The sequence below is a fragment of the Conger conger genome, chromosome 3 (genome assembly GCF_963514075.1).
Source record: "Conger conger chromosome 3, fConCon1.1, whole genome shotgun sequence".
Classification (NCBI taxonomy): domain Eukaryota; kingdom Metazoa; phylum Chordata; class Actinopteri; order Anguilliformes; family Congridae; genus Conger; species Conger conger.
Genome location: NC_083762.1, coordinates 46,008,565 through 46,080,653, shown reverse-complemented (window position 1 = coordinate 46,080,653; position 72,089 = coordinate 46,008,565). Strand labels below are relative to the sequence as shown.

At 40.2% G+C, this 72,089-nt stretch overlaps 2 protein-coding genes across 3 annotated transcripts in view; both read left to right on the top strand.

Moving 5' to 3' along the window:
• The window catches only part of gorasp2 (golgi reassembly stacking protein 2), a 21,242-nt gene extending 1,694 nt beyond the window's left edge, over positions 1-19,548 (top strand). The window contains exons 3-10 of the mRNA XM_061236090.1: positions 21-224; positions 7,723-7,809; positions 14,325-14,455; positions 16,611-16,743; positions 17,667-17,784; positions 17,919-18,005; positions 18,118-18,240; positions 18,615-19,548. Of these exons, the coding sequence (XP_061092074.1) occupies positions 21-224; positions 7,723-7,809; positions 14,325-14,455; positions 16,611-16,743; positions 17,667-17,784; positions 17,919-18,005; positions 18,118-18,240; positions 18,615-18,925 (1,194 nt within the window). The 3' untranslated portion in view covers positions 18,926-19,548. The remainder of the gene's footprint in view (positions 1-20; positions 225-7,722; positions 7,810-14,324; positions 14,456-16,610; positions 16,744-17,666; positions 17,785-17,918; positions 18,006-18,117; positions 18,241-18,614) is intronic.
• Positions 19,549-30,990: 11,442 nt separating this feature from the next.
• On the top strand, positions 30,991-69,883 carry dcaf17 (ddb1 and cul4 associated factor 17). Of its 2 annotated transcripts, XM_061235760.1 has the most exons (14): positions 30,991-31,744; positions 34,060-34,163; positions 35,097-35,187; positions 40,163-40,299; positions 40,668-40,746; positions 42,098-42,187; positions 42,284-42,388; positions 61,239-61,344; positions 61,446-61,588; positions 63,128-63,237; positions 63,569-63,656; positions 64,696-64,779; positions 68,944-69,099; positions 69,239-69,883. In XM_061235760.1, the coding sequence occupies exons 1-14, from the start codon at positions 31,541-31,543 to the stop codon at positions 69,350-69,352; spliced, it is 1,611 nt and encodes a 536-aa protein (XP_061091744.1). In that variant the 5' UTR covers positions 30,991-31,540; the 3' UTR covers positions 69,353-69,883. The 2 variants fall into 2 exon arrangements, with proteins under 2 accessions (XP_061091744.1, XP_061091745.1); XM_061235761.1 differs by lacking the exon at positions 64,696-64,779.
• Positions 69,884-72,089: the final 2,206 nt, after the last annotated feature.

The following is a 72,089-nucleotide window of genomic DNA, read 5'->3' as shown; positions in this document are numbered from 1 at the left end:
TGTCTTTTTGTCTCCCTCAGAACAAAGATAATGACACACTAAAGGACTTGTTGAAGGCCAATGTGGAGAAGCCAGTGAAGATGCTGGTCTACAGCAGCAAGACTCTGGAACTGAGAGAGACCACGGTCACACCCAGCAATCTCTGGGGTGGGCAGGGCCTCCTGGGGGTCAGCATCCGCTTCTGCAGCTTTGAGGGAGCCAATGAGAACGTCTGGCATGTGCTGGTGAGTGCATTGGCAACCACATAGAGGAGGGAAGCAATGACGGGGGACTCATCAGCAGGTTGCAAAGGCTGTGATCTTTTTATTTTTGGCTCTTTCGTCAGTTTAAGTGCCTTTTTCAAAGTCCCATGTCGGACACATTTGAGTCATTCACTGAAATGCAATGACTGAGGGTTCCCACACCTCTAGGAAAAGCTGGAAGTTTTGATGCAGTTTTCCAGTCATTCCATTAGTGGTCCTGGAAATTGTTTTAATGCAATGTAGAGCTCTGTGGTAGCATGATAGCAAAATTGTACAATGGTGGCAGCATTTTGCACAATAATCGAATCAATACTAATACTAATACAGCGTATTGACCTAGCTTCCAATGAATGCTGTGCCATAAATAATTTATGGGAATGTTTACCAGGGTTCCTGGCTAAGAATAAGGCTGATGTGATAATTTAATCATGATCATGTGAACAAATTTACCAAGAAAATGATGTGAATTATACTTTATCAGGCAGTAATGATCAGATGGTGACTACACTTATCTTTTCACCTGCTCCTTCTTATTGACAGTTATTCTACAGGCCATATCTGGCAAGTTGAAAACATAAAACTGATATGATGTACAGTTGGGAGTCCTATAACATGAGTGCTAAATTGCAGAATTCTGCAGGAAGTCATCCTGATGCGGTTTTCCTCGGCTTTCTGCAGTAATAGGTTTAACAGTTTAACTGCATATTCTGTAGATGGCGCTAGTCTACCAGAATACTGGGAGTAAAACTTTTCCTTTAAAGGAGTAACATGGTGGGTGAATGTGACACTTGCCAGTTGTCTATCGGCAACGATAAAACAAATGTGCATACTTTTGAATTATTCATTCATTTAGTCATTTGAATGTATTTTAAAACTTATTTTTCTAAGCCTAAATTTCCCACTATAAAAGTTAACCAAAACCCTGCGCTTGGTAATGAAAACTGTCAATTGACTATGACGTGCCCCCACTTTCCCCATATAGTTTGATACCATGGCTACCTCCATGATACACACTCATCTTGGGAGACTGAATTGTCACTCGGTCTAACTTAGTATATCAACTATCAATAGCTAAGGTAGGATGCTGGCATATCAAATAATAATTTTTGCTTGGTAGCTAGTCAAGTTAAGATAAAAGCATGACTATAATGTCCTCATGGAAGCAAACTAGCTATCTAACTTTGTAACGTCACCTAATGAAAGCAAACTAGCTGGGCACCTAGCTAGCGAAATGAATATAACCAGAAATAGTTCAATAGTCCTTAAAAGGCAGTCTAATTTAAGTGAACCTAACGTTAGTCAAATATTTGCATTGTAGCACCGCAAACTGTGGGTCACAAGTTATAGGGGAGAGATCAGGGGAGTGCTTATCCTCATGTGATGCACTACGAGGAGAACATTCTCAACCAGTTGAAAACAGGACGATGCATTTAAAAGGCTTGCTTCTCCAAAACTGAAGAACGGACATATTTAATACTTTCATCGTGTTTCTTCAATGCCCTCTTTTGCAAATTGCATATAAAAACCTAGAAACTGTGACCAACCACCATGTAACTTGTCATTCATCTCAACCTATTTTTATTCATTTTCCTTGATTTCCAAGCATGCTAATGATGGGACTAATCAAATAGCAAGTAACATATGGCTTCTTCACTTTGTGTTAGGGGAATTAAATGATAAATTAAAAATGTCCATTAATAGTACAATTTAATCACCCAGTAGCCTGTGCTTAAAAATGGGGAGTGCAGATATGGAAGTGTACATGCATCTGCAAATAATGTTGATAAATTGTGCACAGTTTCCCAATGCAAACAATAAGAAATTGGGTCTAGGTTTCTCGCTAAACTGCCTATTTGGGCGATCTTCCTTCATCTTGAGTATTTTGAGAATTAATTGTTGTATTAATAATGGGTGGGGGGAAAAATGGGGGGGAAAAAATCAGAATATGAGCATTAATATTTTTTATTTCCTCTCAAGCATAAATGGGGTCCAATGGGGAAAATAGGCTTTTTGAGCTAAAATATAGGTGTCACTAGAGGGCGACTTCATATCGATTGGCGGAACTAACTTCAAAATTGGCCCCATGGGTGGAACACACATCACCATTAGCTACCATTGAGCTACAAAATGTTGGCTACCTCAGATGTCTGTACTTAAAATGCCAAAAAATTGTCAATTCAATCATGCATGGCAGGATGTGGAAGAAGCAACAGGATAATGTAACAGGTAATGTTTAGACCATTAACTTTCCCTGCCAATTCCTGTTAAATTATGGAAAAATACTATTAGTGGATTTGTGGTTGGCACTGTAACATATTGTATTTGTTAACATGTAAGGGCCAAATTCAAGCTGTGGCTCATTTATCTTAAAAGAGGATAGAAGAGCAGATTGGTACCTTGCATGGCAGCCAGTCATTGTGAGTGAATCAGGGATGTTCACAAGTCAAATGCAAGTCTGAGTGAAGTCTCAAGTCTCAATCTCCTGAATGGTGCAGCCTAAACAACAGTATGGCTATAGAAATGAATTAAGGTTCCTATGCTAATTGAAGATCTAGAAACCAGTTCATATTTGTATAACACTGGAATACCAAACAATACTGCTTGCATATCGATCTTAAAGACCACACTGAAAGGTTTTTTTTAAAAATAGTGCAACCCTTGATCTGGCTCCAGATCAAAATCCCATTACATGGCTGTTTTTACTGAAAATGCAGCTGCTTGTAAACTACATTGACAATGAAACTGTACAGTGCTTTTCAAGCCAACCTGAAGAAGTTTGTTTTAGCGTTGCTGTACCTTATGCTTGTGGTTCTCTAGCTTGCAAAGCTTTTCAAGACCAACCACTTGAAGTGCAAGCCAACATCCCTACAACTTGGCAGTCAAAAAAATAAGAAAATATGAGCTTCTGTTATGCTAATTAAACGGTGACACAAACATTATACTGAGTCTGAAACGCGTCATTTGGCCAAGACAGCAGTTTAGCCTAGTTACGTTAATGCTACAGTGAACAGCGGTGGGGTTAGCTCCAGAGTCAACTGACTTACCTTTCCATATGTGTTTTTAAATGTCTGTTGAAATTTGATGTGATTGCTCCCCCATCTTTTATTTTAATTCTCCACATTTTTGCTAGTTGCAATCATTTTGTTTGGCTCGATGAGCTTGAATTATTTAAACTCAAAGGCCACAACATGTGGAACTATAATCTTAGCAAGCTATGCTGCAAGAAATACAGTGTAGGGTGTTGCTATGGTTGCAACTAAAAGGAGCACAGCGTAGAACGACATTGGATGTGAATAGATGAGTTAGAGGCATCAATTGTAAAGCGCTTTGGATGAAACCTATATAAAGGCAGTCCAAGCAGGCTAAAAGCCAAGGGACGTTGACATTTAGCTAGTAAACATTGCCACTTGGTGGTGTAAGGTTTTGTGTTATTGAATACTGTACTTGTTAGCTAGATTATATTCGCTAGTTGATATTAATTTCTCATCAACGTTGTAAAAAATAGGTTGAACTATTTTGAGGCTCACATTACCATCGCCATCATCTACATTACTGGGTTTTCAGCATTGACTTGATGCACAATATTTAGTCTGTAGGGTAGATTAATTAACAGAAACATTTGTTTTATATATATATATATGTGTGTATATATGGATAGATGTGTGTATATATGTATATGTATGTATATATGTATGTGTGTGTATGTATATATATCTATGTATATATATCTATGTATATATATGTATATATATCTATGTATATATATATGTATATATATCTATGTATATATATATGTATATATATCTATGTATATATATATGTATATATATCTATGTATATATATATGTATATATATCTATGTATATATATATGTATATATATCTATGTATGTATATATGTATATATATCTATGTATGTATATATGTATATATATCTATGTATGTATATATGTATATATATCTATGTATGTATATATGTATATATATCTATGTATATATATATGTATATATATCTATGTATATATATATATGTATATATATCTATGTATATATATATATATGTATATATATCTATGTATATATATATATGTATATATATCTATGTATATATATATATGTATATATATCTATGTATATATATATATGTATATATATCTATGTATATATATATATGTATATATATCTATGTATATATATATATGTATATATATCTATGTATATATATATATGTATATATATCTATGTATATATATATATGTATATATATCTATGTATATATATATATATGTATATATATCTATGTATATATATATATGTATATATATCTATGTATACATGTGTACATATATATATCTATGTATACATGTATGTGTATATATATATCTATGTATACATGTATGTGTATATATATATCTATGTATACATGTATGTATATATATATATATCTATGTATACATGTATGTATATATATATATCTATGTATACATGTATGTATATATATATATCTATGTATACATGTATGTATATATATATATATATCTATGTATACATATATATATACATATATATATATATACATGTATGTATATATATATGTATATATATATATCTATGTATACATGTATGTATATATATATATCTATGTATACATGTATGTATATATATATATCTATGTATACATGTATGTATGTATGTATATATATATCTATGTATACATGTATGTATGTATGTATATATATATCTATGTATACATGTATGTATATATATATCTATGTATACATGTATGTATGTATGTATATATATATCTATGTATACATGTATGTATGTATGTATATATATATCTATGTATACATGTATGTATGTATGTATATATATATCTATGTATACATGTATGTATGTATATATATATATCTATGTATACATGTATGTGTATATATATATATCTATGTATACATGTATGTGTATATATATATCTATGTATACATGTATGTGTATATATATATATATCTATGTATACATGTATGTGTATATATATATATATATATCTATGTATACATGTATGTATATATATGTATACATGTATGTATATATATGTATACATGTATGTATATATATGTATACATGTATGTGTATGTATATATATGTATACATGTATGTGTATATATATATATGTATACATGTATGTATATATATATATATATGTATACATGTATGTGTATATATATATATGTATACATGTATGTATACATGTATATGTATATATATGTATACATGTATGTATATATATATATGTATACATGTATGTATATATATATATGTATACATGTATGTATATATATATATATATGTATACATGTATGTATATATATATATGTATACATGTATGTATATATATATATGTATACATGTATGTATATATATATATGTATACATGTATGTATATATATATGTATACATGTATGTATATATATATATGTATACATGTATGTATATATATATATGTATACATGTATGTATATATATATATGTATACATGTATGTATATATATATATGTATACATGTATGTATATATATATATGTATACATGTATGTATATATATATATATGTATACATGTATGTATATATATATATATGTATACATGTATGTATATATATATATATGTATACATGTATGTATATATATATATATGTATACATGTATGTATATATATATATATGTATACATGTATGTATATATATATATGTATACATGTATGTATATATATATATATCCATGTATACATGTATGTATATATATATATCCATGTATACATGTATGTATATATATATATCCATGTATACATGTATGTATATATATATATCCATGTATACATGTATGTATATATATATATCCATGTATACATGTATGTATATATATATATCCATGTATACATGTATGTATATATATATATCCATGTATACATGTATGTATATATATATATCCATGTATACATGTATGTATATATATATATATCCATGTATACATGTATGTATATATATATATATCCATGTATACATGTATGTATATATATATATCCATGTATACATGTATGTATATATATATATCCATGTATACATGTATGTATATATATATATCCATGTATACATGTATGTATATATATATATCCATGTATACATGTATGTATATATATATATATCCATGTATACATGTATGTATATATATATATCCATGTATACATGTATGTATATATATATATCCATGTATATATGTATGTATTTATATATGTATGTGTATATATACATACATATGTACACTTATGTTTGTATATATGTATGTATATACGTGTGTATATATATGTACATGTACCAGTCAAAAGTTTGGACACACCTTGCCTCTTTCTGATTTTTCCTGTCAATGTTTTATTTCCTCTGTTTGTAATCAAACAATTTATACGTGGTCAAAGTGCAGCTTTTATTAAAGGGTATTTTTGTACATATCTTTTGTACATATCTTCTACATATTTTTGTTTCAACAAGACTGACCGCAAACACACGAATAAGCGAGCAACATCTTGGTTCCAGACAAAAAGGATTGAGGTAATGGAGTGGCCAGCTCAATGCCCTGACCTCAACCCCATTGAAAACTTGTCGGGTGACATTAAAAATGCAGTTTCTGTACTAAACCAAAAATTCACAGGAACTGTGGAATGTAGTTGGTTCATCCTGGGCTGAAATGCCTGTTTCTTGGTGCCACAATTTGGTTGACTCGATGCAACGCAGATGGGCGGCAGTTATCATAAACCATGGTTATGCTAATAAATATTAGTTCAGTAATTTAAAGTGAAGTTAAATCTTGAAAAAATTCTTCACTTTATACTGTTTGGAGAGAGTTTGAAGAGAAAAATGTCGACACATTTTTTTGAACAGATTAATATTCCAATAATAATTTTTAAAAAAAAGGTCCAGTGTGAGTGTGTTTAAAAAAAACTGCTACTGCTACTTCCTGCATATTTTTAGTTTTTTTTGCACCATTCTCTGCAACCTCTAGACTGTTGTGCGTGATAATCACAAGAGATCAGCAGTTTCTGAGATACTCCAATCACCCTATCTGGCACCATCAATAATTCCACGGTCAAAGTCACTCCCCCATTCTAACATTTGGTCTGAACAACAGCCAAACCTGTTGACCGCGTCTGCATGCTTTTATGCATTTTGTTGCTGCCATATGATTGGCTGACTTAAATATTTGCATTAACAAGCTGGTGTACAGGTCTACCTAATAAATGATATAGATATACTCAGTGAGGTAGACCTGTACATTTAGGTAGACCTGTACACCTACTTATTCATGTGATTATCTAATCAGCTAATCGTGCGATGCATGAAATAATGAAAATACGGATCAGGAGCTTCAGTTAATGTTCAAATCAACCATCAACTGCTAGTAAGTAAAAAATATTTTTTGTCTTGTCACCCTAGGAAGTGGAGCCAAATTCTCCTGCTGCACTGGCTGGAATGAGACCACACACAGACTACATCATTGGAGCTGATACCGTCATGAATGAGGTAAAATACATTGATGCATTCCTGTAGAAGTTATGTACAACTGTTTTTGCTTGATATTTGTGAATTCAGTTTATAATTGCTCACTGTCGTCTCTGTTAAAGAAAACCTAGAATAATTGGCAAATGAATGGGGAATTGTAAAGTTGCAATATATACTGCAAATTTTATCATGTAAATGAAATGCCAAAATATTAAGAGCAAAAAATACTCAGTGTTGTTTACTCCTATAAGATCTGTAACAAACATGTCACTAACCATAATTTATACCTACTTTTTAAGCACCTTTGAAGACTGTATTAATGCAGAAAACTTCATGCCTGGCTAAACTGTTGTCTAGCATGCATCTAATATTGGCATCTAATATAATGGACAAGTTGGAATTATTTCTTGAGAAAAAATTCTCTTAAGGGATACCCAGCATGGTTTTTGCAAGGAAAGACTTACTTAGACTTCTTTGTGGAAACTGAAGGTTTAAGCCTTTTATTTCCTCAAAGTCAGTGGTTTTTGGGCATGTCCTTTCCATGCAAAAACCATGGTTTATTTCAGAGGGAGCTTGGAATTAGCTCCAGTATATGAAACCGTAACAGTAGGATGGGTCTTATTTCAGTAAATACTGTTTGAACTGAAGTTCCACATTGTTGTTTTTGCACCTCTTCTTTTCCTTATTTAAATAAATGATCTTGATAGTGTTATGACCCACAATCCACCTGCGTTACAATAACCTGATGCTTGTGGTGTATGACAGGAAACCACTTCAGCAATAAGCACAACCTGAAAGACTCAGTTGACCCAAAAGTGATGAATAAAAAAAACCAAAAGTGTGTTTACGTTTATTTACAGCAATGCAGGGAGTTAGACCTGTAAATTATGTTCAAATTTTTAACTATAATCTGTGCATATATGCAAGCTTAGTGGAGGTTGCGTGATCTCACCAGGTAATCAGTGGGAGAAACCCACGCTACAGATGGAAATGGGCCTCGGTTTAAAAGTCTGTCTCCAATCCCGTTGTAGTCCAACGTTGGCATTGGGGTCATCATTTACTGTCCATACAGCCTGCGCTCTTATCTTGAATGGTTTTCTAACTAAGTATCATGAAGGCTACAGTAGCAAGCACATAATCGATAACAAGGTAGTAGGCCTAAGCAGCCTTAATCAGGTTCGCAGATCAGCAGATGGCGAGCTGTTGGTGGTAGACTTAAAATGATGCACTTCAATATTTATAGTTTATAGTTTTAAAGCAACATTCCATGACAGTCCCCTGATCCTCGAAACAGGCATCACTCGAAGGGTTTGCCTGGTGATCTTGCATGACTTCCTTGGTAACGTGTCTCCAGGAATAGGTCATCATGCAGCGATGTGCGTTTGGAATGTGTCCTCCAATGTGGATCACTGGAACAGGACAGTAACATCATTTTCTCCACCTGCAGGAAAACAATATCAGGGTCTCTGTTCAAATTAAATAGCTGTCTATCCATTTTAACACCGCAAGTAGGTGACTTCACAATGCTTCTCTTTATGAATAGCTGGCAGTTCATGTAGCCTACAGGTAGCTTGGTTAATGTGTAAAAACTGCTAGCTATTTCAATTTTCTGTTGCAAACCGTTGCTAGCTAGCTTGTTTTTAGGTTTTATGTGAGAAATTATTTAATATAATGCTTGTTAATCACCATCATATATAGTTCGCTTGTTTGGATTCTATGTTACTTGGACACAGCTTTTTCAGTTAAGCTTGGTAGCATAGTATGTATAGATTATACTAATACTGGGTAGGGCCTCAATTCTTTGTCGCATGGATTCCACAAGATGTTGAAAACATTCTGATCCATGTTGACATTAGAGGTCGACCGATATATCGGTCGTGCCGATATACAGTACATCCTGAAAGTATTCACAGCGCTTCACTTTTCCCACATTTTGTTATGTTACAGCCTTATTCCAAAATGAAATAAATTCATTTTTTCTCCTCAAAATACTACACGCAACACCCCATAATGACAACATGAAAGAAGTTTTTTTGAAAATTTTATTTTATTTTTTTAAACTAAGAAATCACATGTACATAATTATTTGCTCAATACTTTGTTGATGCACTTTTGGCAGCAATTACAGCCTCAAGTCTTTTTGAATGCCACAAGCCACGATGCCACAAGCTTGGCACACCTATCTTTGGGCAGTTTCGCCCATTCCTCTTTGCAGCACCTCTCAAGCTCCATCAGGTTGGATGGGGAGCGTCGGTGCACAGCCATTTTCAGATCTCTCCAGAGATGTTCAATCGGATTCAAGTCTGGGCTCTGGCTGGTCCACTCAGGGACATTCACAGAGTTGTCCTGAAGCCACTCCTTTGATATCTTGGCTGTGTGCTTAGGGTCATTGTCCTGCAGAAAGATGAACCGTCACCCCAGTCTGAGGTCAAGAGCGCTCTGGAGCAGGTTTTCATCCGGAATGTCTCTGTACATTGCTGCATTCATCTTTCCCTCAATCCTGACTAGTCTCCCAGTTCCTGCCGCTGAAAAACATCCCCACAGCATGATGCTGCCACCACCATGCTTGATGAGCGGTGCTTGGTTTCCTCCAAACATGACGCCTGGCATTCACGCCAAAGAGTTCAATCTTTGTCTCATCAGACCAGAGAATTTTGTTTCTCATGGTCTGAGAGTCCTTCAGGTGCCTTTTGGCAAACTCCAGGCGGGCTGCCGTGTGCCTTTTACTAAGGAGTGGCTTCCGTCTGGCCACTCTACCATACAGGCCTGATTGGTGGATTGCTGCAGAGATGGTTGTCCTTCTAGAAGGTTCTCCTCTCTCCACAGAGGCACGCTGGAGCTCTGACAGAGTGACCATCGGGTTCTTGGTCACCTCCCTGACTAAGGCCCTTCTCCCCCGATTGCTCAGTTTAGACGGGCGGCCAGCTCTAGGAAGAGTCCTGGTGGTTCCGAACTTCTTCCATTTACGGATGATGGAGGCCACTGTGCTCATTGGGACCTTCAAAGCAGCAGAAATTTTTCTGTACCCTTCCGCAAATTTGTGCCTCGACAATCCTGTCTTGGAGGTCTACAGACAATTCCTTTGACTTCATGCTTGGTTTGTGCTCCAACATGCACTGTCAACTGTGGGACCTTATATAGACAGGTGTGTACCTTTCCAAATCATGTCCAATCAACTGAATTTACCACAGGTGGACTCCAATTAGGCTGTAGAAACATCTCAAGGTTGATCAGTGGAAACAGGATGCACCTGAGCTCAATTTTGAGCTTCATGGCAAAGGCTGTGAATACTTAAGTACATGTGATTTCTTAGTTTTTTATTTTTAATAAATTTGCGGAAATCTAAAAACTTTTTTCACGTCATTTGGAGGAAAAAAATTAATTTAATCAATTTTGGAATAAGGCTGTAACATAACAAAATGTGGGAAAAGTGCAGCGCTGTGAATACTTTACGGCTGCACTGTATCGGCCATTTTTTACCCATTTTTACCTTATCGGTCCATATCGGTATCGGCTTTTGCCGATATTTGTCCAAAATGCGCCATCTCATGTTAATTCCAACATTCAGCAGGTTCAAATTTACTGTGACTAAAAATATTAGTCCTAAAGTTAATTTCAATAGTGTTTGCTCAACAACTACGATCGCACTGGCTTACCGCGGGTCTGTTGGCAAGGTAAACAAAACCAGCAACGACGCTTGGAAACATGGGATGGTGAAGGAAGAAATTCATTGGGGTCATTCCTATGTTCCCACAGCCCTATGTTCCCACAGTTCTAAGATTTTTTTTTTGGTCTGTGTGCGCGTCTTGAGGCGTGTAGCGTGGGAAGGGGAAAGTTGTGTCTGTGTGCGCGTCTGGAAGCAGGATTACGCAAAACTACTGCGCCGATTTGCAAATTTGGTGGCGGTGTCAGGCCAAATTTGTACGGGACAGCTGTGGGAACATAGGACTGTGGGAACATTTGGTGTTAGTTAGTTAGTTAGGCTACCGAACTGTTCAGCCCCTATGTGTTATCGTTGCCACCCAACCCATTAATTTCAGACGTGTCTTAACCCCACCGAGAAATAAATGAATGAAATGCAGACTTATTTTGTTCGTACAATTAAGCACGATCCAGTAGAGAATAGTCTAGCTTCCAACCGCGGAAGGAAGCCACTGCCGAAGTAGGCTCCCCCAGACGTCTACTCGGAGTGGATATTTTAGTCCTGCTGCACTCCGCATTTTTCCCTTCCATATGGTAAACACAAATAACTTTCAGTCTTAATTTAGGAAGTAGGAACATCAAATATATGGCAGCGAATTCCCTTATTGTTGCATTGCAATAGTCCCGCCAGCATTTCCCAATGCTGTTGCTCAAGCTTTTTTGCGTTACAGCAGGGCCCGTCTACGTCCCATCCCGTCTCGTCTCTAGCCCATTCTCTGGTTAGTCGACACGACTCACACCGCTTAGACTGCTCCGAAGTGCGTGAGCATTTCTCTGTGCCTGCCTCTCTGTGCCTGAGGTGGAGCTTATCATTGGAGAGAATGTAGTGTTGCCTATTTAGTGTGCCTAGCCAAATAAACAGTAGCCTATTATCTATGTCCTGGTGGTAATGAAAAGGTTACTATAACATAGTGTAGGTAGGCTAATAAACATTTAGTTGTACTTTGCCTACACTGCATATGGATGGCATAAGCTGCAGAATTACTTACAATGAGTTTTAAAGTAGGCTAGGCATAGGCTACAATGAAGTCAGTAAAACATTATTTTAATTTCATACAACTAGCCTTGCACAACTAGAAATACTTTCTACTATTTCTTAATAAACTGTTTTATACATTTTCTCATTAAAAGCATCCTTTTCTCAACTCTTTATATTGTTTCCTATTCCTTATAGACGGTATTTAGAATAGAAATTCAATATCCTTAATAATTTTTTTGTTATTGAAAGAGTCAAATATAATTAATATCGGCCTAGAATATCGGCCAAATATCGGTATCGGCCACTCTAGGCCATCAGATATCGGTATCAGCCCTGAAAAATGCATATCAGTCGACCCCTAGTTGACATGCAATTTCTACAGATTTGTCAGCTGTATATTCCTTCTGCAAATCTTTTGTTCTACCACATCCAAAAGATGTTCTAAAGGATTCAGATCCGGTGACTGGGAAGGCCACTGAAGAACATTGAGCTCATTGTCATGTTCATGAAACCAGTTTGATACCACTTTTGCTTTGTGACATGGTGCACTATCATGCTGGTAGTAGCCATTAGAAGATGGGTACTTTGTGTCCATGAAGGGAGGCACCTGGTCAGCAACAATATTCAAATAGGCTGTGGCATTCAAGCAAGGTTTGATTGGTATTAAGTGTGCCAAGAAAACATTTCCCACACCATTACACCACTGCCCCTGGCCTGGACTGTTGAGGCTGGTTGGATCCATGGATTAATGTTTTTGCGCCAAATTCTGTACCTACCCTCTGTATGCCTCATCAGAAATCAAGATTCATTAGACCGGGCTATGTTTTTCGACTGTCCAGTTTTGTTGAGCCTGTGCCAACTGCAGCATGAGCTTTCTGTTAAACTGACTTGGTCTTCTGCTGTTGTGGCCCATCCACCTCTAGAGACTGTTGTAAGTGAAAATCTTAGGAGATCTGCAGTTACAGAAATGCGCATACTCAAATACAGCCTGTCTGACACAAACAATCACCCCATGGTCGAAATCCCTGAGGTCACATTTTTTCCCCATTCTAATGGCTGATGTGAAGATTTACTGAAGCTCCTGATCTGCATGAGTTTATGCATTGCCCTCCTGCCACATGATTGGCTGATTAGATCGCATGATCATAGGATTCCAAGTGTTCCTAATAAAGAGCTCAGTGAGTGTCCATGCTTTGTAATGGATAAAATAAGATCGAGGATGATCTACTTCATTGACCCCTGTCGGGTAATTTGTTCGCTGCGTTCGACCCACTGTGCAGTGACCCAGGGAGCAATGTGGGGTTAAGGGCCTTGCTCATTGGCCCAACAGCTGTGCAGATTTTATCATGGCTACACTGGGGGCTTGAACCACCAAGCTTCCAGGTCCAAGGTAGATGGGGTTTTTTTTTTTGTCAAAATGTATGCTTATTTTATGATTTACAGCAATTTAGATATTTGGATAGATTCTGTGACACTAAGGGACACCAGGGTACAGTGCTTACATTTTGCTATAGCATATACCAGGTCAGGTAATGTGGGTGCGTATATGGACTTTAGCAGACGGGCAAATGTTTTATTTGAGTATAAAATTTATATTTTTGCTCAGAATTTATGATTTGCTGAATGATACATTCCTCTTAGATATTAAGTTTGTGTGTGCAAAAATCTTTGTGTGCTAAAAATATCTCTTCACACATGCACAAATAATGTCTTACTATTTTCTTTACACAGGGCTGCAAGAGGCAACAGAGTGGTGCACCACCACGGTTATATTTGTGTTGGTGGACTTCGTGTTGGTGTTTGTTATTGCTTCATTAATTTAAGCCAAAATGTAATATTTTGTGTTTCTCCATAGTCTGAGGATCTGTTCTCGCTCATTGAGACGCACGAAGGGAAGGGCCTGAAGCTGTACGTGTACAACACTGACACAGACAACTGTCGAGAGGTGGTAATAACACCCAACAGCTCGTGGGGTGGAGAAGGCAGGTGAGGCATGCTCTTTGGTCAGGATTGTATCGAGAACCAATATGGAATTGGTACAAGCTCCTGATTGCTCAGAACCAAAATATCGATGAGGTCCTGGACAAATGGTGCTGCTATCTATATTTACACCAAGTAATTCCTTAATTACATCTACTTTAATTAATTCTAACGTACCTGTAAAGTGTGAATTACATTTCATTAAAAAATCCATTAAAAGATTTTAAAAAAATAGTTGGTAGCCTGGAAATGAAAATGCGTAGTGTTTGTATGCAAATATTTTACATGAAACTGTTCAACCAGCTGCGAAGTGAAAACATTAAAAGTTAGTGTTCCATTTTGCGATTTTATATATATATATATATATTTATTTATTTATTTATTTGCATTAATTCCTTTTTTCACGGGCAATTTCCAATAACTGGTAACAAGATACGTTTGAAAGCGTTAATTCAGTTCTATTTGTATAACCTGTTTTAAGATTCCATTGCTTTAGCGACAACAGTTCCTTATTTTTTAATATGTGGATGGCAAAACGAGGGGGGAAATTCACATACTACAATAAATAAGGTAATGTCAGTGCCCTTTTCACAGCAAGGGTCCAGCGAATGGTTCCTCCTCTGGAGGAATTCAAAGGATAGTGAAAACACCTTTGACTCCATAATAGAGGGCATTTTCAGTGAAGTGACCCCATTTTATATCGATGAGCATGTAAATACATTGTCAAAATGTTATTTTTATTCAGTATGCTTATAAATATGTAACCGGCCTGCTTTTGAATAATAAATAGCATGTGAAATTGTGGAATATGGTAGACTTGTTGATGGGGACTGGGAATTTGACAAAAAGTTCTGTGGACCTCAATGAATACATTGATATACAACATGTTATTATTGTACTTATTATTTTTATGATCTTCTCGACCTGTTGCTCACTGGGGAGAGTGCAAGGAGGGGGAGTTTGTGACTGAGAGCAAGGGCAGGGTGACAGGCGGATAAAATAAAAGGGGTTTTGTGCAGCATTGTACACCTCATGAGACCAATAATATAATTTAGTTTCTGTGTGTCCTTTTCTCCGTGTAGCCTTTTGGAGTTTCCCTTTTGGAAAACTGCCTAGACATAGCTTAGAAAAAAGAATGAAGAATAAACATTTTTGGTGATATTGTCACCATATTTGAAAGGGGATTTGTCCAGTGTTTGCCTGTTGCTCTGTTAAGCGCACCAGCCAGTCAGAATAATCTATATCCACTCAAAAACGGCAAGTCTTTTCAGTGAGAAAAAAAGCTTCCACTTTCTCTGTTTTGAGCTTTGTTTTATTAATATTAAGAGTAATTTCGACTCTTGGTAAACAAATCCCAAAGGGTTACCTTTCAGAAGACCTGATTATACCTGTAGCCAAAAGGGTTTATGAATAGTAATTTTGGTATGTAATTTTCAAGCTTGTGTCAAGAAAAGGGGTGATACTTAAGGGGTTAAACAGAATGCAAGACCACATCATCTCAGAAAACATTTAAAAATGAATAATTTGATGTCTGAGGAGCTCTGCCTATACAACTATCACTGATATTATGCAAACTGTGGAATGTTTGTTGGTGCCAGACAGGGTGGTTTGAGTGTCTCACCTGATCACACACAACAGTCTGCAGAGTGGTGTGAAAAACAAAAAACATCCGGTGAGCAGCAGTTCTCCAGGCCAAAAATGCATTTTTAATAAGAGGTCAGCGGAGTGCCTGACAATTCATAGCTGACAGGAAGTAAATAAATAACTATGCATTACAACAGTGGTATGCTTTGAACACCCAATGTGTCAAACCTCTAACTGAATAGGCTACAGCAGCAGAAGACCGATAAGTAATAAGTCTAATAAATACCTAAACGTGCTCACTGAGTCTATATCACGTGAGCTATGTTGCTAGCCTTTTAATATATAATAATATAATAATATAATAATAATAAATAAAATGACAATTTTCACAACATGTCCAAATTATGGAGGAGTATTTAGAAGTACAGTATGGATAATTGGTATATCTGTATTGAAAATAATCCTAAACATACCCTTCCCTACTTTCTGGTCCCTTTTATCAGCAGATGTGGATGAGTTCTTTGGCTGGAATTTCTAATTTCTTCTTTTTTTCCTTTTTTTTTTTTCTCTTCTACAGTATGGGCTGTGGGATTGGCTATGGGTACCTCCACAGGATACCAACCCGACCGTTTGAGGAAGGAAAAAAGATCAATTTTCCTGGACAAATTCCCAGTGAGCCCACTAGTCCATTAAAGGATGGCTTCACAGAGGTGAGCTTCATTTTCTTATAGTTTGTATAGTTTGTCTGTATTTTTCATTAGTCAAATTTGGAATGCCCAGTTGTGGTTGTAGTAGCTGCAGGCTCCTTTGTCATGACTGCCATACCAGTCTGGAATTATCCTTGTCCTGTTGTTGCTGCACTTTATTGCACAGCTTGGCAATATCCCCATTGATGGGAATAGTGGCTATTGAACAAACTGGTCAATATTTTTATGCTTTCATGTGACATGTTTTTGATGCCCTGTGATCTTTCTGAAATTGTGGAATTAAAGCACTGTTAAAATCCTTCACTTGATTCTTTTTCTGAGTTTTCCCTGGGTGCAAAACAAAATGTCACTTTCACTCAGCATAAAGCAGTGGCTCCCAAACTCAGCCCTGTGTATGCTGGTTTTCATTCCAATTGCATCCCAGTTTTTCTTTTCTTTTCATGTTTAGGAGGATTAGTTGCTCTCTTAATCCACAATATGCCTGAAATATAATTTTTTGAAGTGTGTAATTTCCCAGGTGGTTCTTTTTGTGGCCAGGTGTCCACACCATTAATTATTTCATTTGATATGTTAAAAATAGTTAACCTATACAATTGTTTGCAACATAGCCCAAATAAGCACAATCTGAGCTTCATATAGCCATTTTTAAATAATATAAGCACCTAATTAAGAATTTAACAGCTTGTTAGAATTCTGAGATTGTCATTGTGGTTGGAACTAAAAACCAGTATACCCAGTGGTGCCCAGTGATCGAGTTTGGGAACCATTGACATAGAGGACTGTTGTGCAACCCGAATTATACATTCCTTCAGTACGGGTGCACAACTCAATGACTCCAAACAAAGCAAGGTGCTGATTATAATGATTCATTTCTTGGTTAAATGCAACTGACCTTTATCATTCTTCCACATGTGCTTGTGTCTCAGGTGCAGCTCTCAGCCGTCAATCCCCCACCTGCTGTGCCATCTGCTCCCACTGAGGAGGGGCTGTCTGGCCTGTCAATCAGCTCAGCCCCACCCACCATCCCCAGCGTTCTACAAACGGGTAACACCTGACCTTCCTGCTTGCTTCAGATTGTTCCCTCTTTGGGAACAGAGGGTACTGCCTGCAAATTGATGTGATGACAGTATAGGACTGAGGGAATTCTGAAGGATGTCTGTTCTTGTCCCCTGTATAAGGTGTGCCCACTGTTCCTCTGCTGCCTACGTCAGGGAGCCCCTCGATGAGTGCTGTTCCGCCCACCAACCCTGCTGCTACATTGCCAGGTCAAATCAAAGCAATCATTTCCATGCTAGGGAATGGCACATGAATTATTTCAGCGGCTTATTAAAGTCAGACTGATGGGTGATGAATGTTTTTTTTAATTTTTTTATACAGGTCTGATGCCCTTACCAGGAAGTTTGCCCCCGCTTCCCAACTTGCCAAATTTGAATATCCCTTTACCAGACTTAAGTGCAGTATCTTTAGCAGGCATTGTAGGTCTGCCACCACATACATCAGGTACAGCAACAGTTAAAGCAATGGCATCATAACATTGATCGTTCACCATGAGCTATTTTTCAAAACGGACACTGGAATAGGTAGCTTCTTAAACAGAAGTTGATTGATTCCTCATGGATTTTTCCACACAAACCTTGTATGTCAATTTTAATGTAGTTGTTTAAAAAGTCCCTACAGAAAAGTAGTTTTGCACAAAGCAAATGTACAATTCGTTTTAGATTATAGAAAGTTGGACTGATTAGTATATATGCATTGCTAGTCAAATTCAATACACACCAAAGAAAATGTACTTGTTATAAGGAACTGTGTAAATATTATACAAGGATATGTAATGGTTTTGAGTGTATATTTAGGCTGTTTGCTCTGCTTTTCAGCTACAGGTTTCCTCCCGCTCGCCCCCCTACCTCCTCTGAATCTGCCTGGTATATCCCCACTGCCCCTGTCTACCATGCTCCCCTCCCAGCTGCCCATGGCTCCAGGAGTGACCTGCCCCCCGTCTGTCATCCCTGCCTCTGTCCCAGCTGTTGCTGAGCAAACTCCTGCTCTCATCCTGGATGCTACAGCCTCTCCCAATACCCCTGTTGCCAGCGATGTGCTCACAGAGGCTCTCACTGAAGCAGCAGTTGCCACGGAAACTCCTTGTCCGGAGGAGACAATCGCACAGGTGTCCTCCGAGGCCTCATAACAGTGAGTGGCTCCTTCTGTCGGCCCTCTTCGCTGTATTTATTTAACCACAGGAAAATGTTCCATCATAGAGAATATGGCACATCAAACCTGTGGGTGGGGGGTGGAGGGGTGGGGGGTTGTCAAACCAATGGGGTGATCCACTGGGAATTTTGTGGCAGTTGAGAATTTAAAAATAACAAAAAGGTGTGAGGCTAAAGATAATGTGCTGAAGTATGTCAAGGGATCTCTTGCAATCGGTTGCTGTTAAGCCTCAGCCTTTTCTGAATCATCTGTTTCTTTTATTTTGATCTGACACTCTCTTCAACCCCAAATGTTGTCCCATTCCACAATATTAATTTGGTTTAAATGATACATGATGGTAACTTGTATTTTTTTAATAATTGATTGTATTTCAGCACAGATCTTTATTGAACAAGGTGCAGTTATATCCATGTGTCTCCATGTACTGTCTTTCAAGTAAGCTGCTACACTTTGCTTACTGTTGCCATGTCGTACAAAACTATTTGCTGTGCAAAGGAGTTTGGAATATGCGATTGGAAATCTAACGGTGGCGCTCCAAACCACCCAGTGAAAAAAAATACTCTGTTCTCACATTAAAGCAATAAAACAGATGGTATTTTACTTTTCTGGTGTAATATTTGCATTTCAAGTATTTTTTCTTTCTCTTCAAGACGTGTTTTTTTAACGTGTTAAGCCACAAAAACCTGAAATGATCATGATCTACATCATGATCATGTAGTGTCTTCAGGTCCAGCAGGGGGAGCCAAAGTCATAATTTATAGGCATCGTTCACTTTCTGGGGTTTTTATTTTTTTGGTTCTGTTATTTTAACTGTCACGAAAATTTTGTTTTTGGTGAAGATGAGAAGGAGCATGTTAAGTTCTGTATAAGTGCTAAGAACCAACATTTCCTCCCTAATCATTATCTTTACCTCGATTACTAACAATATAATCAATTTTTAGTGTAATGGTGTTTTTCAACCCTCACACATCATGGTTTCTTTATGACTATTCACTTGTTTCATTTTTTTATCTGTAAATTGGCAAAACCAAGAAATAAAATACATTTGTTTTATTTGCTTTTTACTATATATTTTTAATCTTTTTGTTACATGTTTCTGTTAAAACGGAATACATAAATAGAATATTTTTTCTGTTTCGTGTGAAAACTGACCCTTTTTGTTGAAATCGTCCACTCCTAAGCATTTTTATTGAAAACTAAATTAATCCGTATAAGAAACCTGGAAAAGAAAGTGTCTGTCTTTCCATTATCCATCCGTCCATCTGTCTGTGTGTACACAGCACATGCCGTCACTGTGTGTCACTTTATTAACATTTGACCACTGTGTGTCACTAATTTGTTCCAGAGCCGCCTCTGCTGTGATCCTTTTGCTCATGTTTCACATTGTCTTAACCTCTAATAGTAAGCAAATCTTGCTACATAATGTAATATCCTTAAGACCCTGTAAGAATTGATCATTGAATAACACAATGTAACCGGTCCAACTGTGCATAATGTACTATAAAATGTAATAACTGACATTATTAGCTGGTTACATTGTCATAAAAATGCTGGGGGATAATGTATTTTTGTGCGTGATAACATATTACATTATATGGAGTTATTACATTGTCGTTTATATAGTTCGGGCTATTGTGTAATATATGTACGTTTTATGGTCTCTGTCTATTCAAATATTCAAAATAAATGGTTCATAAGTGCATTAGCCCAGGGACAATTGTTGCATAATCATCCATCACATTTTTTTCCTGAATGGATATGTAGTCATACACTTTCTGAAATATTGGCCTGTGTAATTTGCCAATATTTGAAATGAGAATTGTGTTGCAGCTGTGATACTACTTCAGGCCAGGGAATTCATAAACACTTGTTCCAAAAGCATTTCACCCACTTCCCCCTCATCTCACATGGACAGCTGTCAGGATTTCATTTAATATATTGGGTTCTGAAAGATCTTGTGTCTGACGGTGTTTTAATGGCGCCTGCCGTGGAGGACCAATAGCATACACCGATAAGCCAAAACTTTATGACCAGCTGCCGAATATGCTGTTGGTGCAGCTAAAACGGCTTTGACCCGCCAAGGCATGGACTCTACAAGACCTCTGAAGGTGCCCTGTGGTAACTGGAACCAAGACGTTGGCAGCAGATCCTTTATGTCCTGTAAGTTGCGTGTTGGTGCTGCCATAGTTTGGACTTGTTCCAACACATCCCACCAATGCGCGATTGTGTGCACAAAATGTGTGATTGGCATAAATTGACGCCCCTAAAACGCCATATATAGAATTTCGGCTTTTTAAAGCGAAAAGAAAAAAGCTTCTCTGAAGTGGAGTTCTGTTAGTGGAAATTCAACAAGCCAAAAACATACACCGATCAACCATAACATTAAAACCACCTGCTTAAACCAGTTTTTTCACGCTTAAACATGCTTTAAACCGTATAAACGTGTCTATAAACACTTAACACTGCATTTTTTGTGCATTTAAATATATTGGTACGTACTCGTGTTCATGAGCACATCTATAGAATTTTTCATATTAAAAAAAAAAAGACCCGCCATATTTAAAAATGCATGGGATCCACAGGCAGCAGTATGTCATTCCAACGGAGGGAAGAAGGGTGAAACTGATTTAGGATTAGATACCATGCATTTTCTAATATGGCGGAAGGTTAAATCTTGTTAAATAAGTTTAAAAATTCTACAGGTTCTGGACTATCTGTTAAGACGTCATCGTGAACACCAGTACGTACCAAGATACTTCAATAACAAAACACAGCTGTGGAAGACTTAAGCCAGGCAATATAGCCTAGCTGTTGTGAACTCTCAAGTAACACACTATGCGACAGGTAGAAAGGAAATGGTTTCACATTTGGCACTTTCCTTCCCACAGTGATGTCTGCAAGGCAGCCGTTTCAGCTCCGCCAACCATAGATCATGTGTACATATTACTTCGCCAGCAACTTATGTATTTTCATTTTCTTTTATGTATCTGTATTTATGTTACTGAGCTAGCTAGTTTGATAAACCCTTCGCGATTAGTTTACTATTTCGACCAGCTGCTGCCTTCCAGGCTTCACTTAGGGATTATACATTTGGCTGGAGGAGCGCATTGGCAAATCATAGGAGACGTCGTTATGGAATCCTACCGGACGGTGACAACCATGTGACGTCACTGTGTTTTACCGCCGCCATCTTTGTGTCCGGTCTCAGCTGCGCGCCACAACCAAAACGACCAGAGAAGACGAAGGAAGATCCGCGATAAAGTTGATAAAATATGCCCGGGATATGTTGTGCTGTTGGCTGTGACAACAGTCGTCAGAGAAACCCTGTACTACAATTCTATTCGATCCCAAAGGAGTTAGATCGGCGAAATAAATGGTGAAACCCTTTATTATTTATTTATTTATTTAATAAATGAAACCCTGCCATACATGTGCAATGTGCCATCACCACTGTCCCGATCTCCTGCACCACTATCCATGGACATGTTGCTTTTGTGTTCAGAGCCTGGGAATGATTGACCTGTTAAGTGAAAAATGCAGCACTTTATTATAATTTAGGGATGTTAGTGGTCAGCCAGTTAGTCACAAGATAAAAAATATTGTTCCACATTTTGTTGACAATGTTACTTGGTTAAATAATGGGAGCGATGTCATTATTTTAAACAAACTCAAGGAGGCGCAATTACGTACTAGACTAGGCTATGCCTAGTTTCAGACCCGCGGCTGGTTGTCCTGCATTTCTGATCAGAGCGACCGAGAACTGTGTAAAGTCTAACGTTAATAGCCACATGTAAATGAAACGCACGAAGCCGAAGCAATCACTATCACTCTAGACTTAACCACCACCAAAATAACACGGTTGATGATTGTTGTTGAATTACTTAGGTTAATTGGTGACTCTAAAATGACCATATGTGTGAATGTGTGTAACTGTGAATGTGAGATCTCGTATCTCAATGGGACCTTTCTGGATAAATAAATAAAATACAAATACTTGCATGTCCTGTGATCACAAATATATTTTTTGTTTCCAGATGCCATATATTGGTGTCGTTGACCCATCCTGCAACTGAGTATTGATAGGCATCCGTACTCTTGAAAGCCTTAAGGCTGTCTCCGGTGTATGGGGATGGATTATGTATCAGATAAATGTAGATGTCGGGGAAAGTAAGTTGGGGCAGATTTTAAGGGACAAATTAAAGTTAAAGGTAATAAATAAGGATCACAACCAATAATCGCCGTTTTTTCCAAATATCGCTTTCTTTCTGTCTCGCTTAGATGCGCTGTATTCGCTGCCATGACGGTCCAAAAGTGTCAGTCGGACACAAATATGGCGGCGGGCATTCCGGAAGTGACGTCTTTGGTACCCATGAATAGCCTACAGCTACGCTTTCCTTGCAGAGAGCCAGAAGGAGGTGTCACAAGCCTCAAAGTGACTATGTGGCCATGCTTCAAATCTTCTAATAAAGCTGTTAATGTAATGTAAAGCCATAGCAACAAAGCCTAATGCTAGGAAAAACAGTTCACATCAACCTCTAATATAGACCTGACCGGAATCTGGGTATTTTGAAGTACACGCCCCATCTCGGTGGTCAGTATAACATTGCGGGAAAAGGATATTGTGATAAACCTGGTGTGGGAGGAAGCATTGGTGGGGGGTGGAGAGCAATAATGGACTAACTGTCTACAGCTGTGGGACGGTGAAACTCTGCATGGGACTCTGGGGGTTAAAAGACAGAGCCTAGGGTTCATTCTGTTGTTGCTGGGGAGCTGAGACCTGTTTGCTATTGCGGATCGGTACACTCTGGGGGGAGGAGCCGTTCGCAAATTATAGTTCTGCCGGCGGTGAAGATAGGTGAGTCATGGGAGCTGTACCAGCGCCAGGAGGGGAGGCTGGTTGCCTCCTTTAGTAAGACAGGGCCGGGGAGATTTAGGAGTGTGTGCATCCGCCTGCTCTCCAGCCCATCGTTCCAGCGTTCGGCCCGCCGCCGTGCGCCATTGGCCCCGCCGACCCAAGCTATTGTTGTCCCGGGGAGTCGGACGGAGCCACAGCTCCGGGAGGGTCTCGCCAGATCGGCGAGCTAAGTTTTTAAATCCTTATTATATTAATCTGTTTAGTGTGTGTTTTACCTGTTTTATGTTTTAAATAATAAATAAAGTTATATATTGGATCATTACCTGGAGTGTATTGTGTGTTCTCTGGTCTTCCGACAGAGCCCTTTTCGGGCTGGTTTATTACAATATGTTACCTAAATTAGCTATATCTTTAGACAACAAAATCCGATGTTTATTTTTTTAAATTTATATGTCAGACAAGCTGAAAGCATTTAGGGTTAGGGACGTCCGTTCGCCCTGCGACCCTGTTCAGGATAAGCGGGTTAAGATAATGGATGGATGGATGGACGTCCGTCCGGTGAGAATGTGTTGAAGTGATTTTACGTAATGTCAGTGTACCGCCGGACTTGGCGCAGGTGCAGGTGGAGACTGGCGCAAGTGTCAAACAAAGCTCTCGTTCTCAAACTACTCACAGTAAAAATGGTATGGAAATGCTCAAAATACTTTGTTTTTCTGACATATAATACAAAAAATCTGATTTTGTTGTCAAAAGATATCGCTAATTTAGGCTAAATTTCCGCAATGTTATACTTAACCCCGAAAGTGGGCATGGCTATAGCTGTGACATGTTGCTGGTCTGGTCTATTGCATGCGAGTCAAAAAACAAAACTCATAAACAAATCAGCCACTTTGTCACACGTTTTTATATACACTACATTGCCAAAAGTATTCGCTCGTCTGCCTTCACACGCATATGAACGTGAGTGACATCCCATTCTTAAACCATTGGATTTAATATGATGTCGGCCCACCCTTTGCAGCTATAACAGCTTCAACCCTTCTAGGAAGGCTTTCCACAAGTGTGTTTATGGGAATTTGACCATTCTTCCAGAAGTGCATTTGTGAGGTCAGACACTGATGTTGGACGAGAAGGCCTGTCTCGCAGTCTCCGCTCTAATTCATCCCAAAGGTGTTCTATCGGGTTGAGGTCAGGACTCTGTGCAGGCCAGTCAAGTTCTTCCACACCAAACTCGCTCATCCATGTCTTTATGGCCCTTGCTTTGTGCACTGGGGCGCAGTCATGTTGGAGCAGGAAGGGGCCATCTCCAAACTGTTCCCACAGTTCCCAAGTTGGGAGCATGAAATTGTCCAAAATGTCTTGGTATGCTGAAGCTTTTAGAGTTCCTTTCACTGGAACTAAGGGGCCAAGCCCAACTCCTGAAAAACCCCACACCATAATCCCCCCTCCACCAAACTTTACACTTGGCACAATGCAGTCAGACAAGTACCGTTCTCCTGGCAACTGCCAAACCCAGACTCGTCCATCAGATTGCCAGACGGAGAAGCGTGATTCGTCACTCCAGAGAACACGTCTCCACTGCTCTAGAGTCCAGTGGCGGCGTGCTTTACACCACTGCATCCGACACTTTGCATTGTGCTTGGTGATGTAAGGCTTAGATGCAGCTGCTCGGCCATGGAAACCCATTCCATGAAGCTCTCGACGCACTGTTCTTGAGCTAATCTGAAGATCACATGAAGTTTGGAGATCTGTAGCTATTGACTCTGCAGAAAGTTGGCGACCTCTGCGCACTATGCGCCTCAGCATCCGCTGACCCCGCTCTGATTTTACGTGGCCTGTCGTTCCCAATCGCTTCCACTTTGTTATAGTACCACTAACAGTTAATTGTGGAATATTTAGTACTGAGGAAATGTCATTACTGGACTTATTGCACAGGTGTCATCCTATCATGGTACCACGCTGGAATTCACTGAGCTCCTGAGAGCGACTTGATGATTTTGTACTGGAGGAGATTCTCGCCTTGTTTAATGTAGTGTGGGAAGAGGGCAGATTACCAGTAGAATGGAAACGGGCTGTCATTACAATATTGAAACCAATGAGGTATTTGAGAAAGCTGGCTAACTCACTAACAATAATAAAACCGGAACCCCTGTCGTGAGCCACGGACCCCTTGCCGAGCTCAGACCTCACGTTCCCACGAGCAGTACCTCACAATGAGGTGTCTCGGGGACAAACTCAAGTACTCCGAACGTCCTGGAGCCCTGGTAAGTTCTACTGAACTTCCAGCCCAGTCTCGAAGTGAAGGGTGTGATGCAAATTTGGTATTCGATGTCCTGTATTCAATGTATTCCTCTAAAGAATCTTTATCACATATGATTATAGTAAGATATACTTTATTATAATCAATCAAAAGAGTAGAGTTATACAGATTACAGTGTACATATCATCTTTTGCAGTTTGCTGATCACATGCAAGTTACATATACCCCTTTAGCTCTTTCTAATTTACCTTTCCACCTATGATGTTTAAAAATCAAGGTACACCCCTCAAATATCCATCATCCTCTTTGGCCTTTACCTTATCTTATGGCTCCCCCTTCACGGAGATAAAAGCTACTGAACTTCCATTAATACAATGGGTACGAACACCCCTAAAGTCTACTACTTATTTATATCGTATATAGTATCTTTCTAAAAAATAAAAGACATAAAAATAAAAGGAAACTTATAATGTATTACTTCTATGTATTACTTTTCCTACTTCTACAAGTAATATAGATTATAATTACCACCCATGTCCTAAATATAGCCATCTCGTTTTCTGTGGGATTTGATCCCTCCTCCTTGCTGTTGATGAGCTCTTTGAACAGCTGCATTGGTTTGGGAATCTGGGGCAGGATCAGGACCCAGACTTTCGAAAGACGTGACTTTGCACTTCATACTTCTCCTGCCTGTTGTATGGGATGTGCACTGGTATGTCTTCGAACACGTCCGGGGTTTTGCAGTGCAGCCGCAGCATGTGCCTCTCCTCACTGACACTGAGGTTAGGGGGGGAGGCTTCAGGTTCTTGTGTGGGTCCAGCAGGAAGGTGTTCTGTAGCGTGGAGGAACCCCGCGTCCCGTCTGTTGGCCTCCAGGTGCAGTTCACGGCTCCAAGCATGTCGTAAAAGCCCTTTAACTCTTTCACCAGCTTTTCTGTATTTACATTATTGGCATTTGGCAGACGCTCTTATCCAGAGCGACGCACAGTTGATTAGACTAAGCAGGAGACAATCCTCCCCTGGAGCAATGCAGGGTTAAGGGCCTTGCTCAAGGGCCCAACGGCTGTGCGGATCTTATTGTGGCTACACCGGGATTAGAACCACCGACCCTGTGTCCCAGTCATTTACCTTAACCACTATGCTACAGGCCGACCTATGATGTAGGGATGCGCATGAACACCTCTTCGACATCAGTCCCGCTGCCACAACTCTTGGGCTGAGTCCGCACCGCGTGCATCACTCTGTTCTCCATATCCAGATCCTGGAGTGGCCACTCCAGCTTGACTACAGCTGTCTTGTGTTGCTCTCTCTTCAACAGCTCGTAGATATCTTCTGAAGCCAAATTCTAAGATCCTACTCTAAGGTCTAAAAGCTTATTCCTTATATATCTTTTTTGCATACAAAAGTGTACCTTTTTGATAAGAAATGTCCCCAATATTTCAAGCGGGAAGACATTTATCTCTTATGTAACTTGTTTTTTAATGATCATATTAATTATTTCTGTTTTTCCAATTGTCATTTTCTCATACCTCAAAAGAAATTTCCCCAATACTTTATCTCATGTGCCCCTCCGGTTTGGGAATTTCCACCATCTTAATATACGAGTGGAAAAACACTAGCTCTTATGTAATTTTTTAAGGAACCTATTCATCACTGGTGTCTGTTTCAATTTCATAGTCTCTCCTTGACTTCCTCCACACCTTGATCTCATGCAAGCCAGAAGTTAATGCCTGCCACCATCTCAACACACTCTTCAGGTGCCCCTTTTTGTGGCGCCTTAAGGGATCTACAAAGGACATCCAGCTAATAGCTGAGTGTAATTCATCATTTAACTCCTCTATAGTCAGTCCTTTGAATCTATCCGATAAATTATTTGTGCTATAATCAGGAAGGCCCTTGAAGCCTCTTAATCTTCTTTCGGTATTGACATCCTTTCCATTTTCCTTATTTTTTTTTCTTTAGCCAGGCATTGTGCCCCTCCCCTGTAGGGTTGGGGTATTCTCAGTCAGAACTTTAACCTTGCTCCTTAAAACCCTAAATCTAAGTCCCCCGACTTCAGACTCCTCTACTGACAAGTATGGCTGCTCATTATCTGTGAACCACATATTTTTCTTCTTACGGGCGTTCTTACTACCACCTCGATGGCATGTGCGAGGGGTTAACAATGCATTTCTTCTGAACCCATCCCCCGTCAATCTCTCATCAGGGGGGCCTAGGGCCGGGTCCTCGACACCCCCTCAAATATGGAAAATTGACTGAAGTAAAAATAGCTGTTCTGGGTTTTACTTATGGAGCCCTCTAGAGGAGGGGTAGAAACAAGGCACGGCACTTTATCTGTAGTTGAAGGATGAGCAAGAAAATGGGGGTTTCAAATCTAAATATCTAAATATATGATGTTGTTGATGATCTATCAAGCAATGATAAGCTCAGTGATATATCATCTAAAACACCTGAGACCACACTTACAAAATTAGATAGTATCCAAACAAAATAATTGAGAATCTGCTGTGGAACTATTTGTGAGGGAGCAGGGGCGGGAGACCAAGGGTGACCGGGAAGGGATCATAAATTTACCAACAATAAGTTGGATAACCACTAAAATAGATGAGGAAAATAACAGAAAAAGGGAATAAAACTCCCCGGCGATCTGCCAACCGAAAATGTGACTAGAACTAAAATGGTCAAGAAAACAGCCTTCAAAACAGAGGCGGAACCAAGAAACAAAAATAGGGAAGGATCTCAGGAGCTAACCAACCCAAAGGAAAACAAAAAATAGGAACCTAAACTTATCTATTTCTAATTTCTAACTGAATAAAATTCAGTCTTGGACTACCAAAGCTCAGAGCAGTTCCAGGAAGAGACTTAAATAGTACTCCAAGCAGCTTCCTGCAATCGGCCATGATTACAACCGCATTCCACATGTGGGAAGCAATCTCTCCTGCTGAGCTAAGCCGGCAAGCCCTCTAGAGGTCAAGAGTGGTAAATTCAGGAATCTCCAGAAGGCGACAGTGAAAACCATGACACTATTAGAACATCTCCAATCCAGCGTTGTTAGTTGAGATGGAGGAAATTCTTTTGAAACTGAGGGTGGGTTTGCAGTACAGGGTAAAACAAGTGGCTATAAACACTGCTTCAAAGCATCTTGTCCTTGATAATTTATTAATAAAAGCAAAAGAGGTTACTTCCTGGGCACTGTAAAAGTTTGGGATGAAAAGTTAGGTATTAGAGAAACAACAGTCAGTTATCATAGGTGCTGACCTAATGTCCCCTTCTGGTTGCTCCCTGAGCCTGATATAGATTTATCAATGTTGGAGAAGATGGGGGTATATATATACAGTAGAGCGTTTCCAAAAAGATCCAAAAAGCCTGTTGGATTATCCATTTATGAGGTGCGTCCAAGTATGGCAATAATTTGTTCAGACTCTGCAGCCTCATTGGCTCTTAAAGACACACTGAAATGGAAGTTAAAGCAGCACTAGTTCCCACGATAGGATGTATACGTGAGAGAAACAGCTCTTTCAGGGGGAATTTTTGAAGGCAGGGAGTCGATTTGACTGACATTAATTGAGGAAGGGGAAGGAGAGCCATAGCCTATGGCTCTGGGGGGAAGAATGCTGCTGTGTGAAAGGATATTAATAGCAGGGTAACAGAAAATTGACAGACATTTACAATACACGCCCACTGGTACACAATGACATCAAATCTGGTAAGATCTCGTTTTCCAGGAAGTGGATGGAAAGAAACTTTAGTGTAAAAATACATTAAAATACATTTTTATTTATTTTCCTTTTTTTGCATTATATAGTTTAAGAGATTAAGATATGTCCGTATGGTTATGAAGAATTGGCTAAATTGAGGAAAATGCTAATTTTGAATTTTAAATTTAGTCTTTAAAAACATCAGAAGCCAGGCCAGATTTGATAAATGATTCACTCTGTTTAGGTTAGACAAGATGGAGTGTGCAGTATTCTTTGGAACCCAGGTCACTCAGAATTGAGGGTAATGAAAGAGTGAATTCTCTGGCTAAAGCTACCCTAGAGAGATAAATACCTGATTTTAATGTCATCTTTGATAGAGCAGATACATGGCACAATCAATCAAATAAGGAAAAAGAGGAAGGAGATATGTTTGTATCCAGACATCAGAATGGAGAAGAAAAAAACAACTTTTTGTTAGAGGGAATGGGATACTGAAGCTGGGATACTGTTGTTTAAACAAGTGTTTGTATACTATAGGAATGCATTCTGGTTAATGCTTCATACTTTTAGTATTCCAGAAATTAATACAGTGCAGAGAGGGCATCATTGTTTAAAAATATCGAACATGGGGATTTTTCCGTGGTGAGAACCACCAACTATTTGAAAGGAAAGGTTTTATACGAGGCGGCACGGATGGTGCAGTGGGTAGCACTGGAGGAGAACCCAGCAAGGAGGTCCTGGGTTCGAATCCCCGTTGGCCGGGGCCTCTCTGTGCGGAGTTTGCATGTTCTCCCCGTGTCTGCGTGGGTTTCCTCTGGGTACTCCGGTTTCCTCCCACAGTCCAAAGACATGCATGTTAGGCTGATTGGAGAGTCTAAATTGTCCGTAGGTATGAGTATGAGTGTGTGTGTGAGTGTGTGTGTGAGTGAATGGTGTGAGTGAATGGTGTGTGTGCCCTGCGATAGACTGGCGACCTGTCCAGGGTGTATTCCTGCCTTTCGCCCAATGTATGCTGGGATAGGCTCCAGCCCCCCTGCGACCCTGATCAGGATAAGCGGGTTAAGATAATGGATGGATGGATGGATGGTTTTATACGAAGGTGGCCTGTACACCCGGATTTAGTGAAGAAAATAAAGACACGAACTGATACTATTGCTTTGACCAGAGGATGGCAGTAATACGAATGTTAACGAATGGTCTGCCTTAAATTCACAAGAAGAAGAAGAAAAAGAAGGCGGTTGTTGTCCATGTGAAAGAGCTTAGATATACTCTTCCTTTCTGTTATTTGTCGCGTTTAAGGAGCACCGTTAAAGGACTTACGTAAAAAAATGAAAACAAGCTTATCATCACGGTTTAACGGGTAGAGTGCTGGCGAAGAGATTGTTTTGCCAGGTTATAGCTAAGTTTAACTGCCTACACTCGCAATCTTGCTAACTAGAGATTCAGCATTAACTAACTGACTTTATTGGGTGGCTGTATAAAATATATAGGCTGTTAATGTCGCTAACATTAGTTAAAACCAATAAGTTAGTTAACTGACAAGCTAAATAATGCAAAGGACACCCAGAGAGCTATTGCCATTAGCTTCGTCTCGCTAACTAGCTAGTAAAAGTGAAATTGAATCGTATCTGCAGGCCACTTAACTGAGCTGTGTTAAATATATTTAGGAATATAACGTCCGCTTGAATAGCTAGCGAGCTACATGTCGATATCACTTAGCCTACCTGCTGAGGCGATTAGTTGGCTACTTGCATGAGTACGTTGGGTTTTTAAGTTTGCAATGGAGTCGAGTTCATCAGCGCGATCAGAACACCCACCACAAAAGGCAGTTGACCTCGTTTGCCCTCGTGTAAAGTCGGGACCAACAAGAAAAAATGTCAATAACGTTATGTCCATTATCTCAAGACGAAATGGCGTTTTCTCTCAAGATGCTGGAACGTTGCTCAGAAGAAATATGAAAATTCTTCGACAAATTGTTCTTCAGGTATTTGTTGGGTCAACTGTGACTTACTTGTTTATTTCAGTGGCCATTTACAACATACTATTATTTATTTGTTGTTGTTGTTGTTGTTATTATTATTGACACAAGGGTTGCACCATGCTAATAATCCATAGTGTCTGAAATCATCTCTTCACTGAATCCCTATCCAGTGCTGTATGTAGATTTCCCTATGTTGTGTATAGGGAGGGAGTGAATGAGTGAGCAATTCCGAACACAGCCCTGTATTTACCTTCAACCTCTATCCATGGATTTCAATCATATTCAGCCATATTGATGACCAAATGATGACTGCTAACTGGGTTTCACTATATAGTTTTAACAGCAGAAGGTGGTGTGCTATTACTTCTGCACAAAGATATAAACTTAAATGGACATTTCGGTTGACGTAAACCATGTAATTTGCCTCTATCTTTTTATCCCCTCCTGATTGCTGACAAATTCTTCTTTTTGTGCTATTTAGGCTACGTTTGCCTGATCCTGTGTTTCCACAAGGTTTGCAGGTCATTGGTGGCAGCATGAAGTGCTGCATATGGGCAGTTGGGGTAAAGCCATTAACTTTGTTGATGGTGTAATTTAAATTTATTTTCTAAATAAATGCTGTTATTCACCAAATTTTTATTTCGTGGAGTCTATCCACAGATGAGTCACTAGAGGGGAAACGCTGACCGATCAGGCCATCTCCTTACAGTAAATGGATCCTTAAAGCATTAAAAAGCAGGCTATTGATGCCTTCTACTGATGCTTTTTCTGTGGGCTGGGAACCATGAACCAGGGATATGACATATAAAGTTAAAGGAAAAGAAGATATTTCTGACCATTGGAAATATAATCCTATTAACTATAAAGAACATAGCATTTTTGGTATCAGACCACAAAAGTTTTAGGTGTGCAAGAGTATTGGAACAGAGAGTAAGTAAATGAAAGTAAATAACACTTCGGTAGCATATCCCTTGCTTGCAATAACTGCATTAAGCCTGCAACCCATTAACTTCACCAAACTGCTACATTCTTCTTTTGTGATGCTTTACCATGCTTTTATTGCAGCCTCTTTCAGTTGTTGTTTGTTTAGTTTTTTTGGGGGGATGGGGGGGGGGGTTAATTCAATCTCCTCTTCAGGAGGTGAAATGCATGCTGAATTGGGTTAAGGTCTGGTCATTGACTTGGCCAGTCTAAAACCTTCCACTTTTTCTCCCTTATGTTTTGGGTAATTGTCTTGCTGCATGATGAAGTTCCTCCCAATTAGTTTGGACGCAGTTCTCTGTAAGACGGAGAAGTAGACCAACTGCCATCTTCAGCAGCATAGCTCTGGAGAGCATATTAAACGGATTTGCCACAATAACCGGGTTGTGTAGATACTGTGCATGTGATTTTTTATAGGCCTATATAGTCCGTATTCCTGTTTATCTAAACAAGAAAATAACACAATATATTGAGTATTTATTATTAGTTTAGGCTACTATTAATGCAACATCGTTCTATTTCCAGTGAAAAAAGTAAAAAAATAAATAAATAAATTAAAAAAACCTGGGACTTGTTGCTCGTTCCCAGTACTCAGGGGACTGAAGATTGTCCCTAGAATCTTGGGATCCCGGTTCCTGGTGAGCAACCCTAGTTTCTTTCTTTTTCAGGACATTCCACGTTGTATAAGCTATCCCAAATGCTTGTGCAATGGTTCTGATTTTCCGATTTCCCCTTTTCCAAGCTTCAAATGTCTTTCTTTTCTTTCAAAGACAGCTCTCTGGTCTTCATGTTGGTCTATCTTGTTGGTTTATGCAGTCTTCACAGGCAAAACCCAAGGCTAAAACCCAAGAGTAAACATTCAAAACTATTTATTGTTTAACCAATCAATCTAACTGTACATATCTGGGCAACAAAAAATGCCTGTCAGTCACATGTTTCAATATTTTTGCTGACCTAAAAATATTGGGTGGTCTGATACAAAAGGTGATATGTTCTAATTTGTTTAACAAATCTAGATACAAATACTAGTAAATAAAAGCTGAAATTCCAATCTTTCATCTCATGTACCTTTTTTGACTTCCTACTTAATTGTGTTCAGTGTATAGCAAAAACAAAAAAATTGACCTTGCTGTTCCAATACTTTTCTGATTCCAATATTCCAGGCTGCTGCTAGCGTTTGAATCGCTGTCGAACTGTTCCAACGACTGGTAGTCTCCGCTCTAACAAAGGAGCGGCATCCTATGCGGCCCTATTTGACCGGCCGCCACTGGTTTTTTCCTTCCAAGGGTAAAATTTGTTTATATAATTACAACGGAATTTACTGTCTTTCCATATAGGACACCACAAATTTCACGAAGGTCTGGACAAGGCATTCAAAGTCCCCAATCGCATACGAGACTGGAAGAATTTACTTCGAAAACTACCGAACTTGCTACAGTAGGTAATGTACTTTGATCACATATGTGACCCGTTCTATCATAAACAGTCGGAAGTTGCTATGGCCAATTTCACATAAATCAATGTTTTAGCTCTTAAAATTTGGCTGTTTTAGGCTTTCATAATTTCTGTCTTATTGTCAAATTCAGAGTAAATATATAGCTTGTTTTTATGCTTTTAAAGGCAATGTCAAAGTGAAAGTAGTACCGAGTTGTGCACTGTTTGCTGCTTAGCCAGCTTGTTACCATGCAGTCACACAATCGCATCAGCTGCTTTAGCAGCTACAAGCTAATGTATTCAGTTAAATCTGATTTTACTCAAGAAATGTTTTCACGATCTGGATGTCAAATTCAGAGTAAAAATATTGCTGTAAAATAACAATGCTTTAAAAAATAGAAATGTTAATAGTTTATTTTTATCAATTGACAAACAAATTAACAAAATGCATGAACAGAAGAAGTGAACAAACAGAAGAAAAATCTAAATCAAATCAATATTTGGTGTGACCACCCTTTGCCTTCAAAACAGCATCAATTCTTCTAGGTATACTTGCACACAGTTTTTGAACGAACTCGACTGGTAGGTTGTTCCAAACATCTTGGAGAACTAGCCACAGTTATTCTGTGGATTTAGACAGCCTCAAATGCTTCTGTCTCTTCATGTAATCAGACGCAATGATGTTGAGATCAGGGCTCTGTGGGGGCATACTATCACTTCCAGGACTCCTTGTTCTTCATTACACTGGAGATAGTTCTTAATGACATTGGCTGTATGTTTGGGGTCATTGTCCTTCTGCAGAATACATTTGGGGCCAATCAGATGCCTCTGTGATGGTATTGCATGATGGATAAGTATCTGCCTGTACTTCTCAGCATTGAGGAGACCATTAATTCTGACCAAATTTCACACCACAAATGCCTTTTTCCCTTTTTCCTAGTATTCCTTCTATGCCGCAATTCCTCTATGAATTACCGAAATGCACCAAAGCAGAGAAGTTGGAAGATGCGTTATTGTTTCAATGTCCGCTAGTAAGTAAACTCTTGTTGACATGTTCCCATTTTTACTTTGTGTTTTGCAAAATATTGACTCCCCTCAATGACTTAGCATTTTTGTTCAGTTATGACCTCAATCATTTTTCATAATTTGTCTTTTAAAAATGCCTTTAATTAAGCAAATTTAGCTTTGACCATGTGGAGTATGTTGTGTAGATCAGAAAAGATCATTCTTATTAAAAAGTAAATGGTTGGCATTTATAGAGCACTATACAATCTCATTCACCCATTCACACATACACTCACATACCAACTTCACAAACCAGGCGATTGGCTGCTATGCCAGGTACCAACCAGCTCGTCAGGAGCTTTTGGGGGTTAAGTGTCAGGGACACTTAACTTCGACACACCCAGGGCGGGATCGAACCAGGAACCCTCCGGAGCTGCCAGACGGCCAGAGCCAATGTCGCCAAGTGTCATGATTTTAGTTATTAAGGCAGCTTTATTAAGGCACAGTATTTGTACAAATAGTGAAAAACGGGAAGGTATTCTAATCTCTGCAATGAAATATTCCTCATAGTGGAACACCATGGAGCCTACTTTTCTGTGAAATTTGAGAATGGCACACTCTGAAATCATGAATCTTCAGCACTTTTGAAGATTTTTCTTATAGTATAGTATATCATACCTATGAGGAAGATTCATATCATACCTATAAGTGGGTATCATATCATACCCATCTAGCTTGACACAACAGAACAATAAAGATAGCTTTTAAAGTATGCTCACAGTGGGTTATATACAGTGAAATGGGAATTATTTATTGAAAATAGTAACATTCCAAGGGACAGCCAACATGGTTTTTTGCAAGGGTCGGTCATGCCTGACAAACATTTAGGCATTCGTTGAGGAAGCTACCAAGTGTTTTGCTGTTAGCCTTTCTGTGTGGAGTTTGCATGTTCTCCCCGTGTCTACATAGGTTTCCTCCGGGTATTCCGGTTTCCTCCCACAGTCCAAAGACATACAGGTTAGGGACTACAAATGAAAATTAGCTCATTAGCTAGCTAATTGATGTGTGAAAATGTTGATTAATGAATAAATAAAATAAAGAAAAATATGGTACTGCATGACAAACTCATTAACAAAATTAGGACACTCAGAATTACAGGAGGCATTTCAAGAGTAAAGCCAAGAGTACTGAGTATAAATCGACCGTATACAATACCCTTGTCAGACCACTCTCTTAGAGTATTGTTTGCAGTTCTGGGGGACTGTATTACAAGAAGGATATAGACGCGCTGGAAAAGGTTCTAAGAAGGGCAACCAGATTGATTCATGTATAAAAGATAAAGCGAATGGGAAAGACTTAGGTACAATTGGTAAGATTTTTGTGTTAAAACATTGTTACAAGACCATTGTTACAACATTGTAAATCCCTTCCTATCGTTGAAAAAGGCTCGCTGACATGTTGACTCTGCCTGTGTTTTTAGTCCTTAAATTTGGGTTTCAAATATACAGTTGACAGGCTGTCACTCTGTACCAAAACATTGTCCAACTGTACAATAATTCTAGCTGATTGGTTGAAAATTGGTTCTAATTGCCACAGCCAATGGCATGGAGGCTTATTTGGATTGTTTGCATGTTGCTTCCCAAATTGCACTCCAGAAAAGCGATAACTGTATACTATTGCTTATTATGCAAGCAAAGACTACATATCTAGTTATAAAACAACACCAGTTCGCAATCGGTAGCAACAAGCAAATTAGCCATAGTTAGCTCGACAAATTTACGACCATAGTAGCAAGCATTGCGAGCATACTTGCAGAAGCGTTGTGCCTCAGGTGGATATTTGTAAATTCGGCAAGCTAACTAATAACTAATATGCTTCATGCTCCTGATAACAAACTGGTATCGTTTTATAACTAGGTATGTAGTATTCGCAGTGATCGCTTGTCTGGAGTGCAATCTGGGCACCTACACATTACTGTTATCTCTTTACATGTTCAATCATGCCTGTTTAGCTAAACTCTGATTTGCCTCAAACTGTAAGTTACAGTTTCATCGTTTGTGGTAGACTATCATATCTTATATATGAGATAGTTACATAGCCGGCCTGTAGGATAGTGGTTAAGGTAAATGACTGGGACAGGCAAGGTCTGGTGGTTTGAATCCGGTGGTGAATTGTAGCCACAATAAGATTCGCACAGCTGTTGGTCCCTTAACCCTGCATTTCTCCAGGAGAGGATTGGCTCCTGCTAATCAACTGTACATCGCTCTGGATAAGAGCGTCTGCCAAATGCCAATAATGTAATGTAATGTAGCCAAATACGTTTACTTATTATATACGCTTGCTTATTTGGCTGTATCATTTTATTTTATATGTATGTATTTATGATAAAACATTGTTTTACTAGAACAGTAAAGACGGCATACTTTGTCGCGTTTGCCACTGTCAGCTTTCCAAAATGCATGAGAACACGGAACTGTATAATAATGCTTTATATTACGCATTATATTCATATTCATAGACTGGAAAGGATCCGTGTTGTGCATTGAGGGTGCTTGTTGTAGCAATTCCTCTCTTGAGCGAAATTACCTGTTGTACCTTTAAGATGTTTAATCTCTTCAAGTTTAGTAAAAGGAGACTTTGGGGGATTTAATTGAGGCTTTTAAATTAATTAAAGGGATTAACAAAATGAACTACAGGCGATTCTTCTGGGTGAGTTCAGTTGGCAGAATGAGGGGGCATTAGCAAATTAGCAAAGGATAGATTCTGCACAGACATTAGGAAGTATTTTTCACACAGAGGGTGTGACTACAAATGTAGTGGAGGTAGATGCTAGATACTATTTTGCTTTTTGGCAAACTAAGCAGTAGGTACACTTTAGTGGTAGGAAAAGGCAATCATTGCTGGGCTGACTGGCCTGTTCCTGTCATGTTGTAACATATCAGACTAAAAAGCCCTGTACAGAGGCATGGTTATCCGTGGCACAGCTTACATAGCCTACCGCTACTAATGTTACTATCAGGCTATGAAAACAATGCGTATACTACTCATGGTATTAATATACAGATTTCTTGACTTGACTGGGCTAGCCATCTAGCTAGGTAACAGCATTGCCACATACAGCAACTGTGCCCCAATCGCCTCTACAGTCATGGTTGGAGACGATGCGGCTTGTAGAATGTGGTCGTATGCATGCGGTGTATCCTAGATAACATGGGTAATTGGTGTAGACTGGGTACAATTGGCAACCAAACTAGGAGAAAAAACTAGAAATTTCTGCATTTTTTTCTTTTTCACAGGGTAATGGCCCTGGACCCCCTTACAAAAATTGGATGTTGTAATTGTATTCCTTTTGTGTGTCTCCGCCCTCCTCCCATTCTCAAAATTAAACTCTGCCTTTGTCTCCCTATTCTTGTTGCCCACCCAAATTATCCAAATTCCCACCCAAAGATGACATCCTAGTAACACCTCTGCAGTTGGGGCCTAATTATACATTAATTTAACCTTAGTTTCCATGTCTGGATAGAATACGCTCAAAGATGGAAAACATCTTTGATGCACTTTGTTGTACGTCGCTCTGGATAAGACCGTCTGCCAAATGCCATTAATGTAATGTAATGATCGTATTCTATCCAACGAACGTTAGTTAGCGTTCCATTTCAAACTTTAACGGTTTAATTGAATGGATTATTTTACCGTGGGAATTATACAATATTCCACAGGGTTCTTCAATAGTGTCGCTGTCATCAGAATCTCTTGTGATGCGCATAAAAGCTGCATTGCCATATTTCACTGGTAAGAATCTGCACGGTCCTTATTGGTCAGAAATGGAACGCAGACAGGCGGAGATTTGAGAAATGGACAGATCAGTGCATGTGATTGAAAAGGAATGGTGCTGGGACCGTGTCATTGGTTTTCGTTAATCTCCTGCTCTCGGTAGGCGGGGAACTTGGGCCATCTCCCCCTGCGGCCCTGCCCCATCAGAAATTCCAACACGGCTTGCAGAAGCGACCCATTGCCTCCTCCCATTGAAAACTAATGGTGGCTGTGTCACAGCCTGGTGAAACTGCATACTATAACTTTGGATAGGCTGCTCATTGGGGAATGTGCCACCATGCGCTTGCCTGAGCAATTTAATCATTTTATGCAGTTGCTTGCAGTGGCAGTGAAAATCTGGTAGCGACGGGCTGCCACTACTATTTCAATGTAGCGGAAACACTGTCATAACTATTCCCTCCCACTATTCAGCCTACAAGTATGTGACAAATAGGGGGCGACATGGCACAGGCAGTAAGAGCAGTCGTCTGGCAGTCGGAGGGTTGCCAGTTCGATCCCTGCCCGGGCTGTGTTGAAGTGTCCCTGAGCAAGACACCTAACCCCCCTGGGTGGCTGTACTGTTGTACCAGAAACCATACCAAGGAGCCAGGATGTTTATAGGAAGTTTAAAAAAAAGAAGATCATAACACTCATGTTTATATTTAGACTTAACTAGACTTTTTTTACTAATGCTGCTGTAGCCTATCCACTTAAGTGGTTAGATGTGTCCTGTGTTTAGAGATGCTGCATACCACTCTTATTGTGTGGTTATTTGCGTTACTGTCACCTTCCTGTCAGCTTGAACCAGTCTGGCCCTTCTCCTCCTACTTTGCTCTTGTTTTTCACCTACAGAACTGCTGCTTAGTGGATTTTGTAAAAAAAATTCAGTTTTCTCTGCAAACTCTAGAGACTGTTGTGTGTGAAAATCCCGGGTGATCAGCAGTTTCTGAGATATTCAAACCACCCTGTCTGGCACCAACAATCATTTCACGGTCAAAGTGACTTTCTTCCCCATTCTGACATTTGGTCTGAACAGCTGAATCTCTTGACCATATCTACATGCTTTCATGTGTTTCGTTGCTGCCACATGATTGCTGATTCAACATTTGCATCAACAAGCGGGTGTCCAGGTCTACCTAATAAGTCGCTCTTTATATCTCTATATCTCTGTATTGTGTTTGTCTCTAGAGTGAATCACTGCCTAAACCTTCTGACCAAAACCCCTGTCTGCTTGCACTGGCTGCCAATAACTGGCTATATCGCTTCTCAATAAAGAGTGGAGAACAAATGCAGAAAGTCTTTCTCTCTCCACATCATAAATTCAGGTAATTTGTCTTGTATTCAATTTAGCTATATCATTTTTGCAGTCAGGGTGTACCAATGTTGACAACTAGTGAACTGTCATTTTTCTAGAATGGTGTGAGATATTTTTCATGGAAGTATCCTAACTGTTTGATAGAGTAATACAGCACATAGTCAATGAGTTTATGGTTAAAAGTTGAAAGTGTTTTCTAATACTGTTCTACAGGGTGCCAGTGTTCATTTCAACCTTTATTCATCTCAACAACAAATCTTATCTGTTCAAGCATGGCAAAGCAAGCAAATAGCTTCGAACCCTTGAATTCCCACTGAAGATTATTTGTTTAAAACAGAACTATTGGGTACTTGGGCTTTAAACAGATGTTTTTAACAGGTATCTTGGATGGGATGTCTCTCAGGAAACATTTTACATCAAATCTATCCAGAATAAACAGACACCCCTGGCAAGACAGGTAAGGGGTATTCAGAATACAGTAGTGATTTTAGTGCTTCCCCTAGGATTTTGTTCTAGCAGAATGTATGAACAACATTGAAAGCTGATTCTTGGAACTTTACCTCAGCTAATTCATGGATGTTTGTGCCAGCATTTTATTTGCATGTACCATATACCTAGTCTAGTCATCGAGCCTCCATCACTCATCCTGTATTTGTTTACCACTCAGTATAAACAACCCGTAAGAGACCTCATAACAATCTGTTCACTCTCTTGCACCACTGTCTAACGAGTTGTGTAAGAGATTAACTTCATTTAGCACATTTTTTGTTGATACGCAGCAGGTTATTATGCTCATTACTGCTCATTTCCAGTTTTTAATTATTTTCAGGCTTCATACATGCAAACTCGTAAAACATTTCAATGTAGGGGTGCACCAATAGCATTTCTTCATGGCTGATACCGGATACTTAATAACAGTATCGGCCAATAAAGAGTACCAATAACAGTATTTTTAATAAAAGGAAATTACATTACCTTAAAATTCCTATCACATTCATTACCGTAAATGTGTTTCCCTTTTAATTGCATGAAAATCATGTTTCTTTGAGAAAAGTGCAATATTCATTCAACTAAAACTGATGGGGTGGCCCCCATCTTCAACAAGTTATAGAAATTGTAAGGTTGATTTTTTTTAGTTGCCATACAGTTTTTCAGCTAGGCTACTATTAGCTAGCTAATGTTAAACTGAACAAGTGAGACTGTCGTTTTGATCGTGGCAAATGTGAAGCCTTTTTTGGAGGATCCACTGAATCCTGTAAGTTAGCTAGCCAATGTCCTCTCCTAGCCAATGAGTTTTTGGACAGTAAAATACGACTAATTTAGAAAAATAACAGGGTTCCTGAAGGTGTCTAAAGGCTTTTGGCTCGGTCTTCAAGTGGCTGATTACGTGGGCTCAGAGGATATATATAACAAGGATATATATATAACAACATCATCCAATAAGTATGCAAAACATAAGTCATGTCACATGGGAAATTATTTTACGAACAGCTCTGGACAATAGCACTTGACTCTAAAATACTTAGACCAACATTTAAATTATTTTACTTGAATTACTGTGGAACACAAAAAATAAAAGCTTAAGAACAGGAAAACTATGCATGTTGGCCTTTAAGCCACCTCTGTTGCTTGAGGAAAACTTCCTCATTTTAGCACAATGGCCACACCACACCATTGTGCAGTGGGCTTTCGCTGGCCTTCTGGCTTTTCACTTGTTTTTAATGCGCCTGGTCAGAACTATGTGAGCCAATAGCAAATGATAAGTAGAATAAATAATGACTGTATATTTGTTTTCTTTGTTCTCAAAGGCAGGTGTTGATCAGAGCACTCTTCTATACCTGGCAGTGTTTAAGGTTGTACCAATGGAGCTTGTGGGTGTTCTGGAAATCAGCAGAAGGGTAGGTGTGCTTTCACTGGCTAAAGTGATACTCTAGATCTCTTTAGGTGCTGGTATAAAACAATGCTTGATAATGCTTTGCTGTGTGAATTTATAGGTGTTTGGGAGCACTGTTGTGGATGTGATTCTGTCTCAAGGGGTCCTGGCAGTTTCTCACAGTTCTAAGGTGAAGCTGTACAGTTTTGAAAACATTGTACAAAAGGTAAGGAATCTGCATAATCAAGGGGGGTGTACATACTGAGTCTTTAAATATCTCACCTTGCAAGTTTGCAGAGGTAGGACTTGCACTTTTGGCTTCCTCCTGCCTGTGAGCGTGGGCTTCAAGCTGGGTGGATGCGTCATACAAAGTCAGTAATGCAAATAAAAATGAATTGGGTTTCTACATAAACTGCCCAATTGGGAGATCTTACTGTATCTGATATGGAGTATTTTGTGAATTAATGGTTGTATTAATAATCAAGGAAAATTAGGGACGATTCCACCTCTGCATAGTGCTAAAACAGGTTTTTATAAATTGAATGTATCATTTAATCTCCTTAAGGGTGAATCCTCCACTGAAATCGCGTTGCGTTGCATTCATCTCCAACAATCGGAAGAATTTGGTCAAGTTTTCTATTTTTGACGTGTACTTCAATGTAGCCTATATAGGCCTCGGAAGCAAAACTGCTGCCCATATATGGATTTCCGGGATCAAAGCAAAAATTAATGGACTTATCACATAACCGTCTCTGTCACCGTCTGATTTAAAGGTACAATAGGTAAGATTTTTGTGTTAAAATATTGTTACAAGACCATTGTAAATCCCTTCCTATCATTGAAAAAGGCTCATTGACATGTTGATTCACCCTCTACCTGTGTTTATAGTCCTTAAATTTGGGTTTAAAAAATATGCAGTTGACGGGCCTGCGCTCTGTACCAAAACATCTATAGCTGTACAAATTAAAGCTCATTGGTTGAAAATTGGTTCTAATTGCCACAGCCAATGGCGTTTCAACGTCAGCACGTTGACAGAGAAGGGGTGGGATAAACAGTGGTTTGAGCGTATTTGTTGTAGCAATTCCTCTATTGTACCTTCAAGATGGGATTTGATATTTTGACTCATTAATCCAGACTCTTTTCTCTCTTAAACTGAATTCCGATGCCGCTTTCCAACCTAAATAATTATTTTGCCAAAAGCCAAAAGCTAACACCACAGCACATTATGTGTCACAGCTAGCGGTTCCGTGAGAAGGGTTCCCTGGCTTGTCAATGCTACTGTTAGCCAGCAAAGAAATTTAAAGCAAAGATTCAAATAAACTAAATTATCAATGAGAACACCAACTATAACAAGAATGAAGACACAGCAATATATACAACCGTAAGTAGTAAACCATATAATTTATTACACAAAGAAGTGATAGCCATCAGCAGCACATGTGAATGGTAACTGAACATACAGCCAGATACAGCACTTTGCGTGATGTTGTTATTGTGTGACGTGTTGCTTATCAATCAAGCCGTATCAATTTGCTTTTTAAATGCGCCCTGAATTTTATGAAAAGCATTCTTTTCTCATATACGAACATAATTTAGGATTTAAAAAAACTAATTTCTGAATGTTTCATGTTTACATTTTTTTAGTTGTGTTGCCTTTCCTTTGTGAATTTTTCTAATATATATACGCCTATAATATTTGGATTATTGTGGAAAACAAATTTCTTGATTTGGTCTGGATTTTAGGATTGTAATACATTTGCATAGGGTTAAAGCTTTTATGCCTATTAAGGGGTATTTTTATCTTCATTTTGCAAAACTATCAAGAGTAGGCTACGGATTTCCACTTTGTTTTTTCACCTCCCTAGGCTAGTGTTTCACATCTTTTTTCTTGTGTTTTTACTGACATCCGTATGAACAATCACTTATGCAGACAAGGAGCATTAGAAAGCCAATTTTTAATCATTGTCAGGTCATTTTCAACTGTTGCACACATTCCAATGAATCCACATTGCGGTACATATGCTGACACCTGTACTTCACCACACTGGCAGAGGTTGGTATCTGAGAGGCCGATGCGGTGCAGGAATGCCTTATACCAGCTGGACTACAGTGTGGTTCAGTTGAACCCATTGCACTCTTCATGCCCAGGTGGTTTATCGGTTGGCGTGGGGATGTACTGATGCAGTTGGCAGTCCGTTAGTTGCCAGCGACTGGTCCATCTATCTTGTAACCAGGTCTCTGGGGAGGTGTTACCAGCTTCATGTTGTAGCTTGTGCAGCAATTTGGAGAGTGGGTATCAGGATTTGAGTCGGCTGTTGGGACGTTCTTTGCTGGAGGTTGTGATATAGTCTAACAGGTGTGTTGAAGTTTTGGCTGAGTGGTGGAGTCGTTTTCATCTTCAAATGTCTGGTGGTGTGATGCCGGATAGGATAGCTCCTGGTCCAAGCATTGGTTCTGTCCCGCCTAGACTACTGCAATTCCCTCTTGGCTGGCCTCCCAGCGTCCGCCATCAGACCCCTCCAACTTATCCAGAATGCAGCAGCTCGTCTGGTCTTCAACCTTCCCAAATACTCACACGTCACCCCCCTGCTTACTTCCCTCCACTGGCTGCCTGTCATGGCTCGCATCAAATTCAAAACATTGGTGCTAGCCTTCCAAGCAGTTAAGGGGTCTTCCCCAGCTTACCTACAAAAAATCATCAGACCCTACACCCCTGCCAGACCTCTTCGTTCAGCCTCCACAGGCCACTTGGCATCTCCCCCTCTCCGAACCTCCACCTCACGCTCACGACTACTGTCTGTTCTGACTCCACGGTGGTGGAATGAACTCCCCGTTGAGGTCAGAACTGTAGAATCTCTCCCCACCTTCAAGTGCAAACTGAAGACGCACCTCTTCAAGCAGCACCTCTTCCCGTCCCTCCCTACCTCCCTGTGAACCTTAATTGTTGTCTTTCTGTGATTTACTTTGTGTATGGGTATTTTTAGTTGGCTAGGTAAGCTTGCTAAGCTAAGGTCACTTTTGCTTTGTTGTTTGTTTGTTTGTTTATTTCTTTGTTTAAAATTTTAAATAAATAAATAAATTCAAATAGGCCCTGGTCCTTATCTTTGTTGTACAGGTAGCAGTTGAAATTGTACTTCCCTCTAGGGTCTTTCAGCGCACTTATCCCTGGTTATGGGTATGCACTTTGTTGTACGTTGCTCTTGATAAGAGCGTCTGCCAAATGCCATTAATGTAATGTAATGTATTGGCAACTGTACTGTTGGTGTTGACCTGACTGCGCTGTGTCCCCTAGCTTGGTGTGGACACTCCTGGACCAGACGGGTGCACAGTATTCAGCTGTTGAGTAGCAGGTTGGAGAGCAGGCGGGCAAGGATAGATCCTGGGGGACACCATTCCTCAGGAAGCGGTGTTTGGATAACTCTTTTCTAATATGAAGAGTGAAGCTGTGTCCGGTGACCATCTGCATGATCATGCACACCATGCTCTTGCTTCGTTTCGATGTCCTCAGTGAGGAGGGCCACTTGGTTCACCGTGGAGCATCCGGATCTGAAGCCGGCTTGTTCATGTAGTAGCTGGCTGTCTACAATGTGATATATTCTGTTGTAGATGAGGCTCTCATCTAAAAATGCACAGGAGACTGATGGGTCTGTAGCTGTTTGGTGCTTCTGCAGGCTTTTGTGGCTTGAGGATGGCTACTATCTTGGCTATCTTCCAGATTTTGGGGATTTTTTTGCTTGGTTCACAGCGTGAGTAGAATTGTGCAAGCTCCGAGACTGCCGGTGCAGCTAGGTGCATGTAATTTGTCTGGTCCATGAGGTTTACCTGCCTTGAGTGTTTTTGAGTTTTCCGTTTGTGATAAGTAGACTTTTTGGGGGTTTTCTGCGGGGTTTCCAGAGTAAAATCTGCGATGTAAATTTGGCCTTGCATGCAGTGTTAATTCAAGCTGAGAGGACCACAGTGTTACAGGGAGTAAAACATTTTTTTAAAAAGATTTATGTAATCAGAATTCAAAATTTTTATTTCAGTTACCACGAATTGAAAAAGTGTGAAAATGTCAGAAATTGGGACACACATAAAACTATAATTTAACTTGAAAACTGACTGAAAAAATGCACATGGAGTTCATAGATCAGCCATGAACATATTAAGAATAAACGTGCCCATTGTTCAAGAGATGGTTACAAACAGCTGGCAGTTTAACACTAGAAAGGCCATTACAGACAAAATTCACTTTTTCCTCAATTTAGTCAATTCTTCATGACCATACAAACTGTCTTGAAGAATATATTCCAAAAACATTATAACGCTGTAATACTTGTGTATTTTCACACTAACGTTTCTGGAAAACAAGATTTCACAAGATTTGGCGTCATAGTGTACCAGCGTGCATGTATTTAGATGAAATTAATATTAATTTTCTGTTCCCCTCCAATCAATGTCCTTTCATGCAATGGGGCATATTTTTCCCCCCCAAAGCCATAGGCTACAGCTCTGTTTCCCCCTCCTCATTTAACGGCAGTCAGATTGACTCCCCACCCTCCAAAAATTCCCCCTGAAAGAGCCATTTCACTCACCTGTACATCACATCGCGGAAGCTAGTGCTGTTCTAACTTCTGTTCAGTGTGTCTTTAATATTCAAATTAGTCCAATTAGTCTTTCCATGACTTTTCCTGTATGGAATTAAAATTCCCATTAGATATTTGACAGTGTGATCTTGCCTATCGCTCAATATGGGTGTGAAGCATGGAGTCCACTCAGTAAACTCGAGTACACTATATGGGATAAACAACCAACAGAGACCTATTTCTGTAGAAATAGCCTATATTGGAAATCCCCCCCCAAAAAAACCCAACAAATTCAAGCAGGGCAGAATTAGGCTCATTGCACTAATTGCAACAGTCTCCTGCAGCTGGTTCTGAAATTACCCAACCTTCAGGTCGAGACAGAGATGCACTTTTTCCTTCAATATTAAAAATTCAAAACAACCAGAGAAAATTATTTTGAGAAATTTGAGGCTACATACCCTAATCCAGTGGTTCCCAATCACGATCCTTAGTATGATGGTTTTCATTCCAAGCATAGAATTTGTATTCTTTATATATTTTCTTAATGCTAATTTTCTAAATGTTTTTCTTAATTTGAAGCTTTTCGTGCCTAGAGGGTTTTTTTTAACCCTCTTAATCCACATCGCAAATATCAAATATCCAAGCACTCCATGAAGGATAAGAGTTTGATGTCCATGTTGTGCTCATTATGCTGTATTGCAAAAGGTAACAACATCAAATGAAAGACTAGGGTGAATCAATGGACTACACTAATCATTTGGTAGAGCCAAATATGCATTGTTTTAATAGGTTTAAGGAAAAATATGATCAGACTGAAACAAGTGTTGAACAACTTAATTAGGAGCCTAGTAATTCTTCTAATTTAATCAGTTCATTGTGTTACCCTTCTTATATAATTGTTTGCAATATTGTACAATAAGCACAGCATAGGATTCGTATTCTTCTTGTCACACATAGCTATTTCTGACATATGTTACATTATTGGCATTTGGCAGACGCTTTTATCCAGAGCGACGTAAAGCTGATTAGACTAAGTAGGAGATAATCCTCCCCTGGAGCAATGCAGGGTTAAGGGCCTTGCTCAAGGACCCGACGGCTGTGCGGATCTTATTGTGGCTACACCGGGATTAGAACCACCGACCTTGCGTGTCCCAGTCATTTACCTTAACCACTACGCTACAGGCTGCCCCATATGTCTTAAGAGGGTAAATAATCCAAGTAACACTAACAGCCGTTTAAAATGCAACTTTGTTTGGAACAAAAACTAGCATAAACAGGACCACGGTTGGGAACCGCTGCCCTAATCTACCCCAAACACACACTATAAGGTTCTATTTTCCTTTTGATCATTTTGTTGTATTAATCTTCTTTTATGATGTCCTTTCACATGTCTTATTGTTATTCTTAATATAGCATATACACTCACTGAGCACTTTATTAGGAAATTTGTTACACCTACTTATTCATGTGATTATCTAATCAGCCAATTTTGTGGCAGCAGTGCAATGCATACAATCATGTAGATACAGGTCTGGCACTTCAGTTAATGTTCACATCAACCATCAGAATGGGGAAAATGTGATCTAAGTGACATTGAGCATGGAATGATTTTTGCTGGCAGACAGGGTGGCATGAGTATCGCAGAAACTCTCCTGGGATCTACAGTTTGCAAAGAATAGTGCAAAAAACTAAAAAATATCCAGTGAGCCAGCAGTTCTGCAGACACAAAATGCCTTGTTAATGACAGACGTCAGAGGAGAAGGGCCAGACTGGTCAAAGCTGACAGGAAGGTGACAGTAACGCAAATGACCACACATTACAACAATGGTATGCAGAAGAGCATCTCTGATCTCTGAAGTGGATAGGCTACAGCAGTAGAAGTCTAAAAAAGAAGTCTAGTAAATATCTAATAAAGCATTCAGTGAGTGTATGTAGTAATATAGGCAAACTATTAATTGTACTATTGTTCAATGCTACGTTTATTGTTACAACTAATTGACATGATGCAGCAGCACATATACATGAAAGTAAGCACAGCTTAATATTCAAAGCACTTTATTATGCTTTAAATGTATTCTTTGTTTATTTTTCATTTTTTGGCAATATGCATTTGTAGGTACATCATGCCAGTAAAGCTAATTTGATAGTGGGAGAGAAATAGATAGGGACTGGAGAGGCAGATGCGATTGTACTTGAAAACAAAGAAATTGTCAGGGACAAAAGCTTAAAAGCTAACACACACACCCACCCAAAAAATATCTTCATACGCGGTGTGACACCTCCGGATTGTGAGATGCTGCGATTGTCGTCGGCAATATATTAGGTTATGTTATAGAGCGAGAGAGACGGCGAGTTCAAACATCAGACAAACATATTAGGAAACAATAATAGGCTATTAAGTTAGGCTATTGTTTTCACTGGCTGGCAGGCCACAGCTTTTGTTGTAGGAGGAATAGTTTGCACCCTGCTCAGGGTATAAATACTGGCACAGCTGAAGTCACTTCAGTGTGCATTACTCTTCTGCAGTGGGTTGGTAGCATTTTCTGTATTCAGCGTCAAGCTAGTTATTTAAGGAGTTGTGTAGTGCACCAGCGGCAGCCTCGGCTACTCGGTGTACGAAGTCGCAGGTGTCAAGGGTGTCCATCGAGGCTGTCTGAGAGCCTGATGTTTGATTTTGTTTTTGCTGCCTGCCCTCATTTCACTGTGTAGGATTCCTCTTGTCCTCCCTAGTTCCCGCCATCTGTTTCCTTCCCATCCCTGTCCTCTCTCCTCTCCCCAGGTCCCAGTCAGGTAGGAGGTTCGCTTCCCGCCAACATGGGCAAAATATCTCAAACCTCATCTTCCCTCCCAGATCCACTGATATTGATCTCTGTGTGGCTGGCGGCCTCTGGAACTGCCAGTCCGCCGTCCAGAAAGCAGACTTCATATCAGCCTATGCCTCCCACCTCAACCTTGACTTTCTTGCTTTAACCGAAACGTGGCTCTCACCAGAGAACACAGCCACCCCAGCTGCCCTTTCCTCCGCCTTCTCTTTTTCCCACACACCCAGATCCTCTGGCAGAGGAGGTGGCACAGGTCTCCTAATCTCATCCTCATGGAGATCTAGTGTCTTCTCATCCTTCGCCTTCTCCTCTTTTGAATTTCATGCTGTTTCTGTTACTTTGCCATGCAAACTGTTTATTATTGTTGTTTATCGCCCCCCGGGTCCTCTGGGGAGCTTCTTGGATGAGATGGACATCCTCCTTAGCTCCTCACCAGTCAATGTCACTCCCCTCATCCTCCTGGGTGACTTCAATCTCAACTCCACCCAGTCTACCTTTCTCTCCCTCCTTTCTTCTTTTGACCTTACCCTCACACTTTCCCCTCCCACCCACAAAGCAGGCAACCTTCTTGACCTCATCTTCACAAGGAGCTGCACAACAACCAACCTCTCTGTAACACCACTCCATATATCTGACCACTCCTTCATGTCTTTCTCTCTTCCACTCTCCTCTAACACCCATCCATCTCTCCCACCATCCACTGTCACCTGTCGGCGGAACCTACGCCACCTGTCTACCTTCGCCACCTCTCTCATCTACAATCCTGTCCTCCCTACCATCTGCGGAGTCTTTCTCTCGAATGTCTCCCGATGATGCTGCTACAACCCTCATGTCCTCCCTCTCATCTTCCTTTGACTCTCTGTGTCCCCTCACCACCAAATTAGCCTGGGCCTCCCCCCCAAATCCTTGGCTTTCTGATGCTCTACGAGCTGTCCGAACCCAACTGCGGGCAGCGGAGAGAAAATGGAAAAGGTCCTGTCTCCCCAGTGATGTAACTTCCTTCCATGCCCTCCTATCATCTTCTCACTCCTCTGTCTCTCTAGCTAAATCTTGCTTCTTTCACTCGAAAATTAATGCGGCCGCCTCTAATCCCCGCAAACTGTTTTCAACCTTCTCCTCTCTTCTGGCCCCCCCTCCCCCCCACCTCCCTCATCACTCACACCTGATGACTTTGTCTCCTTCTATGAAAAGAAGGTTGACACCATTCGCAATTCCTTCTCCCAACCCTCTCCCCCTGCTGACCCTCCTACCTTCCCCAACTCCCTAACCTCCTTTTCTCCCCTCCGACACATTGAAACTCCTTACATCCCACCGCCCGACCACCTGTCCTCTTGACCCCATCCCCTCTCCCCTTCTACAATCTATATCTAATGACATTTTCCCTTTTCTCTCCTCTTTAATCAACACCTCCCTCTCTTCCGGCACCATGCCCTCTTCCCTGAAGGGGGCCAGAGTCTCCCCTCTGCTCTGAGCAACTACCGGCCTGTCTCTCTTCTTCCCTTTCTTGCCAAGACTCTGGAACGGGCAGTCTGCTCCCAACTGTCCACTTATCTTCTTCACTACAATCTCCATGACCCCAACCAGTCCGGCTTCAAGAGTGGCCACTCCAATGAGACCGCCCTGCTCGCGGTCACTGAGGCACTCCACTCTGCTAAAGCCAAATCCCTCTCCTCTGTCCTCATCTTCCTCGACCTGTCGGCCGCCTTCGATACGGTCAACCATGAGATTCTGCTCTCATGGCTGTCTGGGATGGGTGTCACAGGGTCTGCACTTGCTTGGTTTTCCTCCTACCTCTGGTCGCTCCTACCAGATGACTTGGAGGGGCTCAGTCTCTGACCCTCACCCCCTACAAATTGGAGTCCCGCAGGGCTCAGTTCTTGGTCCTCTCCTCTTCTCGCTATACGCCATGTCTCTTGGTTCTGTTATCTCTTCCCATGGCTTTTCTTATCACTCTCAGGCCGATGATACCCAACTCTTTATTTCCTTCCCCCCCGATACCCAGGTCACCACACAGATCTCTGCCTGCTTGGCTGATATCTCTGCGTGGATGACTTTCCACCACCTAAAGCTTAACCTTGCCAAAACTGAGCTTCTCTACATCCCGGCTAAGTCTTTGTAGTTTAAGGACTTTGTAGTTTCCTCCTCCCGTACGGCAAAGAATCTTGGGGTAACTCTTGATAACTGCCTCACCCTGGCTCCACAAGTATCCTCCACTGCCAGAACCTGCAGGTTCTTTCTGTATAATATACGCCGTATCCGTCATCTGCTGACGGAGAAAGCCACCCAGCTCCTAGTCCAGATGCTCGTCATTTCCCGCCTGGATTACTGCAACTCCCTCTTAGCCGGTCTCCCAGCGTGTGCCATCAAGCCCCTCCAGCTGGTCCAGAATGCTGCAGCCCGCCTGATCACCAGTCAGCCCAGGTCGGCTCATGTCACCCCGCTTCTCATTGGCCTCCACTGGCTTCCTATTGCCGCACGCATCCGATTCAAGGCCCTAGTGTTGGCATTTCAGGCTGCTAAGGGGACTGCCCCCACCTTACATACAATCCTTGATCACTCCCTACTCCCCAGCTAGACCACTCCGGTCTGCCAGCTCTGGTCGCCTTATGGTTCCCTCACTACGAGCACCTGGCAGTCGAGCTGCACGTTCACGCCTGTTTTCCGTTCTGGTTCCTCAGTGGTGGAATGACTTGCCTACCACTGTCAGGACAGCAGAATCCCTCCCCCTGTTTGTCTAACCCCCCCAAAAAAAAAGAAAAAAAAAGAATTGCACTTATGATGACTATATGTTTCAAACAGCACTTCCTATGTATTTTCCTAGTTATGGATGTGATGCTTTGACTTGTGGAAGAACCTATGCACTTGTAAGTCGCTTTAGATTAAAAGCGTCTGCCAAATGACTAAAATGTTAAAAATGTAAAATAATCTTTACCCTTCCCCCGCACGGTGTATAGCGAAAAATTATTAACCAAAATAAGAACATAAAATCTTACAAAGCCAAAACACAGCAAAATCATTTCAGCTGCACATAAGTTGCAGCCAGGTTGCTTTAATTTGATGTTCAGTGTCACTTACAAAACAACTTTTATGCTCTCTATGTGCACCATGGAGATTAGAGAAGAGCATATGTCTCGCACCCGGCTGATTTGTGAGCACAGCCAACGTATGTGTGCGAGTAGATTTGGCTGAAACTGCTCAAGGCCACCTCCGCTGGATCAAGCGTCATAAGGCACTACTGGTACAGTAGATTTAGAAATGTTTCGCGTACATTTGGTGGACCACCAATAAATAGCTTACTTAGCCTAAGTGACATAAATAGCGATCAGAGAGATAATTGTTGTGACAGGCAAATCTGTCTTGTGTTAACTTCAGCCAATTCCGTGATAAATTCTGAACAAATTCAAAATGTTAGCAAGCTAATAATAACATGGTACTGGGCTAAACTCGTCTTCTTGCATGTTGGGGAAGTGACTTGAGATGCACAAGTAGCGTCTGCCGCTTGAAATAGCCTGCGTAGTGCTGCCAAACTACAAAACAATGTACACTCCCCCATTCTAGTAAAAGTCCTTGCCGTATTCATTGTACATAAATTAATCCCATTTGGCTCCTCTATAGTAAATCTGCTTTTGAACATTAGTGCTTGTTTCTTTCACTTTTTATACGACCTAGCTACTAGCTAACTAGCTAGCTACTTACTAACTTGCGAGAGGGGACAATGTTGTATTCACTTGTTTGAATTCCGCGGGAATTCCGCAGAGTTCTCGTCTGAGTTCTGCGTCCGTGGATTCCGTGCGGGCCTAGTGATAAGGCATCTGCCAATGTTGTTTGCTTTTGCTGTTGCTGGTGGTGTTGTTGGCTTTTTAGCTCCTGTCAGCTTGTTGATCGTTCCTGCTGGAATGTTTCATGTAGACACATTACATTACATTACATTAATAGCATTTGGCAGACACTCTTATCCATAGCGACGTACAACAAAGTGCATACCCATAACCAGGGATAAGTGCGCTGAAAGACCCTAGAGGGAAGTACAATTTCAACTGCTACTTGTACAACAAAGATTAGGACCAGGGCCTTTTTTTCTTTTCTTTTTTTTAAACAAACAAATAAACAAACAACAAAGCAAAAATGACCAAACTTAACTATCCAAACACTGCTTACCTAGCCAACTACAAATACCGATACACAAAGTAAATCACAAAGACAACAATTAAAGTTCACAGGGAGGTAGGGAGGGACGGGGAGAGGTGCTGCTTGAAGAGGTGCGTCTTCAGTTTGCGCTTGAAGGTAGGGAGAGATTCTGCAGATCTGACACTCTCTACAGTTTCCCTCCATTTCTCTTTGTGGCGCCTGTCCAGGTATTGCAGTAGGTTTGAAGCTGTTCTTTCTTTTTCTTCAAGAGTTGCAGCATTGTGAAGCCTGTTGGCAAAGTCGTCACAAGAGTTGTCCTAGCCTGGGGCATAGTTCTTGCGATAGCCACGGGGTATTGTGGTACTGTGGTACTGTGGCTATGTTCAGGATAGCCTAGCAGAATTGGTCATATATGTCATTGGTGTCTCTTCCTGAGGGGTTTGATAGGAGTCTTGGTAGGTTGGCAGTTTCTTCCCTGAACTTCTCCCAGTTAGCTTTCCTGAAATTCCACCTTGGGTGTTGGATTCGCTATTGCTGAGTGAGAAACTTTCTGCCAATTACATGCATTGCTTTGGACATCGCAGTTCGGTATGAGTTCAGTACAATGTGGAAAAAAGCAACAAAAAAGTAGTGCAAGTTTGTCCCACCTACTGTCGTATAGTCCCCCCGAGGTAGTTGGTACAGCCTGTAGTGTATTAAGGAGTAAAATGTTACTTCTGACCAAACTGTGAACATACATTCTTGTATACAGGTGCATCTCAAAAAATTTGAATATCATGGAAAAGTTTTTTTTTCTGGAATTTAATTCAAAAACTGAAACGTTCATATATTCTTGATTCATTACATATAAAGTGAAATATTTCAAGCCTTTTTTTGTTTTAATCTTGATGATTAAGGCTTGCAGCTCATGAAAAGAAATCCAGTATCTCAAAATATTAGAATATGACATAAGACCAATGAAAAAAAGGATGTATAATACAGAAATGTCGACCTTCTGAAAAGCATGTTCATTTATGCACTCAATACTTGGTCGGGCAATCATGGGGAAGACTGCTGACTTGACAATTGTCCAGAACACACTCATTGAAACACTCCACAAGGAGGGTAAGCCACAGAAGGTCATTGCTGAAAGGGCTGGCTGTTCACAGAGTGCTGTATCCAAGCATATTCATGGCAAGTGGTCTGGAAGGGAAAAGTGTGGTAGCAAAAGGTGCACAAGTGTTGGGGCTAACGTAAGAACTTCATTTTCAAACAGGGAAATGCCCTCATCTACGTCATGGATGATGCACTCCGCACCGCCTCCCACTGTCATTTTTTATGCATAAATAACCAATACAATAAGAGCCGGAAATGCGCGACTGCTGGACCTAACAAAAGCCTCAGGTGCAAATTTAACTTCCTCTTTTTAACCCACGGCTACCCCGTGCTTTTCGTTCCAAAAGAGACTCCCGCCGAATTAATTTTAGAACATTCCCTTTATTTCTGAACCCTTGATCATGGTTCTGTTCACTGGGCCTGCTAGTTCTGAAATTATCCATCACATATACTTGCAAGGACCCAATATTTTTTCGGAGATTGCACATACCTTGTGCGGTTTTAATCAACTTTGGAGCCAGAAGACAACCAGCCTCTCTTCCAGCTTCACCCATGCATGAGTCGGCAACGATTTCCCTAGTCCCGCCAGAGACGTCCTTACCCCGGGACAACTGTACCTGGACAGCGTTTATTCCCTGGATCATCCCAAACTCTCCGGACAAGAAACTTGCCCACCGACGACAGTCGGCCTGCGGATAAGCTGTTTTGAGACTGGTTTCATATCATTGGATATTCACCCTCAATTTGGGCCCAATCAGATGCCTCCCTGATGGTATTGCATGATGGATAATCTGCCTGTACTCCTCAGCATTGAGGAGACCATTAATTCTGACCAAACCCCCAACTCCATTTTCAGAAATGCAGCCCCAAACATGGAAGGAACCTCCACCATGCTTCACTGTTGCCTGCAGACACTCATTTGTATACCGCTCTCCAACCCTTTGGCGAACAAACCTCCTTCTGCTACTGCCAAATATTTCAAATTTTGACTCATCAGCCCAGAGAACCTGCTGCCATTTTTCTGCACCCCAGTTCCTGTGTTTTCGTGCATAGTCGCTTGGCCTTGTTTCCACGTCGGAGGTATGGCTTTTTGGCCGCAATTCTTCCATGAAGACCACTTCTGACCAGACATCTCCGCTCAGTAGGTGGGTGTACCTGGGTCCCACTGGTTTCCGCCAATTCTGAACAGACTGCTGGACATCTTCCGTTTGCGAAGGGAAGTAGGCATGATGTGTCTTTCATCTGCTGCACTACGTTTCCTTGGCTGACCACTGTGTCTACGGTCCTCAACGTTGCCCGTTTCTTTGTGCTCCTTTTTTTGGACAGAAACCTCTGTCTGCCTTGAAATTTCTGCCTGGGAGAGACCTTGCTGATGCAGTATAACTACCTTGTGTCTTGTTGCTGTGCTCAGTCAGTATGGTGTATGACTTCTGACATTAAACTGTCTTCAGCAACCTCACCTTGGAAGCAGAGTTTTAACCCTCCTACACAGCTGTTTATGTTTCACTTAATGATTGTGTTTCAACCTACATATTAAATTGATGATCATTAGCTCCTGTTTGGTATAATTGGTTAATCACACACCTGACTATATGCCTACAAAATCCCTGACTGCAAGCGTACCTAGAAGAATTTATGCTGGTTTGATGGCAAAGGGTGGTCGCACCAAATATTGATTTGATTTAGATTTTTCTTCTGTTCACTGACTTTGCATTTTGTTCATTGATAAAAATTAACATTTTTATTTTTGAAAGCATTCTTACTTTACAGCATTTTTTCACATCTGCCTAAAACCTTTGCACAGTACTGTAAATATACGGAATGCATTCAAATGATAACGAAAACCATTACATTACATTATTGGCGTTTGGCAGACGCTCTTATCCAGAGCGACGTACAACAAAGTGCATTCCCATAACCAAGGATAAGTGCGCTGAAAGACCCTAGAGGGAAGTACAATTTCAATTGCTACCCGTACAACAAAGATAAGGACCAGGGCCTATTTTTTTTTTTTTTTATAAACAACAAAGCAAAAGTGACCAAACTTAACTATCCAAATACTGCTTACCTAGCCAACTAAAAAATACCGAAACACAACGTAAATCACAAAGATAACAATTAAGGTTCACAGGGAGGTAGGGAAGAGTGGGGAGAGGTGCGTCTTCAGTTTGCACTTGAAGGTGGGGAGAGATTCTACAGTTCTGACCTCAACGGGGAGTTTGTTCCACCACCGTGGAGCCAGAACAGACAGTAGTCGTGAGCGTGAGGTGGAGGTTCGGAGAGGGGGAGGTGCCAAGCGGCCTGTGGAGGCTGAACGAAGAGGTCTGGCAGGGGTGTAGGGTCTGATGATTTTTTGTAGGTAAGCTGGGGAAGACCCCTTAACTGCTTGGAAGGCTAGCACCAATGTTTTGAATTTGATGCGAGCCATGACAGGCAGCCAGTGGAGGGAAGTAAGCAGGGGGGTGACGTGTGAGTATTTGGGAAGGTTGAAGACCAGACGAGCTGCTGCATTCTGGATAAGTTGGAGGGGTCTGATGGCGGATGCTGGAAGGCCAGCCAAGAGGGAATTGCAGTAGTCCAGGCGGGACAGAAACATCGCTTGGACCAGGAGCTGCATTGAGTAGGGGGTGAGAAAGGGGCGGATTCTCCGTATGTTGTATAGGAAGAACCTGCATGACCGGGTCACCGCCGCAATGTGATGGCGTGAGTGTGGTATCCCCGAGGGAAATGGAGAGATCCAGATGGGGAGAGGTCTTAGCAGGGATGAATATCATTTCAGTCTTACCTGGGTTGAGCTTTAGATGGTGGTTGTCCATCCAGCTCTGGATGTCACTCAGGCAAGCAGAGATACGGGCAGAAACCTGTGTATCAGATGGTGGGAATGAGATGATGAGTTGGGTATCGTCCGCATAGCAGTGGTAGGATAGCCCATGTGCAGTGATCACAGGGCCAAGGGAACGAGTGTAAAGAGAAAAAACACAGATTCACAATATCAGTTAAGACTAAGCTAAACACTGGCTATGCCTGGAGTGTTTGTTGTTTAGTCTTACTGAGTCCATAGGCATTGCTGGATCCAAAAGACGTGTTGTCCTTGTAGAAGTGGCAATGGTGGTGTAAATGATGTCCTGGAGAGGTGCACAAAGCTGGGGTGTTCCCGTCTCAGCTGCGCATTGTTGTTTGGTCCGTTCGGTCACTGCAAAGATGTCTGCTGGTCCTTTTTCCGGGTGGAAAAGTTTGTTTGCTGTAGTCGTAGTGGTAAGCTGATGTAGCGGTTTGCATACACCAGTTTCCACTCACTATATTCAATTCAATTCAATTCAATTTTATTTGTATCGCGCTTTTTACAAAGGGCCTTTGTCGCAAAGCAGCTTTACAGACAAACCGGGCCCCAAGAGTATGCCTAGGGCAACAGTGGCAAGGAAAAACTGTAGAAACAATGGTTTTAAACAGAAAACCAGATTAAATAAAAGTACATAAATGTCCAATTATACACACGTGGACAAAATTGTTGGTACCCTTCTGTTAATGAAAGAACAACCCACAATGGTCACTGAAATAACTTGAAACTGACAAAAGTAATAGTAAATAAAAATTTACTGAAAATTAACCAATGAAAATCAGACATTGCTTTTGAATTGTGGTTCAACAGAATCATTTTAAAAAACAAACTAATGAAACAGGCCTGGACAAAAATGATGGTACCCCTAGAAAAGATTGAAAATAATTTGACCATAGGGACAAGGTGTGTCCTCGAATTAGCATCACAGGTGTCTTCAAACTTGTAATCAGTCAGTCTGCCTATTTAAAGGGTGACAAGTAGTCACTGTGGTGTTTGGTGACATGGTGTGTACCACACTGAACACGGACCACAGAAAGCGAAGGAGAGAGTTGTGTGAGGAGATTAGAAAGAAAATGATAGACAAGCATGTTAAAGGTAAAGGCTATAAAGACCATGTCCAAGCAGCTTGATGTTCCTGTGACTACAGTTGCACATATTATTCAGAAGTTTAAGGTCCACGGGACTGTAGCCAACCTCCCTGGACGTGGCCGCAAGAGGAAAATTGATGACAAATTGAAGAGACGGATAATACAAATGGTAACCAAAGAGCCCAGAACAACCTCCAAAGAAATTAAAGGTGAACTCCAAAGTCAAGGTACATCAGTGTCAGATCGCACCATCCGTCGTTGTTTGAGCCAAAGTGGACTTCATGGGAGACGACCAAGGAGGACACCACTGTTGAAAGCCAATCATAAAAAGGCGAGACTAGAATTTTCCAAAATGCATATTTACAAGCCACAAAGCTTCTGGGAGAATGTCCTTTGGACAGATGAGACAAAACAAACTGGAGCTTTTTGGCAAGGCATATCAACTCTATGTTCACAGACGCAAAAATGAAGCATACCAAGAAAAGAACACTGTCCCTACTGTGAAACATGGAGAAGGTTTGGTTATGTTCTGGGGCTGCTTTGCTGCATCTGGCACAGGGTGTCTTGAATCTGTGCAGGGTACAATGAAATCTCAAGACTATCAAGGCATTCTGGAGAGAAATGTGCTGCCTAGTGTCAGAAAGCTTGGTCTCAGTTGCAGGTCATGGGTCTTCCAACAGGATAATGACCCAAAACATACAGCTAAAAACACGCAAGAATGGCTAAGAGCAAAACATTGGACTATTCTGAAGTGGCCTTCTATGAGCCCTGATCTAAATCCTATTGAACATCTGTGGAAGGAGCTGAAACATGCCGTCTGGAGAAGGCACCCTTCAAACCTGAGACAACTGGAGCAGTGTGCTCACAAGGAGTGGGCCAAAATACCTGTTGACAGGTGCAGAAGTCTCATTGACAGTTACAGAAATCGTTTGATTGCAGTGATTGCCTCAAAAGGTTGTGCAACAAAATATTAAGTTAAGGGTACCATCATTTTTGTCCAGGCCTGTTTCATTAGTTTTTTTTTTTTTTAATGATTCTGTTGAACCACAATTCAAAAGCAATGTCTGATTTTCATTGGTTAATTTTCAGTAAATTTTTATTTACTATTACTTTTGTCAGTTTCAAGTTATTTCAGTGACCATTGTGGGTTTTTCTTTCATTAACAGAGGGGTACCAACAATTTTGTCCACTTGTGTAAACTTGAAGCAGAGATGAGGTTGAGGGATGGCAGGAACATCAATGGGTGGCACTGTCAGGCAAGGGGACAGCCTTGGTGCTACAGCTGAATCGGCAGTGGCAGGAGGGAGTTGTACGGCTGGTCTTGGGCTGGAGCTCCGGGCCAGGAGTGGGTGTGCAGGAAAAGTTGGGCTAGCACTCCGGGCAGGTGCCCATAGCGGGGAGAAGAGCAAAGGCCTCTATGTTACCACAAAGTAAACTAGGTGTGTCCGTAGGGCCTGGTGGTGCGCTGTAGAGGCCTCTCTCTGAGGGTTGTGACAGGGCGTTGATGTTGCAGGGCCAAAAAAGCAAAGAGCGTCGAAAGAGGGAAGTCCCACAAGGGTTGCCTTGCTCTTATACTGGGAGAGTCTGTTGCTCCTGCCGTTACAGTATTGGCTAAACCGTAACTTGACGTCATGTCGGGATGGACTTTGCAGAATTGTCCTGTGGGATTGTGGGAAATGTTGTTTTGTGGTTCCTACAGTATCATTTGCACTAATCATAGTGTGACTGACTCAGTTAGACGCCAATCAGCATGAGCTAAGCTTAGCATGGCATGTTGCTGACTTGCTAACAGCTTACAGCTTAAGTTTTCCGGGTGGAACGTGACTTGGAAATTTGGTTCCGCCTTAGGTTCGGCAATCTTCGTACATAAGCTACCACGTATTCTCCATATGACTGCATGCACCAAACCGTAATGTCCGTACCATGACGGTTTGTGACGAATACACATACTTTTACACCCTATCTACTGCATATCTTGTGGCAGCGAGGTGTTTGAGGCTAGTTTGGACCCTTGATGACTTGAACCCATTTAGCCAACAAATCTGTTTTATACTGTATCATATGCATCTGAATCTAGTCCCATGCCATATTCTCATTGAGACCCATTCATATGCAAAGTGGTTTTATTATCACTTGTAAAACAACCTCAATAGTCTGAGTGATGGGTCACTCAGGAAGTCATGGCATGTAAAAGATAAGCAACCAAGTAGTATACAAAACATGACTACATTATTTTACATTGTTATTTTGTACCAAACATTTAAACTCGGGGGCCTATAACAGTGCTGCGTACTTAGCCTACTACAGGGTGAAACCAAAATATATAAAAGTACAATAAAGTTAAGTTGAATATAATCAAAGAATCTGCACATGTACCATATGCGAATTGTTTGATTACAAACCACATTAATAAAAACATTACATACGGTTTATATTTGTTTAATGATTTATGAGACAACAATAACCCCATAAAGTAGCAATTAAGAATGACCACAATTAAGTAGGTCTAGTTATCAAGAGTTATGATTTTTTTCCTCAGTACAGGACAAAGATGCTGGTGCTTGGAGAGCGGTGTGAATGGAATGGAGTTTGGGCAACCGTAGGGGAACCTCCATTTGGCATTCCAGTTAACATCTCCATCAGTGGTATGACATCATTCTCTACTGACACTGGTACAGTCATTAAAAATTCAGATGTTATCGCATGTCATTTATTGAAAATGAGACTGATACCATGGTTCCTGCAGATGACATTCCTGTGTTGTTCGAGGTGTCATGTTTCAATAATGGGATACAGATCGGTGGCTACCCATGGCACTACATCTTCACACCCAACAACAAACGGCACCAAGGAACCCATCACATTTGCTCCCTGCAGGATGGTTCCCTGGTAATAGACACCGTCAGTTTTGCTTGACCTTTTGTCTAGGGGAAGTCACAGTCTTTTTTCATAATTTCAAGTATGGAATAAGCATACACTACACATTGATGTTTGTTGGGTTTTTTGGGCAGAGAGACCTAGCCGGTGTTTATGGCAACCCACTGCATTTGCCTGTCAGTAAAAATGAGTGACAGAACAGAGGAAGTCATGAGAAATTGAGCTTATGCATTGAAGCAAATGACTGAAGGCTATAGCTTGCTGGCCTGCTTACAGTAAATCCTCAAATTGTGTCAGGGATTCTATTTGAAGCCGGGCCTCGGATAATAGCCGGGAGCGTGGCCGATTCGGACAAATACAGGCCGGCCCCCAAATACAAGCCGGGGTAATATTGCCTACCAGTAGGGCTATCAGTCCATGAGCACTAGAAGACATTGTTTCGATTTAACTCAATGAAATAAGAGAGCTCTTCTTAATATTTTATGTTGTTGGTTGGTTTAATACTGTTGCCAATGAAAAGTCGTTGTCCTACACCATGGGTCTCCAACACGTTGCTCTCAAGCTACCAGTCGCTTGCCGCCCCCTTCTGAGTAGCTTGCCAAAGGCTGAGGCAGTATACATTTAAACACAATTGTTGCCGTGAGGCATTCCAGCCTACAAATTTAATAAAAAGTAAATCAGGCAAAATTAAAAATGAACTCAATTTAGGCTACATGGCTACGCAATAAGGTTTCCATGTATTTACAGCACAGCGCATGTTCAATGAATGAATGAAAGCGGCTGCCTTGGCTCGCAATAAACAGACGGGTGGAAATCCCGACACTCTTTCAACTACATAAAACTTAACAGTGAACCATGAAATACCCCCCAGTTTTCAGTGCCCATCAGTCCCCACATTTAGCAATAGAATCAAACAGTCCAAAAGTAAATGAAATCCCAAACCAAAGCGAAAATCTTTTGATGCTGCTCCAAACAAACACGTCTCACAATAAAAAGCACTTTAGGAAAAAAAGATCCTTAACTTGCTGTTATCTACGCTAATTTGTTATTGTTCATGAAGGCGTGTCTGGCAAGTTGTTATTTTATGAATTCTGGACTTGCATGTGATTTATTGTGTTTGAGAATATTTGCAATAAATTAAGTCTGTTAAGACTGACACTATGACTTACCAAACGGTGTTTCCTGATTAGCCTACACTAATTGATTTCTGAACGGTTACAGGAAGTGTTGAACAGTGTTGGCCCACTTTAAGTGTAGCCTTTTACTTTATTTCTAAGAATAAAATTCTACACCAGAAGCCTAATAAGAAATAAAGGCCTGCCTCGAATACAACCTGCCCCAAATAAAGGCCTGTGCTTTGTGCAGCCTAACTAAATAAAAGACCCCGGACACAATTTGAGGATTTACGGTAACTGCTCAAATCAGCTTCATACTTCTTATTATTCTTTCACAAGATGTTGTAGCATGTATTTTGGAAAATGTCAATTTTAATTCAGTTCTGGCTTAGATTGTAGTATTCAATTGTCTCTCTTTGTGTCTGTCATTCTTAAGGCTAAAAATGGAATACAAGATATGAATTGCTACTCACTGGAATCGGATTGGATCTACTTCCACCCTGATGATTCTGGTAGAATTATTCATGCTGGGCCAAGCAAAATACAGTGAGTCACTGAGCAAATTGTGAAAGAACTTGACTTGAAGCAGTAAATGCACCCAAGGTTTACTGTCAAATACATTTTTATTTTCTTACTTTCTGGAAGAATTTGATTTAATTAATTAAAACTAACTTCACTAGACTTCCAACTTCATATTGCACATGGTGCTGTTGTGCTATTCCAGGTGCTGTAAGTGTTTAAACCACATTCTTGAATGGACACGAGCATTATATTCGATAATTTAACATGTACAAAATGCAAGCAATGCCATCTTGAATTTTATTTATTTATTTTTCCACTTAATTAGATTCAAGCAGGTTTTTTGTTGTGCTTTTAGTGTGCTGAAGATACTACATACACAGGAGCGCTGCACACAATCAGAGGTTGTTCCAGAATTTTCTATCACAGTTCACCGAGTCAACAATGTAAGTTTACTTATTTATTCCTGTAGGCTTTGCAACCTTAGTTGTTTTTTTTATTTTATTTAAGCAATCTCTGTCACATACTCTTGACTGATACACAGTTATTATTGCACTGGAGGACTGCACTACATAGGCAGTTCGTACAGGCAAATTGCAGGTGACTGGAGGAATCACTATTGAGATGGTGATACTGACTGAAATTCCCCCTTATCCCTGACTTGCCCAACATAAAATGAATAAAATATTCTTGAACCCTTTTAACTACAGGCATAATCTTGGTCTTTTCTGAAAGGTAACTCTTTGGGTTCAGAATTTAAAAATATTACTTGTTACAGAAGCTCAAACACAGTGGAAGCTTTTTTTTCTCACTGAAAAGATTAAAGAGTGAAAAGAGTGGCTACAGATTATTGTGGCTGTGCCTGGTGCGCTTAGAAATAATATCTCCAAAAACATTCTGCATTGGTTTCTCTTCTTTGATTTTATCCTTCAACTTAAACTTGAAATGCATCATTCATGACCAAATTATACCAATGAATGCACAAACCATTTCAAAATGTTTTTTTCCGTAAGATGGTTTCTGTAGATCTGAGGAAAGATGGTGCGAAAGCTGTGAAAAAAGAAAAATTTAAAAACAATGTACATGAAACGAGCAAAATGAATTCAGTCATTGTGAGATTATTTGATCTTTTCCCAAACACTAATTATAGACGTGACAAGTGGAAAGGAATAGCCAAGCAGAATTGATAATACCCAGTATTTAATAACCTGCTTAGACGATAGCACCCCTGTACAGTGGGTAGTGAAATATTGCTTGGAAATCATTAATAAGTACTAGGGTGTTGACTCATCTTATGATTTTGCAGTTTCAGTTCTTGTATGGTGTTTTAGACCTAGCTGCACCAATTACAAAACATACCAGTCATATTGTATCAGATGAACTGTCAATCAGCATTCTCATTTTGTTTGGGTGGCTCTTTGCGTGCAAATTTTTTGTTAGCAAGGAGTTGATAAATATAAGTCCTCCCCTCACCCCTCACAACAGACTGCATCCAAGGACATTGTCACATCATCTGGCCGAGTCGTGAAGCGGAGGTGTCATCAACTGGATGACGACCCAGAGCAAGAGGTATTGAGATACCATTTTTTTCTCATTCATGTAAGCCCCAATTCAGCAGAACTTGAAGAAGATGGGAATAAAATCACTATCATATGAATATCAGTTGGGCCATTTTACAGACGCACTCCAGCACTTTGGATTTGAAATTAAGCCATGAATAATGAAGTTAAAATGCAGACGGTCACCTTTAATTTGACAGTAATTACATCCATAACAGGTAATAATAGGGGATCATGTATAAAAAGAGGATGTAATTCCAACACTTTTCATCTAATATGGATGTAAATACTGTCAAATGAAAGGTGACAGTCTGCATTTTAACTTTATTATTCAAGGCTTAATTTCAAATCCAATGTGCGTCTGTGTGCGTGACTGAAATCACCTAACTGATATTTATATGCAAGTGATTTCATTCCCATCCTCTTCAAGTTCTGTTGAATTGCATCGTTTACTGGATTGTAGGCTATAAGAGTTAGTGACAGTCAATGAACAGAAAGTTGTGCTAATGCACTTTAAGGATGACAACCGCGATCAGATACCACAGAAGTTAGCAGCTATTTTTTTTAGGTCAGACGTTAAAAACGAGTCAGAATTTGATGTCTTGATCAGTTCATTTTCTTTGTCTAAAGCGGTGTATTTATTAATTTTTTTGCCATGTTATGAGGTAAAAATTAACGTTGCAAGACGTGAAATTACAACACGTCAAAAATGATAACGTGGTATGGTAACGTTAATATGTTTTGATACCATTGGCGTTCCGTAGATTTTCTCTAATCTTAAAGTTAATATACTGTACATATCGCTGGAAATTATATTAATTGTAGTAATTATATTACTTTATAAATATCATTTTACAGAAATCTCTTCATTACAAATTTGTATACCCTTTTCTGCTATAGCCAGCTTGTTAACCGTCATGTCAGATGCTAGCTGCTGCTAGTCTGCTAGCAGTGATGAAGTTGGCTTTCCTGACAGCAGACTGGCTGTTCCATAGTCCACCTGCGACTGAGTTCCTTAGATAAGGATGGTTAGACCAGGTTAGACTGGTCACACCTATGGTGGTTGGGCCTTCTGGAACGAGAAGTGGAGCACAAAGGAATAGCCATTAAACACATGATTGGTGTGAAAATTGCCGATGATCTGTAATGCCTTGGACAGGCTGTCTTTCAAGTCAGCCTGTTAAACACATGATGGGTATGGGAAATGAGTTCAATGCGGATGATCTGTGAGATGTTAGAAAGTATTGTGTCACACAGTGGTGGCAGAAACATAGCCTAGGTTAAGTTACCTGCTTAAATCTTCGCAGCGCACAGTCGACTATGCCTTACTTTAAACAAATATGTTACGTTCCATCTCATTTCGTAACATTAATAATATTGACTTATCTGCTCTATCCAGTGGAATTGATAACCTTCCTAGCATAGACAATTTATCCACTCCTGATGAACTGGTCTCATTCTACAATGATGAACTCCATAGTCTTCTTAATGCCCATGCTCCGTTAAAAACCCGGTCTGTCTCCTTTACCCATTCTGCACCTTGGTTTACACCTGAGCTACGCCAGTTTAAAACTAAAGGTCGTCGCCTGGAACGCCTTTTATGCTAAAACTGGCCTTGCTGTGCACAAAGATATGTATGATAGTCACATACTTAGCTATAAAGATGCTCTGTCCACTGCAAAATGTGCCTACTATGCTAATCTAATTAGGTTGGGTGAAGGGAACACAAGAGCCCTGTTCTCCACGGTTAAGACTATCTTACGGCCTCCAGACACTCTTGCTCCTCATATGTACTCTACTGCTCAGTGTAATACTTTCATGACCTTTTTTGATGCCAAGATTGAAAATATCCACCAGCAATTGACGTCTTCTATTAACACTACATACAGTTCACTCTATTCCCCTTCTGATGTTTCTGTGCTTTCCTCTCTATCTAGTTTTGAACTTCCAACTGTGGGTGAAATATTTGGTCTCATCCGCAAATCTAAATCATCTACCTGTCAGCTAGACCCCCTCCCTACTCACCTAGTGAAAGCCTGTCTACCTTCTCTGTCCTCTTTAATCACTGCTATCATACATTCCTCCCTTACCTCTGGTCTTGTTCCCTCATCTCTCAAAACAGCTGCAATAACTCCTATACTCAAGAAACCCGGTGCAGACCCTAACAATTTGAGTAATTTTCGCCCCATTTCAAATTTACCATTTCTCACCAAGATACTTGAAAAAATAGTTGCAGCCCAGGTACAAGCCCACATGACCAACAATAATCTGTTTCAGCAATTCCAATCTGGTTTTCACTCCTTCCACAGTACAGAGACAGCCCTGGTGAAAATCACAAATGATCTATTAATGGCAGCCGATTCTGGGCTCTTAACCATACTTGTCCTTCTCGATCTGTCTGCAGCCTTTGATACCATCTCACATAACATCCTCCTTGAGAGACTAGCATCATTTGGAATCACTGGCACCTCTCTTGTCTGGTTTACATCATACCTCTCTGGCCGCACTCAGTTTGTCCAACTCAAAAATCTGAAATCACAGCCCACTCCAGTAACCAGCGGTGTTCCCCAGGGTTCTGTTTTGGGCCCCTTCCTATTTATTATTTATCTCCTACCCCTTGGCAATATTTTCAGGAAATATGGGATTCAGTTTCATTCCTACTCGGATGACACCCAGCTCTATCTGTCCACTGAGCCCACCTCCGCTCTTCGGCCCACTTCCCTCTCCGATTGCTTGCTGGAAATCAAATCCTGGTTCTCAATCAACTTTCTAAAGCTCAACAGTGAAAAAACAGAGGTTCTCCTCGTTGGCACCAAATCCATTTTGGCTAAATCTGACAGTTTCTCCCTCACCATTGACAACTCCACAGTCTCCCCTTCCCCTCAGGTTAAGAGTCTGGGTGTCATCCTTGACGGCACATTATCCTTTGAAAAACGCATCAATAATGTTACTCGGTCTGCATACTTCCACTTACGCAATATTAATCGTCTTCGCCCATCACTTACACCTACCAGCACTGCCATTCTTGTCCACGCCCTGGTTACATCCCGTATTGATTATTGCAACTCCATTCTCTTTGGTCTTTCACGCAAGTGTCTCCATAAAGTTCAACTGGTCCAGAACTCAGCTGCCCGTATCATCACCAGAACTCCTTCCATTGATCACATCACTCCAGTTCTCCAGCAACTTCATTGGCTCCCAGTTAAATCCCATATTGATTTTAAGATCTTGCTGCTCACATTCAAAGCCCTTCATAACATGGCACCTTCATATCTCCCTGAACTCCTCCATAGCCACATTCCCTCACGTACTCTCAGATCCTCCTCTGCCTCCTTACTTGCCACACCATCTGCCCCCCGCCTGACCACCATGGGATCTAGAGCCTTTAGTCGTTCTGCCCCCCGCCTCTGGAACTCTCTGCCACAAGACATTCGCAGCATTGACACTCTCCTCACTTAAATCTAGACTCAAGACACACCTTTTCACACTGGCATATTTAACCTGACCCTGATTGATGAGTTTTATGTTTTATGTTGATAATTTTATATGTTTTGTTGTATATAACATGTTGGTGCTATTGATTGATTAGTTTTTATATGATGTTTTTACTGTGTCTTGTAAGGTGTCCTTGAGTGCTCTGAAAGGCGCCCACAAATAAAATCTATTATTATTATTATTATTACTTGTAAACCAGTGTTTATGGTATAACTGGTGTAACATGGTATGGCCAATGGTATCACTACATTGCTAGCTATCCAATTAATACAATAAGTAAGATTGTTAGTTAACCACAGTAAGTTACTGTACAAACATTATGTTTTATAAGATAGCGATGAAAGCAAGCAAAACGGTGTAGCCCTCTTCTGGAATACTGTATTTTGTGGAATTAAATAAATAAATATTTTAACATGAAATAAATGACTTACCATTACATGCTATATCTGTGATGGTGACTCACTATGAAAAATGATTCCTGACTGCTAGTCAAACCGAACTGAGGCACTTTATAATGGCTACAGTGTGACCAATGAACGAATGAAATTATGTTGACTGATACATAGTCCTCACGATTTCATTGGGTAGGGGACAAAAATCTTTGTAATATAACAGTTGTGTATGGGTGTGAGTTCTTGTGCATGCATAAACCCTGCTGGATATGAACAATTTTTCTTAGACTTTCAGGATGGTGGAATATGAAGATGAGCTTGACCTCCTTGCAGTTGTGGAAGTGATCAGTGCAGAAGAGGAAGGGAAGGCCCATGTTTGTCTCCATGACAACCAGACTGGGATGTTCAAGAAGAAAGTCCCTCTGGTGGAATCCTGGGATGTAGTAAGTACTATTGCCTACCTTTTCTTCCACAAATAAAACATGATTTTTCATTCATTATCCACATATTTATCTTCACTGCACAGTATATGCATTGCACAATTGTAGGATACAGTTTAATCTGTATATTTCTTTATTTCAGACATACAGTCATGAGTTGTTCTTGGACCGGGACACAATTGTTCACATTGAACAGAAGAAGAGTAACCAGTTCTACTGTCATGTTTACAAAATCACCTGCAGACAATCAGACTGAAAGCAGGTGTGGAGTGCACACAATTTGACTTAAACCTCGGTTTGCTGGTGGTCATTTTAATTAATGGTAAAATGGTAAATGGCTGGCATTTATATAGCACCTTTATCGAAAGCGCTGTACAGTTGATGCTTCTCATTCACCCATTCATACACACACACACACCAATGCAAGGCACCAGCCAGCTCGTCAGGAGCATTTTGGGGTTAGGTGTCTTGCTCAGGGACACTTCGACACATCCAGGGCGGAATTGAACCGGCAACCCTCCGAATGCCAGACAACTTCTCTTACCGCCTGAGCCATTTTAGGTAACATCTTGGTTACCTAAAATACTGTATACCTGAACCACATAAAAGAACATTGCTCATTTAATTGAATACTTGTTTGTGATTTAGTACATTATATTTCTACTCCTTAAAACTTTACTGTATGTTTGTTTAATGAGAGTTGCTTAAACTTCCCGTAAGGATAGCTAGTTGATCTCTTCATAAAATTACTTGTTTGTATTAAACTAAATAAAAAAATTTCTGCAAATACCATTGATGCTCTATTTGTAAAATATTTTAATGGCTTGTATGCTTACTCGATTTGAAACACAGCAGGGCCTTTTTGAGGTATGCTGGTGAGTAGCATGTAGTAGTTTGGATTTTGGACCCCTGGTCAAAGTGCATTTTTCTGTTGATTATCTGTGTGAAAAGAAGTTCACCAAACCTCTAGCGAACCAACTATTTTTGTGAATTTATGTTTCATATTTTCAAATTGTTACAAATTGTTGTTAAAATAAATAGTTCTATATTTCTGCATATTTTAGAGTTGCGCAATTCAATTGCAATCACAGCACAGATGAACTATTTTCTTTAACGACACAGCTGAATTTGGTAGGATATAGCCTGTTATTCAGTATAAGACTAGCCATGGATTAGCATTTTTATGCAGTTTTCTAGATGTAGCTTATCATGGCACAGAGGAAAATGTGCAATTCTTTAAAAAGAATCTTATTGAGAAAAATAAGATTGCTCAAAAGGTGGGTATGGTAAATGTGTTTTGACTATAAAAATTGTCAAATAAAGCTCTATTGTTGAGCTGTTCCACCACTGTCCCACCTCCACTGAACTGTGCCGCCAGGGTTGTCAACCTACATACAGTGGTGTGAAAAAGTGTTTGCCCCCTTCCTGATTTCTTATTTTTTAGCATGTTTGTCACACTTAAATGTTTCAGATCATCAAAAAAATTTAAATATTAATCAAAGACAACACAAGTAAACACAAAATGCAGTTTTTAAATGAAGGTTTTTATTATTAAGGGAGAAAAAAAATCCAAACCTACATGGCCCTGTGTGAAAAAGTGATTGCCCCCCCTGTTAAAACATAACTGTAGTTTATCAAACCTGAGTTCAATTTCTCTAGCCACACCCAGGCCTGATTACTGCCATACCTGTTCTCAATCAAGAAATCACTTAAATAGGACCTGCCTGACAAAGTGAAGTAGACCAAATGATCCTCAAAAGCTAGACATCATGCCGAGATCTAAAGAAATTAAGGAACAAATGAGAAAGAAAGTAATTGAGATCTATCAGTCTGGAAAAGGTTATAAAGCCATTTCTAAAGCTTTGGGACTCCAGCGAACCACAGTGAGAGCCTTTATCCACAAATGGCGAAAACATGGAACAGTGGTGAACCTTCCCAGGAGTGGCCGGCCGACCAAAATTACCCCAAGAGCGCAGCAACGTCTCATCGAAGAGGTCACAAAAGACCCCACAACAACATCCAAAGAACTGCAGGCCTCACTTGCCTCAGTTAAGGTCAGTGTTCATGACTCCACCATAAGCAAGAGACTTGGCAAAAATGGCCTGCATGGCAGAGTTCCGAGACGAAAACCACTGCTGAGCAAAAAGAGCATTAAGGCTCGTCTCAATTTTTCCAGAAAACATCTTGATGATCCCCAAGACTTTTGGGAAAATACTCTGTGGTCTGACAAGACAAAAGTTGAACTTTTTGGAAGGTGTGTGTCCCATTACATCTGGCGTAAAAGTAACACCGCATTTCAGAAAAAGAACATCATACCAACAGTAAAATATGGTGGTGGTAGTGTGATGGTCTGGGGCTGTTTTGCTGCTTCAGGACCTGGAAGACTTGCTGTGATAAATGGAACCATGAATTCTGCTGTCTACCAAAAAATCCTGAAGAAGAATGTCCGGCCATCTGTTCGTGACCTCAAGCTTAAACGAACTTGGGTTCTGCAGCAGGACAATGATCCAAAACACACCAGCAAGTCCACCTCTGAATGGCTGAAGAAAAACAAAATGAAGAATTTGGAGTGGCCTAGTCAAAGTCCTGACCTGAATCCTATTGCGATGCTGTGGCATGACCTTAAAAAGGCGGTTCATGCTCGAAAACCCTCCAATGTGGCTGAATTACAACAATTATGCAAAGATGAGTGGGCCAAAATTCCTCCACAGCGCTGTAAGAGACTCATTGCAAGTTATCGATTTTTTTTCTCCCTTAATAATAAAAACCTTCATTTAAAAACTGCATTTTGTGTTTACTTGTGTTGTCTTTGACTAATATTTAAATTTGTTTGATGATCTGAAACATTTAAGTGTGACAAACATGCAAAAAAATAAGAAATCAGGAAGGGGGCAAACACTTTTTCACACCACTGTAGTTGTATTTGTATTCGTTCAATAGAATGAACTGCTGCTTAATGATGAGACCAAGATTAACCTCTACCAACGTGATAG

Excerpts from the sequence above, each read along its gene's own strand:
- dcaf17 (XM_061235760.1), top strand. The coding sequence starts at position 31,541 with ATGGAGTCGAGTTCATCAGCGCGATCAGAACACCCACCACAAAAGGCA. Across the intron at positions 42,188-42,283 it reads TTCTGGAAATCAGCAGAAGG|GTGTTTGGGAGCACTGTTGT; the intron begins GTAGGTGTGCTT and ends GTGAATTTATAG. Across the intron at positions 61,345-61,445 it reads AGTTAACATCTCCATCAGTG|ATGACATTCCTGTGTTGTTC; the intron begins GTATGACATCAT and ends TGGTTCCTGCAG.